Source organism: Glossina fuscipes, unplaced genomic scaffold (genome assembly GCF_014805625.2).
Source record: "Glossina fuscipes isolate IAEA_lab_2018 unplaced genomic scaffold, Yale_Gfus_2 1, whole genome shotgun sequence".
NCBI lineage: Eukaryota > Metazoa > Arthropoda > Insecta > Diptera > Glossinidae > Glossina > Glossina fuscipes.
Window position 1 is genome coordinate 107005 of NW_023998415.1, and position 70690 is coordinate 177694.

At 36.0% G+C, this 70690-nt stretch overlaps 8 protein-coding genes across 17 annotated transcripts in view; 3 read left to right on the forward strand and 5 right to left on the reverse strand.

Moving 5' to 3' along the window:
• Positions 1-30445: 30445 nt before the first annotated feature.
• Positions 30446-34553, reverse strand: LOC119631780 (E3 ubiquitin-protein ligase MARCHF6). Its single transcript, XM_038024275.1, has 4 exons — positions 32965-34553; positions 32724-32907; positions 32468-32662; positions 30446-32409 (listed from the first exon to the last, which is right to left on the reverse strand). Exons 1-4 carry the CDS (start codon positions 34365-34367, stop codon positions 31021-31023), a joined length of 3171 nt encoding a protein of 1056 aa, XP_037880203.1. The 5' UTR covers positions 34368-34553; the 3' UTR covers positions 30446-31020.
• A 626-nt stretch (positions 34554-35179) lies between these two features.
• LOC119631686 (thioredoxin, mitochondrial) lies at positions 35180-36349 on the forward strand. Of its 3 annotated transcripts, none has more exons than XM_038024115.1 (3): positions 35180-35405; positions 35581-35869; positions 35952-36349. In XM_038024115.1, the coding sequence occupies exons 2-3, from the start codon at positions 35688-35690 to the stop codon at positions 36196-36198; spliced, it is 429 nt and encodes a 142-aa protein (XP_037880043.1). In that variant the 5' UTR covers positions 35180-35405; positions 35581-35687; the 3' UTR covers positions 36199-36349. The 3 variants fall into 3 exon arrangements, with proteins under 3 accessions (XP_037880043.1, XP_037880044.1, XP_037880045.1); XM_038024116.1 differs by having other exon boundaries at positions 35180-35372; XM_038024117.1 differs by having other exon boundaries at positions 35180-35372; positions 35589-35869.
• A 32-nt stretch (positions 36350-36381) lies between these two features.
• On the reverse strand, positions 36382-36939 carry LOC119631685 (39S ribosomal protein L23, mitochondrial). The gene is made up of 2 exons (XM_038024114.1): positions 36621-36939; positions 36382-36566 (listed from the first exon to the last, which is right to left on the reverse strand). Exons 1-2 carry the CDS (start codon positions 36912-36914, stop codon positions 36408-36410), a joined length of 453 nt encoding a protein of 150 aa, XP_037880042.1. The 5' UTR covers positions 36915-36939; the 3' UTR covers positions 36382-36407.
• Positions 36940-37124: 185 nt separating this feature from the next.
• On the forward strand, positions 37125-39869 carry LOC119631683 (nucleolar MIF4G domain-containing protein 1 homolog). The gene is made up of 2 exons (XM_038024110.1): positions 37125-38001; positions 38144-39869. The coding sequence occupies exons 1-2, from the start codon at positions 37149-37151 to the stop codon at positions 39805-39807; spliced, it is 2517 nt and encodes an 838-aa protein (XP_037880038.1). The 5' UTR covers positions 37125-37148; the 3' UTR covers positions 39808-39869.
• Positions 39810-40722, reverse strand: LOC119631684 (uncharacterized protein C7orf50 homolog). 2 transcript variants are annotated; one of them, XM_038024113.1, is made up of 2 exons: positions 40502-40722; positions 39810-40435 (listed from the first exon to the last, which is right to left on the reverse strand). In XM_038024113.1, the coding sequence occupies exons 1-2, from the start codon at positions 40656-40658 to the stop codon at positions 39879-39881; spliced, it is 714 nt and encodes a 237-aa protein (XP_037880041.1). In that variant the 5' UTR covers positions 40659-40722; the 3' UTR covers positions 39810-39878. The 2 variants fall into 2 exon arrangements, with proteins under 2 accessions (XP_037880041.1, XP_037880039.1); XM_038024111.1 differs by having other exon boundaries at positions 39816-40444.
• Positions 40723-41291: 569 nt separating this feature from the next.
• Positions 41292-45937, forward strand: LOC119631584. The gene is made up of 7 exons (XM_038023935.1): positions 41292-42504; positions 42577-43163; positions 43485-44258; positions 44319-44494; positions 44548-44758; positions 44811-44954; positions 45705-45937. Exons 1-7 carry the CDS (start codon positions 41367-41369, stop codon positions 45855-45857), a joined length of 3183 nt encoding a protein of 1060 aa, XP_037879863.1. The 5' UTR covers positions 41292-41366; the 3' UTR covers positions 45858-45937.
• A 261-nt stretch (positions 45938-46198) lies between these two features.
• Positions 46199-48237, reverse strand: LOC119631585 (coiled-coil domain-containing protein 22 homolog). The gene has a single exon (XM_038023936.1). It carries the CDS (start codon positions 48118-48120, stop codon positions 46387-46389), a length of 1734 nt encoding a protein of 577 aa, XP_037879864.1. The 5' UTR covers positions 48121-48237; the 3' UTR covers positions 46199-46386.
• Positions 48238-56746: 8509 nt separating this feature from the next.
• LOC119645248 (protein trachealess) overlaps positions 56747-70690 on the reverse strand; it is a 101028-nt gene continuing 87084 nt past the window's right edge. For 6 of the 7 annotated variants that reach the window (XM_038045349.1, XM_038045350.1, XM_038045348.1 and 3 more), the window contains 6 exons: positions 70113-70180; positions 65294-65591; positions 65048-65169; positions 63721-63914; positions 63534-63640; positions 61845-63460 (listed from right to left, as the gene is read on the reverse strand). In XM_038045349.1, the coding sequence (XP_037901277.1) occupies positions 61845-63460; positions 63534-63640; positions 63721-63914; positions 65048-65169; positions 65294-65591; positions 70113-70180 (2405 nt within the window). Of the gene's footprint in view, positions 63461-63533; positions 63641-63720; positions 63915-65047; positions 65170-65293; positions 65592-70112; positions 70181-70690 lie in introns of all 7 variants that reach the window. The other variant, XM_038045343.1, reaches the window with a different exon arrangement.

The following is a 70690-nucleotide window of genomic DNA, read 5'->3' on the forward strand; positions in this document are numbered from 1 at the left end:
TTTAGTTGAGTTTCATGTATAAGTAGAATTAAAATAAATAAATAAATAAAAAGGCAACAGCGCGCAAATGCTACAATTGCGACTAAGTTGGGCACATGGCCTGTGAATGTAAATTTCGGAGGAAGGAGTCGAACTTGAGTTGGCACACCAATAGTAAAGCAGGCGTGCTGCGTAAATGCCACATTAAAGGCTATAATTCGAGGAAATTGCCGGATGACTGTGGCAGGCAGAAACATGTAGAGAACACCGTAATAACTCAAGACCTTAAAGACAATCGCGAAAGATGCATGCCTGAGGAACAAAATGACAGAAAATATCATTGCCGTCAGGTCAAGGTAGAGACAAGTGTACAGTTCTCGAAGGACGACGTCCGAAATGCGCAACTTGCCGATAACGGTCTTAAGTTAATAATCGCCGCTAAGAAAGGTGAACGTGTTGGTGATGAACAAATCGGCAAAGAAAGTGCAATAGCAAAAGCGTATTGAGCCCAGTGGGAGAGCCTAGTTTACGAAGACGTCTGTGGAGGATATGGTTCAGTAAGAACTGTTCACACAAAAGAAGGTTGTTGGTGATCCCAAGAGCCAAGTCCAAAGAAATAATAGAAAAGCATCATAAAGGTCCAGACGGAGAATACTTTGGCGTTATGAAAACTGTAAAGGAGATTAGACGGAAATTCTACAGGGTAGGATACCGTAAATCAGTAGCAGCGTGGATTCATAGCTGTGAGGAAAGTGGTAAATCAAAACAAGCAAGACATAAGCTGAAGAGCCAAGGGGGGCGAAAACGATTTACAGACAGCGATCAAAACGCAAGGGAGAAGTTTAAGGCCGGAAATGTTCGGAAAGCGAAGTTTATTGACGGAGACCTGGTACAACTGTATAAGCCATAGTGACAGATTCTCGGCAAATCTATCGAAAAGAGTATGTATTTACTAATCAGTTAGGAATTTTGGACTGATGTAGCTGTCTTGGCCTGTATCTTCTTCTTCTCCTTCTCTACGTGCTCATTTATTCTGTATATAAGCTGAAGACATCTCTATATACACACATATATATACATGTATATATATATATATATATATATATATATATATATATATATTTCTCTCCTTATTACAATTTAAATTTGGTCTACAAGCTAAATCTAAAGTCATCAAGTGATGTATTGCAGTTTTTGGAGGCCTGGGAATTAAATTTTCAAAAGAGACACATGAAAGCATCAAGGGATGTATTGCAGGTTTCTGCGCATAAAGTCATTTACACAAAATCTTTACAGATATTGTTTTGTTTTTCTACTCTTCCATTTAGCTCACTGATCTTTCGTGTATAGGTCGATGCGCTTATCGTTTCGTTTGTTTATCCTTGAAAGTTAAATTATTATAAGAATTATTTTAGATTCAATTTCATATCAAATATGGTTTAAAAGCCAATATTCGATATATCTTGATAAAATCTATACTAGACATCAATGTAAGCCGCAAATATTTTCATACTATGTGAATATTCACAATTGGGAAGCAGTGAAATAGCCATTTGCCTTATTGAAAATTTTCAAGCAATAAAATTTAAATAAAATTAAAAAGAATTTCTGTACAATTTACTTTATAAATGAAATGACTTCAATATTCCTTATAATTAATATTTATTGTTTTAGGGATTTTTTTAAATGTATTTTTTCAAAATTATTTATTCATCTACTTTATTTTGCAGTTGGAAGTATATTACGTTTCATATAATTTTGCAGTTGAGAAGCCTGTCTAAAATCAAAACGTTTTCGCGCCACTATTCGTGATTTTCAGCTGTTTAAGAAGACAATATAACAAAACAGTATAGACCGCTTTATACAGTGCAGGAATGTTATGCGTAATGTAAGCAGTGTCGAGGAATGCGTGTACACCTCATTTGTTAACATGGAATTTTTTTAGTCCTGTTTATTTGTAAAAATGTTCTCTATTCTCCCGAAATATAAATTATTAACCTACCACAAGTATACAAGTCAACAGTCAAGCATTCGAATAAGAACTAATCAAATTACAGACCCTAAAACTAAATTTTGTCCATATGTTAGTTCATAATTTCTCTCCACAAGACATATTAAAATAAATAGATAGACTTTGAAAGCAAAGTCGAATGAATCGTATCCTCATCATAATTGTGCGGACGTGTATGTGGTTGAAATCAAAGGATGTCTAAAAAAATCGCAACAATTATTTCCATTTTAAATATTATTCAAAATTTAACGAGTTTTCAAAACTTTGCAAAGACAAATATTAAAATGTCGCAAAACGAAATTTCTATATGTGGGACAATTAACAGTACCAAGCAGTTTTTGCAATCCTTGATCAGAGTTGGGATAAAGTATTATTTATTCATAGCTAGTTCAGTGAATAACTTATAATCAATAACGACCTGTGGACGGTGCGTGAACTATAGAGCAGCTGTTCATGATCATAAAAAAATACCAAAGGTATTACGAGTATATCCTAATGTGATCATAAATAATACGAATAAAATCTATTGAGTTAAATTAGCTCATAAGATATAATGGTGAAGGGCAAACGACAGATGTAAACTGAACGAAGTCTAGCGGCTAGCAAATGTGATCAAGTTACAAAGTACCGACTGCAAACGATTACCAGGTTAAAAGTATATTTTAAAAGAGAGAAAAGAGCAGGTAAAGTATAAATTCCATACTCGTTCATGAATATTAACAGCGAAGAGCTAATGAACAACATAAACGTATAGCTGCTGTAATTTATGGAAAGAGCCTCAAATAATATGTATGATTATTATACTGTGTATGTATTATAATGTAAATAAAACTTTTCGACAATTTTTTTTCCCAGAGGCTTATCATCTACATTTGTTTTCTAATTAAAGACTGACATATGCAATTAAGATCAGAAAAACAACACACTTATAATTCTATTGGTACGAAGTTGTCAGTAATCAATAATCGACGTTTTAACTCCTTCACAAGTTCACTTTGGGCCATAATAATAATTTTATATAACACTTACTGATTGGGCGAACCCGCACTAAGCTGCAGCGACCGTCTCCTTGCCTCTTTCTCTTTCCTTTTATCGACCTTCACCGTTTCGCACGTATAGGTGACATGCTTGAATTCAAAATGCTTATAGAAAACTGTACAATTTTTAGAAAACGAATTTTTTTTTTGGCGTAAATGTTTCCTAATGATGTAAGATGTGATTAATTGTACCGAGAACGCTGACGCTATTGCTAAGCGTTCATTTCACTCTTTCACTGCTAACTAACTGGTCACGTCCGTTTAATAATAAAGTTAATAGTTTTGTCCAAAATTAAAAAGCAGATTTCAACAGTAATTTCGAAGGAGATTTCTGGACCAGGATACCTGAACTGCGAGCGTTCCTTAAAATTCTCAAAAATTTGAAAGCGCCTAGCCTAGATAAAATCCATAATATTTTTCTAACAATCTTCCCCCAGAAATCATCAAACTAATTCCGGAAGCAGGAAGAGCACAATTCTGAGCGGTTATAGATGCACTGGAAACGAAATATGGTAACAGGAACGCGAATGGAGTAAATCACCTGGAGCTGTCTGCGCGGTGCCAGAGGCCTAAAGATAGAAGTCAAAACTATGTTACTGAAATCGAACGTCTGATTAACCTCGCATATGGCTTACACGAGGCCCTACTTGAGAGATTAAAAATTGACACTTTCGTAGAAGAACTTCGTGACGCGGGACTTTAATAAGTCTTATGGATGTCACCAAAAACAACGGTACCGAAATACTCGGTTTCGCGCGCCTAGTGTATTTTAGGCGTCAAGCGTGAAGGTGAGATGAATGGAAGTTGCTGGCGACGCGCACATCTGGAATATGGTCTGCGATGCGGTTCGAAAAGTTCTGCTCGAAAATAAGCAAAGGTCGGTTTCAAAAACGTGAAGTGTTACGTCTGCCAGAAACGAGGTCATCTGGCACGAGAATGCCGATCGAAGCGCGAAGGAAGACCCTTAATATCACCAAAGCAGAATATAAGAGAAGATGCTAGCGAAATGTCAAACCAACGGAGCGTCCAATTAAAAAGAGTCAGTACGCCGAAGCACGGGCTGACCCCAAATTCTATTGACCCGAGGGTTGATATTACCCAATCAGAGAGAAGTAACTACAAACTATGGAAAAATTGTGGTTGTAACTTTATCGTTATGGTGGATACAGGTGTTTTCCATCCAATTATTAATAGTACTATAGCCAATGGAAAATTTGAGCCATTAGTTGGAGTACGATTTCGGACGGCGACGGATGAAGAAACTGCTGTTAAAGGTAAAGCTATCAGAAACACTTCTTTCTCTTTCGACGAATCATGAATTTCCGGTAACAGATCTAATGGATGGGGTAATGTTGGGTATAGACTTTATGACAAAGCATGGTTACGTACTGGACATGGACATCATTATTAAGAAAACGTTTGTCTCGCCGGTCAACAATTTATTACCAGTACGGGTATTGAGCGCTATCAACGTTACAAAAAAAGTTCAGAAAGGAAATATTATAACGCGACTCCAAAAAGCCGAATATGTGGTAAATCATCAAGCCAAAGTACCAAGAAAAAGCTCGAAGATAATACCATAAGCTGAAGCGTAAAAAGATGGATTAATAATCTGGAAGAGTAACAGAAGAAATACGCCAAAGAATTTTCGCTGGAAAAACAGTCCATCTTTGCCGGCATTACGAATTAGGGTGGCTGTACTAATAATGCGAAGCCTACAATTAATGCAGGAGGAGCTAACCCAATTTGAAAACGACCTAGAAACATTCCACTAGCAAAAAGAGGAGAAGTAGCGGATTTGATCGGAGGAATACAAGAGCAGAAAGTTATTGAACCATCAAATGGATGGGGCTGCTAGATTTTATGTGGATTATAGGGAACTGAATGACGCAAAAATGATAGCTGCCCTTTACCTAGGATCGATGACACTTTGAACATATTATGAGGTTCGCATTGGTTTTCAACCTTAGATTTGAAGTGCGGGTACTGGTAGGTGGAGGTACGATAAGGAAAAGATTGCATTTTCCGCTGGCGGGGGGTTATTTCTGTTTATCGTAATGCCCTCTGGATTATGCGATGTTGCTACCACACTTAAGTGTATAATGGACTGCGTGTTAAAAGGACTGCACTGCAAGACATGCCTGGTGTATCTGCATGACATTATTACCATGAGCGGACACTTCAAGGAACATCTCAAAAATCTGAACGAGGTTCGAGGTCGATAACGGGTAGCAGATTTAAGGTTGGCTTTCGATAATTACATGTTCTTTGGAAAAGAAGTGAAATCTTGTATTCAAGAAAAGAGGTGCACATGGATGAAAATAAAGACAGGGCAGTAAAAGAATGGCCACGATCAAAGAAGTTGCACCAGGTTCGCAGCTTCCTAGGACTTTGCACCTACTACAGCGGGTTTGTGCCCAGGTTTGTTATGGTTGCCAGTGGGTGGTATGATTTTACGAAGGAAAATTGATGCTCCATATGGGGGCGGGGGGCGAAGGAGCATTTGTTTACGCATTTGAAAGGGTTCTTATGTACGGCGCCTATTTTAGCTTATCCAGCAGCAAGAGGAAAGTTTATACTGGATATTGACGCAAGTGCAGAAGGCTTAGGCAGTGTGCTGTCTCAGGAAATTGATGGTAGCGAAAAGGTGATAGCACACCACAGTAAACGCTTATCCATATCGTAGAGAAATTGTTGTGTCATGTGACGAAAACTATTGGCAATAATTCTTTCAAGCACTTCCACAACTATCTGAATGGACAATAATTCCACTTAAGGACAAATCCTGCTACTCTGCGATGTTTGCTTGACTTCAAAGAACCATAAGGATAATTAGCCTTAAGGTTGCTATGCCTGGACTTTCATACGTACCGCTCTGTAAACACCGCGTCCGTCTGCCGGACTATTTTGGAGCCCCATGGAAACTTTTCGCCAGAAGGTGTGCGCCATGCACGTGATATTAGCAGCTATAGAAAAGCAGGAGTGCCCTACCTGGAAACAGATTGCAACGGAAAGTTCAATTACAAAGACATATTCAGCTCAGTGGCAAGGCCTCCTTATCGAAAATGATGTTTACGTCGCATTTAGCAAAGCGAGGATGGTTCATAGATTAAGAAGTTACTGATGGGCCCAGAAGCAAGAACTCAGCAAATCATAAAGCAATACCACAATGGAAAACATCTTAACACCACGAAAATGGTAGAAATATTGAAAAAAATTTATATTGAATAGGTATCCGAGGTTTGCCAAATATGGAGCATTCATAAAACCAGAACAACTTCATTACAACCATAGTCTGGCAGAATGAACTAAAGTATTTTTATGGAGGCTCCAAGAATGTCTTGGAAAAGTGATTGACGACAATCAATATGACTGGGATGAGCACGAGACGGTCTTTTTAATGGCATACTGGTCAGCAGTGTACGACACCACTGCTGTCCCCCCGGCGAAGATTTTATTCGATTGCCACCTGAAGTTACCCGTAAACCTCAAATTCCTAACGTCCATAGGAATGAGACGGGATATGTTGCCAGAATGTGAGTTATTCTGGTTCAAAAATTGAACGTTAATTGCAAATGATAAGATGAAGGCGATTTGCGGGTAAAGCCTCAAGGATTTAAAAAGAGATATTTCACCAAAACTACGGACCACATGGGAAGAGTCGCTGAATACAAAAACATTCTGAGAGAATTAGATTTAAAGTGGTACACCTGGGTTGCGGCCGAAGGACGAATACTATGGAAAATGGTTCGGTTCACTTTTTCGACCACTCCCCATATAACGCTCTATCTCCAAACTCATTCTATGGAAAAAAACTGTAATTTTCAAAGTTTCTCGGCAAAGGTGGCAAAGTAGTACTAAATTCGTATGAAAACTTTGTACCGGCTAAGGCAATTTTTGGAATCCCTCACATATAGCGAAAACAGAAGTGCATACGGCAAAACGGTAATAAAAGTTATTTAATATAAAAAAATTAACTCAGAAAAGTTTGGACCATCTCCGCCTATTTTTTGGATTCTACCCTAATATCGATTTTCTCGAAAATTGATCCTTTGCAGAGCAGAAAAGTCGAAATTTTAGCAATTGGTGACGGAAATTGACGCATAATATTATAGTAATTTCATCTAAAAATGAACTCTACAAAATTTGGACCATTTATCAGGATCCTGCCTTATGTAAGGCGGGCCCGCTTTCCTAGAAATACGCATGTGAAAAATATGCCCTTATATAGAAGCGAGATATAATTTTTGTGTTCTATAAAGAAGTTTCTTGTTGGATAAAAGAATCTAGGTTTAATATTGTCTATCATTGGATAGACGCAGACGAATTTTTCCATTTTTGTACAAGCGCAGATGCCGCCAGACCACTTAGAGAATATAACTGAAAATTTTGATCATTATAAATGTTGTAGTTTATAAGCAACGAGCAAAAAAAAAATCTTAAAAACAGAGAAAGTCGCAGGTTATTTTGTACTGTTGTCGCGTCCTTTCATCGCTTTGGCTTAGTTTGAATACCAGTGTGCATTTTTGCGGCCGGGAGAATACTTACTATAGACATTACACAGACAGGCAGGCAGAGAGACATATTTGAATCGGTTTAGAACTTGATGCTAATTGATCAAGTGCGTATATACTTTCTGCGTTCTCGGTTTTAACAAAATCAATATATCCGTCATCCTTCGGCGATGGGTTTCTTTAGAAGGTATGCTTATTAATAAGTTCAACGGTACGTCGGTTGATAGTGTGTTATTGAAACTTTTTCATTCACAAAAATTGAGATAAAATTTTAAGCACATGTGCATTTAGACGATGCCTGTAGATCAGATTTTAAAATGGATGTCGGCTTCTCCTACGAAACTACATGTACATTAACCAAACAACTCCACAATCTTAAGCAGATATTAATTTAAAACCTTTGACAGTATCATAGTATCAGTTCAGAACAATTTCGATCTACTTTAAAAAAATTATTTTGTCTTTTTTCTTCAATTAAAAATACGGTTGCGGAATTTAATTACATAGAGAGCCGATAAAGAGCCAATGCAATCCACTGCTATTTTTTGGATTACGTTTTACATTTCTGTTGCTCTCATTGATGAATTTTTTTTTCCTCTCCACATAAGTAGACAGTAAATGTGATTTTCTGCCTCTCTCACTGTTTTCGGTTTTGTTTATTCTGTTATTGTCTTTTGTTTATGCTTTTTTCCTTTTCTGCAATTTTGATACCCTTCAGTTTGTTCGTTTTTTTTGTTTTTGCTGTATATATACATGTATTGCAGTTATCCCAAGTAGTTGCATCTGCACGTGCTGCTATTTAACAGGCTCAAGGCAATTCTACTGTTTACGGAGCGCATTCTTCTAATGATTTGATTTTTACGTCTACCAGTATAGAATACATTAAAATCTCAAGGATTTCGCGTGTAAAAAGTAGAGAGGAAAATATTTCTGAAAGTTTACCATAAAGCAATTAAAATGCATCGAACTATTTTTAAGTTCCTAAACTAAAGCTTTTTTTCGCGGTAGCGGGAAAGTGCTGATGACTTATTGAGATTTTGAAACTTAGCAAGTAAAAAACTTATATTCGGTTACGACCGAATCTTTTATACACATCGCCTATTAAAGAAAGGAAAAAGAACTCAATTTTCGTACTCTACAATATCGGATAGCCGCGACTGTTTTTTCTGTTTTCAGAATAAGAGTGAAAGTTTATATGGTGTACATGTTATTCTTTAGGATTAACAAATAAAACACACCGAAAGCAAATGTTTTCACTGTCTTTGTTCTACAGGTATGTGGGCGTTGTAGCCGTGTGTTTTGAAAAGTTTGGGTTATTTTCAAATTCTTTTGCAAGTTTATAGGTGAAATCTTCGTCGTTGCGAGTGGGGGAATGTTTACCACAGATGCTACACAGTTGCGTAGACTGACAGATGAACAGACGGACATGCTTAAGCAAATTGGCTAACAGAAAAACAGAAGTATTCTCACTTTACATGGTGCTGTAGGCATGTCCTTCGACTGATTTGACCCATTTTCATTACCAGCCTGCGTACAAAAACTTTCAAAGTTTCTTTCATATTTAAGATCGAGAGCTTGATTTTTGCGTTCGAGAAAATGTTTACAAAAGACATTACATAGACGGCAGATAGAGAACCAGTCAGACGGACATGCTTAATTCGATTCACCTCTTTTAGAAATTATATGTAGCTGAGTATCATGTGTAAGTAAATAAATAAACAAATAAATATATAGTTTAGTCAGTACAGCTTATTCACAAAATAGTGAAAGGTTTTAGTTTTAACAGTAATATTTTACTTAGCAAGTGGTACCATAAAACGTATTCGCACACAATGGTCTGAAAAGTACACAAATAAAAAAATTATATTTAGCTTTCACATTCACTAATTTTTCTTTTAAGAACAAGCTCAAAAAAAGGAATAAAAAGAAATTGTGGTATTTCATATTATTGGACGGGCGTGGCCAATTCTTTCCATTTTATGTAATTGATGTACAGGCGGTCATCCGCCGAATACATGTGAATATTTTTATCGTTATATCTACGTGTCGAGTCTGATGAGCAAAACACACACTTTTGAGTTCTTATTCAATCTGGTGAATTTTCTGCAGTTGGCAGTGCAAGAACTTCCAACGATTTTCTTAACTTTGAAAGTAATATTAATTTTCGCGATTACATTCAGGCATAAAGATGGATAGCCGCAACTGCTTAAATCAATTCAGGATTTGATATTGGCCAAGAATATAACATATAGACCTTATAGGCTCTCTGAAGCGTCTTTCCGCGTATTGCAAAGGCTTTGACAAGATGGACATCCTCCCGTCCTTTGCTGGTGGGCGTAGAAATGTATTTTTAGTTAAGTTGTTCTTCGGTTCTTCTTTCTTGGAAGTATTCAAAATTTATATATATATATATGTTTGCAATAGCAAATAACCTTGTACTGATGACTGGTGTAGGGTATAAAAATACTAAATTAAGATTTACTAGGCATCAGTTGATAAGTGGAGTTTCGGTGAAGGATGATTGCCTGTTTGATTATACAAATATTATGTAGCTTTAACTTCTTTATTATATATATATTTATATATGCAAGATTTTTAATGAATTTGATAGTCACCATTCACTTGACAAGAACGCTATTTATATTGTTATGAGTGTTATAGTTAATTGGGAAGTTTAGTTTATACATTAAGCTTTCTACGCCGTAAAGAAATGCTAATCGCCAAATCCATTGAAAGATGTCGATTTTCTCGAGCCCCGTTTAATACGGAATAAAGGTTGTTGGACTCCTCAGCTCAAATAGGTTTTGTAGATGATCTGAGAAAACAACTTTAAGACCAAGTTTAGATGGCCAAACAAATGCCAACGGCGAGTCTGAAGGAAGGCACAATAGCATTTTTCACTTGTTTGTAAGTTGTACGCCGATCTAATATTGTTGTACATTTATCACTTTACTTGACGAGAGATTTTCTTCTTCTAGCTTGATAAGAAAACGCCGTCACTAAGTAATTTTAAGAAACGTAAACCGTTCGGTCGGTCTCTCTATTCATGTTGATCTCACAAACATTTTACGATTATCTCTTGATTGTTATATAAAATGGAATGTTTCTTACATTGCCTCCTTGTGATACAAGGTATTTAAGATTCTCCCCTTTTCTCCTATTGATCACCATAGTTTTCTTAACAGTATATATTATTATTATTATTATTATTATTATAGTTTTAGACTAATGAAATAAATTCTTAGACTAAAAAAAAGACATTGAGCACTAGCAACACAGGCTATCGGCTCTATTAACAGTATCTAATATTTCTTATTTGCTCTAAATTGCTATCGCTTTAAAAAAATTTAGTAGAATTCTTAGTTTTTTTTTTAACAAGAGATCGTACTTCTCTGCAGCACATTACTTTTTGTATATGCTATCCGTACGTAGAACCAAAATAAATACAACTCGACTGCCAAAATTTTTCATAAGGATTTTTCTACATTTTTGAGGAATTGTAAAGCAGTAACAAGCAAAAAAGTAAAATAGAAAGTTTATGATGGATGGATTGCAGATATTTTTCGCTCAGAATATTTATTTTACTTAATTTGCATGATATTTGTACAACAGAAAAAGGACCATCAACCTGCTATGTAAGTTTTTGAAGGACTTTTCTTTATTTCCTTTCAAAATTACAAAACAGTAGTCATCAAAGGACAAACGATCCGACTGATGTTTACTTTGCGCGAACGTTCGTAAAATCCAGAGGGGCCATTTATTCAGAATCTTTTTCTAAGAATCACCGTCATATTTTGAATCGATCTAAGCTTGTTTCTTCGTCTGTCCGTCCGATGTCCGTCCTGCTTGTTAACGCTTTATGACGGAAATCCGTTTATGATAATAATTTAGTATAAAAATTAAGTGTACCATATTTGAACCACATGGGTTTATTTTTTGGATCATACTTCATATAAGCCCTTTAAAAAAATTAAATTTTTAATATTTTATAATGAAAATTGGTCGACATTAGCAATTTATTAAAAAAATTAGCAGCTGGGAGTTTGGTGTATTTTATAGACCATAACATATATAAGCGTTATCATTAAGGGCATACCTTTACATGAAGAGAAGGTCTATTTTATAGTTCTTTAAGACGGAAACTGAGAAATAATAAAGTTTTTGCTAAATCTGGATCACATCATATGACATTTTGAGTATACTGCAATATGTAGGATGTCATGAAAATTACGCTTTTGCGTGAAAATAATTATTACCAAAACGATTAAATAACAATTGTGCTGTGCGAAGCTGTCTAACGATTGGGCTTGCCCGACCTTGTTTGTTACTAAATTTCTGAGGGAAGCTTCAAAACATTGTTTGGCGTAAGAAGAAATATTTATTAATTTCTAACAAAATATTTTGCACACAAACTTGATTGTAAAGGATATTATAAAGCAAGAAGAATTAAAACTCTTTAAGAACCTTTACGTTTTCAGTGGACTTGTGGGTAAATCGTAAAGGAGGACGTTACGAACCAGTTCATATGAGAAAAAATACGTGGATGGAATACATCGGTAAACGTACAGATATCATCAAAACCATTCTGCTAATAACGCTAACCTGTATATTACGAAAATTGTGAAAATGGAAAATTTATCATTGTATCGCAATCCTGGCGAGCTATATTTAGAACTTTTATTCGATAGAAAGAATTCGTCAATACAACTATCATAACCCTTTGCTCGTGATTGTTTCATTCATTTGATATTGTTTCTTTAAATATTCTTCTTCCGTGTACCTATTATTATAATATTTTCCAGCCGCTAGGTTTTTTATAATGTATTTAAGAGAATTTCTTTGACATTCTGCTCTTATGAATGCTAGAGTTTAATCAATTAAGTTTTGGAGACCAGGGGCTTCCAATCTGTGGAGGGCAACTATTTCGATTTCTTTACTTAACCTCAATTTTTCAATCTCCAGTAATGAAGCCATGATTAAAATTTGCTCTAAAAAGTGTTCAGTTTTCCATGTTTTTTCTTTACCTATTGCTTAGCTTAACGTTCTATCTATCTATCTATTATTTTAGCTATTAAAAGAAATAAATACATACAGCAGCATACAGATTGTAAAACTCTGCTGCAACCAATAATGTAATACATATTTAATTGCATCGATTGCTGGCTTAAATTGTTCATTAATTAAAAGTAAATTGGTTTTTAATACAGATTTACCGTATGTTCAACCGCAGGATGTTTTCTCTTTTGCGTTGTCATGTAATTAATTTAGGAAAGAGCTCAAGACCTTAGTTGTAAAAAAACAAAAAAAATTTTTTTTTATATCACCAATAAAAATAGAGTCTAGTGTTAGTTATGTTAGTTATGTTATGTAGTTATGTACACCAATTGGAAAATTTGTGTAATGTTTTTGTTATGCCATCAACATAAATAAAATCTTTTTAAAATTTATTACAAGCGGCTATAAAAAGCACTAAAAGCTAAAGGTCTTATAAGATTAAATAGAAGTTCATTGTTAATTTCAATAATAGGTCATACTGAAAATTTTTTTCGTGCGATGTTGTCGATGTACGTATATCGGGCAACACTCATCTGATTGTCTCCAATGAACATGTTCTTAAAAGACGACATTTCAGCTCACCTTTTTTGTGAGAATAGTTATCTAATGCTATGCTTGTGTCAAACGTTATATTGATTTGAAAATGAGTGAAATATTTGAAGAAATACGCTATGCGACGCGTTTTTACTATAAAGAAAGTAAAAACACTGCAAAAAGAAAAAAATGTATGGAGATGAGATTAGTGGAAGTGAGAAAGTTGCGAGTGAACCAAGATCCCAGGAGTGGCTTGCTCGATTCCGTTCCGGAATTTTCGATGTCAAGAATGCACATCGCACTCACTGAAAATGCCGTTGAAATTTGTGTGTGTTTTTTCTTTTTTTCTTCTGAGGTGGAAAACCATCAACAGGCCCCATCAGCGCAGTGCGAGACTTTGATCCGCTAAAAAGCAACCCAACCTATTCCATACCCTGCGGCACGACCGTTTAGGTATACCTTCACAGGGAGGGTAGCCGTTTAGCCACTACTTAAAGGCCTACGTTGACGTTCTTCGTGTCTTTGTTTTCTCATAATGTTCGCGGCGAACACTTCTACCGCCTTCCATATTTTCAGGGCGCAACATAGATTTCGGGGAGAAGTAACACTCTAATTTCCGTCTGTAGTCTCTGCCGTTGGTTATGATATAAAGCAACCATGGCCGCTTATTACCTGCGTCAAATAGAAGTCTACCTCACCGTGTTATCTATTCACACAGGGCCGCGAATCTGGTGTGAGCCGGTGCGTCCACCCACCCTTACTTGTTCTGCTCCAGCGCCCCTACAAACTTCCACCAGTCCTTGTTTTGCTCGTTGCTTAGCCACTTCAGCTGACAATCTGTGAAATTCAGCCCTATACATACCTTCTTTAGCTCGCAAGTCGATTGGTATCATACCAGCGATAACCAAGACCGCATCTTCCGACACCGTCCGATATGCGGCGCACACCCTTAGAGCGCATAGCTTGTATGCGTATTGGATATCTCTCGTGTATGACGGTAAGCGAGGGCCTTTTTCCACACCGAAGAGCCCTATATTATTGTCGCCGTTATCACTTCTGCGATCAGCTTCCTAAGGTCTTGCGTAGAGCCATGCAAGTTTGACAATAAGCGCGACAGCGACTTTGCTACCTTCGCTGTCTTTTCGCCGGTGTATTGGAAATGCCGTTTAAACGAAAGTCTGCAGTCGATTATCACTCCTAGGTATTTTATGGCTCCTTGTGTTTGTATTCTCGTATCTCCCACTCCAAGTGTGAGTAGTCACTTTCTTAATTTTCTTCCTAGCAGAGATTAATACCGCCTCTGTCTTCTCTTCCGCCAGATCCAAATCCACTGACCGCAGTCTCCTCTTGATCATGTCGGTGGTTTTATTCGCTGTAGTGGTAATTCCCTCAAAAGTTTTTGCCATGATGGTTATCGCTATATCGTCAGCAAACTCCACTATGGATGCTCCCTCTGAGAGAGGTAGTCTCAGGATATCGTCGCACATTACGTTCCACAATGTAGGACCTAGGACTGATCCCTGAGGTACCCCTCCAGTGATCAGCTTTTCTCTGTACGCTTCATCTGTAACGTATCGAAGTTTTCTGCGAGCAAAATAACTAGCCTCTATATTTACAAGATACGGTGGGACTCTTCTTTCCTGTAGGGCAGCTATGACGCAATACCAGTTTGCTGAGTTGAATGCATTTTTAATGTCCAGTGCTATTACTAAGCAATACATTTTGTTGCCTTCCATCCAGCGTGTCCCTTTTATCGCTTCTGCTGCAATATTTGCGAACGCCTTTATTGCATCCATTGGGCTTCTCTTTTTCCTAAAGCTGAATCGGAGGTCCGGTAGACCTTTAGAGCTCTCCAGTGATTCTTCTAAACGATTTCGAATGATTTTTTCGTACACCTTGCCCAACGTATCCAATAGATAAATAGGGCGGTATGCATTTGCTACATGCGACGGCTTATTTGGCTTTGACAGCAACACCAGCGTTTGTTATTTCCACTTATCTGGGAAAATTTGTTCTTTCAACCAAGCGTTGAATGTGTTCGCAAACATAGCAGGCCTTGCCAACATAGCTTGCTTAATAGCGCAGTTTGGGATGCCATCAGGACCCGGCGCTTTCTGGCCTTTTATTTCTTTTGCAATGGCAACAATCTCTTCAGGCCCAGTGAGGTTAATATTATCTCTCCCCTCACTCAGTGGCACGTATACAAACATGGCTTTCTGGGGAAACAGAGTGCCAATTATTTCTTCCACAAATTCTGCACAGCTTGGTTGGTCTGATTATTTTAGCTTCTTCATTACCAACTTATACGCCATACCCCATGGGTCCTCATTTATCTCATTAATCAGGTTCTGCAAACAGTTTTTCTTACTGATCGTTATCGCTTTTTCAAAGAGCTTTCGCCTGAGTGTGAACTCTTCTTGGTGGCTGAGATAAGCACTAGTCCCCCTCGATCTTTGGTAGACACGCCTCGCTTTCTTACATTGAGCCCTTAGTTTAGCTATCTCGTCGCTCCACCAGTATACCGGCTTCTTGGACTTATAGAAGCAACGTCTCGTCGTTGAACCCTTTCAGGCTTTTATAATCCGTGCTATAACCTCCGCAACGGAAGCCTGAGCTGAGTTTCTGAGTTCTGCTTCTTCCAAGATATGGTCGAAGAGTTCTTTGCCAAGGGATTCTGGTTTCCATTTGAGATCTCTGACAGGGACTTCAACCCTGTTCGCTCGCTGGTTCTGTAGTTCGTAGATTATTGCTACGTGGTCACTGTGGGTATAGGTGTTGCTAATACCCCAATCTATACGCAAGGCCAATGTTCTGCTGGCCATGGTAATATCGATCGCGGAGCCACGACCGTCTCTGTTGAATGTGTTTTCATCACCTTCGTTTAAATTGTTATATCCACTGAGGCAAGGGATTCAAGCATTATTCTGCCCTTAGCGTTCGTCCACTTGCTACCCCAATCAGTCGCCCAGGCATTAATATCACCGGCGAAAATTACCGGTATTTTCCTCCTTGCGTCGGGGACATGGCTCATCTATTCGCTTTTCGAAATCCGCGTGGTTCATACTTGGCGGGAAATAGCAGCAGTAAAAGTAAACCTCTCTATATTTAACACAACCGTAGCCCTCCCCTGCTGAGATAAACCTCATGGTTAGCGGATGCGAGCTGCATTGCCAAAAGGCTGCAGTGCTAGTCTTGTCCTTTGCCCACCTGATTCCGGAGCTCACCTTGTATGGCTTACTCAAGACAACTATGTCAATAGAGAGTTTATTTATTGATTTATTTATTTATTTATTTATTTATTTTAATTCTACTTACACATGAAACTCAACTAAACAAATAACAGTCAAGTTCAATTGGCACTTAAAGCAAAACTTATATTAAATTAATAATACAACTTAGTATAAGTACAATTAAACAAATAAGACGGAAAAAAAAAGAAAAAAGCACAAAAGTACACAACCAGCATAGAGCCACGCTTACAACCGGTACAGGACCAAATTGCAATTGAACCCCTAAGCCATCGCAAACATGCATAAGCCTGGCAACCGATAATACTTAACAACAATTCATTTTCAAATCGTAACGACCTTTAAGGATAAAAGCTAGTTCAAGTAAGACATAGGTAAATCGCGCGTATTAAGCAATGTTGCTTTAACGGACTTTAAAGAGTCCGATAACGAGAGTAAATGATAGACGTCATTTAGGTTCTTGCAAACTACTCTGAGCGGATTAAACAGCTCATAATTATATTTACGCTGACTAAGCTTAACCAAGATAAAGTGCCTAGAGAAGCGGTTAGGGACATTAAAACTTATTTCACCAAGTAATGAAGGCGAGTCAATACCACCATTCATTACTTTAATTAGAAAGGAAACGTCAAGAACAAATCTACGTTTTTAGAGGGACGGTAAGGACAACAGAAGCAACCTATTTTCATACGGAGGAAGAGAGGCAATTGGATTCCAACCCAAATTTCTAAGGGCAAACAGCAAGAATTGCTTTTGAACAGATTCAATTGAATCTACATAGCACCTATATGAAGTGGACCATACAACAGAGGCATACTCGAGTATGGGTCTAACCAAACACATATGCAGCCTTTTCGTATTGTAGGAAGCATCAAGCTCTTTAGACCACCTCTTTATAAAACCAAGTGCGGACCTAGCTTTGCTTATCGAGAGCTCAATGTGCAAGTTGAAACTTAACCAATGGTCGTATAGAACGCCTAAATCTGTGCTCGAATCGACGTCCTCCAACTTATGCGAATCTATGAAATACTGAGTAATGAATGACTTTCTTCTTGAGAAAGAAAGCTTCTTACATTTGCTCAGATTTAGTTTCAGAAGATTCACAGAGCACCATGCAACAAAATTAACCAAGTCACCTTGAAGCTGATGTGATTGCGATTCAACAGCGAAGGAGGAAAACAGTTTCACATCATCCGCATACATTAAGATCTGGCTGGAATTAACCACCAATGGAAGATCGTTAACGTATAAATTAAATAAAATGCGACCTAAATGACTTTCTTGAGGTACGCCAGATATAACGGGGAATTCATCCGACGTGATAAAGTTGAAAAAACACTGAAGGATCTGTTGTGCAGATAAGAGCTTATCCATTTCACTAAATAGAAAGGGAAGCCAGAGGCTTGGAGTTTAAAGATAAGTAAGTTATGGTTAACAATATCAAACGCTTTGCTTAAATCAGTGTATATCACATCTGTGCGAGAGCCACTAGAAAAAGCCTTGAAAACATGACATGTAAACTCTAACAAGTTAGTGACTGTAGATCGCCCTTTCCGAAAGCCGTGCTGGTGCGGAGAAATATACGAATTAATGGCAAAGGCCAAATTCTGAGTCACAATTCGCTCGAACAACTTGGCTATGCCTGTGTAGTTTTCAACAAATTGTCTGCTTCCACTCTTGTGGATAGGAATAAGGAAACTACTCTTCCAACATGAAGGGAAAACACCTAAATTCAAGGACAGGTTAAAAATCTTTGAGATCACACCACTTAACTCGCCAGCGCAAGATTTAAGTATACATGAAGGAATTCCATCAATCAAACTCAACTCTTTAAAAACGTCATCTTCCGAAATTACTAAGTTAGGAGTTGAGACAGAATTAGTTATAGAATTTGGGTAGTTTGCTGATAAATCGAAATTAGCAATCGAAAAGTTTCGTCGGAAATACTCAGCAAACAGATTTGAGATTACAAAATCATCCGAGGAATCAGAGCCATTAAAAGAAACATGAGAGGGATGTGTGGAAATTTTTTTTTTAGAGTTAACAAATTTAAAGAAGAATTTAGGATTAGCAAACAGACAGGATTTAAGGAACTGAAGGTATCTGCAGTAAAAATGATGGTTGAGGGAGTCAAATATATACCTCGCCACCGAGTAAGCGACATAGTCGAGCGCAGAGCCACTTTTCGAATATTTTTTGAATAGCCTGTTTTTTCTATTCTTGTAATATTTAATTGTCTTATTAAACCAGGGTGGACACCTGCTTCGAGGTCGGCACTGCTTGATCGGAGCAGATACAGCAATAGCTAGATATTGTAGAACGATGACAATAAGCTTTCAATACTTTCGGTTGAGAAATCAAGCCTCTTATGTGAAAGACGATGTTTTAGCAATACAATATTGGTTTTATGAAATTCCTAACATATATTTAAAAAAGTTTGATTTGGGTCTCTTGTTCTTATTCTGCCTGTTCGGATATTCTGCACATAGCACGTTGGAGGCGTCATCAATGATGGGGGTTTGAAATTTACGAGCATTGTATTCAATACCAACTTGTTGTATAGCCGCTCTTTCTTTTAAGGCGCCGACTTCACTTCGTAAGGTTGCAAACTGGTTAAACTTTCCACCCATTTTTTCTTCTAAGGCTTCCACGTTCGCATGAAATTGACTTATTACTTTAGCAACTTTTTCTTCCAGAGCATTCGGTCTGGCATCAAACTGACTCAGCGCATTGTCAACCTTTTTTTCCAGCACATTAACTTTGACTTCGAATTGCTGGTACGTTCCTTTCCCTCAGCTCCTGTTTGACCTGTTCCACTGTTAGATCATGTAATTTTACCATTTCTCTTAGTTTTAACGACCCAAATTCTGACACCAGTTGTTATAAAATTTTTGTAAGATACAGTCCGTATCACTGGATCGTGGATATTTTATTCAAGAGAAATACACTTCAAAGTTCTTTTATTTAGACTTATATTCCTTAACAGTAGGATCATTTATTTACAGTTACGTTCCTTAAATGTAGGATTATTCACAATTTAATTTGGCCGTACTCTCTCCTTCTATGTTCTTGCCCGACTAACTCTCCCTTCCACAAATATTCTATTTATATACATTTTTACAAGTATGTTACTATGGGGAGATGAACCATGCTTTGATGAGAAGCATAGATGTGCCGAAACTCTCACCTCCCAGCGGTGATCCCCGGGCAACGGCTTCGGCCGGCTAAGAAGAGTTTAAGGTTTTGGGCTGCTAACTCGGCGACGAGTTTCTGAGAGATGGTGGAGGGGTTGGCTGGAAGAAGCGCTCTTACTCAATAAGCTAGTTACTACCGAGGAAATATATTGAATGGTATTTAAGTACAATGAAGGTAGTAATCTAGCGAGTGCATGGTAGAGTGCATTAGACTAGTCTACCATGTTCAGTGCAATACCCGAGACCTATATATCTTGAAGAAAAGTAGTTCACTTGGGGCTGGCAACCAGGAAAGTATGGAGAATCCGAAGCAAGTACGGTTGTTTTTAACAAAGTATGCCATAAGGCTTTGCAAAACAAACTGGGAGCCACGGGGGTCAGGAAGCTCGCCTCACAAAGCCACGTATGCCTGCGGGTATATGATGGACTTTGTCCTTAAGTCGTAATAAATAAATAAATTAATTATACTATTAATGCATAAAGGAATTGACGGACGGCCTTCCCTTTGGCCGATTGATAGAAAATGTCTAGTAAATTAATTAATACATGCAAAAATGGAAAAGGGATATGACGAATAAGTTTTCCCCTTTTACCTATTTTTACTTTTGAACACATGTCACGGATGCCTGCGGGTAATGGTGGTAATTGATCAACAGCACAGTGGAAGCCTTATGGCGGAAGCAGTCAGTTGATCAATTTGTGAGTCCTGACTGCTTGGGTGCGGCCCTTCGGGGAGTACTCGTGGTGGTTGTGGTTGGCGAGTTCCTAGCTAAAATGGAACAATTGAGTGCAGCTAGGCCTCGCCATTCACCAGAGTGGGGTTTATTGTTCCATACACAATAAACTGTTCTGGACTCTGGTGCTGTTTAGGCCCCTACTCTGTGGGGATTGTCTAACTCGCCAGGGGGCGTAGTACGCTTAAAAGTGGCTTGGGCCACCGTGGGGTTAAGCCTTTCAGGCAGGAACCCACGTTAAACCCTTGCCACAAAAATTCTATACCTAAATTTATGGTTTGATTTCTAATCCCAGCCTGCTTTTCCTCTAATCGTTTTCATTGGCCTACACCTGCATGACGCGCTTGCGAATGTGCACTTGGCGTTTACCTGTCTGCTCTCGTGGTTTTTCCTTCTTTAGGGAATTTATTATTAGGGAAAATAACTTAGCTGAAATTAACTGGCTTTAGGATTTTCGTAACAATATATTTGTTTAAATAGCTCGCTATAAGTGGAATAGTCATCAAAATGGTGCAATCCCATCTATTATTAACAGCGCTTGTCCTTGAGTTATGCAAAGACGTTCCACTGTAAGTGTGGAAGAATAGTTGCCAAAACAATATTGAAGAATAAATTTTAAATATGCTAAATTATGTTGGTTAAGCACTTTATTATTCGATTATAACTTGTTCAGCGTGGATGCGCTAAGGCGTTCTACAGCAATACAAGTTGATCGCAATAGTTGTTGCTTAGTTGTTCGTTGAGAAGATGACTGACTTTATTTAATTTTCTTCCTCTTTTATACTAAATTTTGTTTTCTTATTTTCCATTATTTACGTCTACAGTTTTGCTTAACTTAACGAAAATTATAATTGCTTACACTAAATGAAATTATTGGTAAGGTGACACTATTTCAATTGTACGATTTATTTTCTATGTCGGATTATTGACACTTTTAATTTGCAATTAAATTTTGCATATTTTTCGGACGGAACTTGCATAAATCGAATTAGTATAACAGAAGGTGCACTTTCGTCGGACAAAACGCAATTGAAAAGAAAGAAAGACAGTCATTATTATGAACATTACGATCATAACGACGGACAGACAAAAGTTAAAACTAAACGGGCAGATAGATGCGTATTCTTCCCTAACTATGGTCTCTATTCGACTACATTTTATAACTTTTTTTTAATCAAACTTAACAAGTAAGAAAATTATATACGGCCGGACCGAATCTTTTATACTCACCAAGCCTGGCCGGTTTTTGTCTTTTCTGTACATTGTTCGCAAATTCATCCGTAGGATGTACATGATAGTTTGTATCAATTTATTTGCTGCAGTTGACGAATAATGAGTTTTTACTTTCGAAAACATCGATGTTCTCGGCTTATTTTGTATTATAGGCGCGTTGTCCCTTGAATGGTTTGTCCCATATTCAGTACTTAAACTGTTTGCAAGAACTTTTAATTTTTTGTCAAACTTGACGTTCTAGTTTTTACCACGTATCCCACAGACACATACGGGGACAAAAAGGCAGGCAGACATGCTTTCATTGATTTCGAATTTGACAGTCATTAAGCACATAACGACTTTATGGGATCTTTGATTCTTGCTTCTAGATGTTGTAAACTTGGTAACAAAATGAATATGTGCCAAATCCGTCGGTAGTGCGTTTGAAAATCAATTATTAATTACTCTTAATACAACTCGTGGATCACTCAATTTGATAATAATTACGGATTTGCGTGTGTGTTTTTTTTTCGACGGGGGCAGTACGAGATTTTAACTCGTCTAAAACAACCTGTACTCCTATCTCCCACCCCGTGGAACGACCGTTTAGGTATACCTCACAGGGAAGATAACCGTTTAGGCACTACTTAAGAGCCTACGTTGACACTCCTCGCTTCTTTGTTTTCTTATTATGTTTGCGCCGAACATCCCTAATGCCTTTCATATTTTTAGATCGTGTAACATTTTTGTTATGAAATTTCCGGGGAAAGGGAACTCTCCACTTTCTCTGCCGTTGCTTATGGTATTTCAGATGGATGAAGAACACGTGTTCAGCGTCTTCGATGCACTTGCAAAAACTACGAAATGGGTCCTCCTGTATTTTAAACCTTTGTTAGTATGCTCTAAAGCAACCATGGTCGCTTGTTAATAATGTTAAATAAAGGTCAAACTTATCATACTGCCTATTAAAATGCCTATGTCGTAGTTAAACTAGCTCTTCACCTTAAAATGTCACAATGAGTCCAAAATGAATTGTTGTTAACTATTATCCGTTGCCAACCTTATGCATGTTTACGATGGCTTAGAGGTTCAATCACAATTTGCTCCTGTACCAGTTGTGGATGTGGCTCTATGCTAGTTGTCTACATGCTCTCTTTCTTTTTTCTTTTTTTCCTTCTTATTTGTTTTATTGTACTTATACTAAGTTTTAATGTTGATTAATTTAAGATTTACTTTAAGAGTCAATTGAACTCGACTGTCAATATTTTTAGTTGAGTTTCTTGTATGAGTGGAATAAATAAATAAATAAATAAATAAATCAGAGTCGCAGATCTGATATGAGCCGGTGCGCCCATCTACTTTTGCTCGCCCTGCTTCAGCGCTATTGCCAATTTTCCACCGGTCGGCATTTTGTTCGCCGCTTGTTCGCCTCAACCGGCAAACTGTAAAGTTCAGCTTTATACATGCTTTCTTTAGCCGGCAAGCCGATTGGTATCAAACCAGCGATAACTAATGCCGCATTTTCAAACACCAGCAGGTATGCTGCTTGGATGCCTATTGTCTACGGCGAGATATCGAGCTCCTTTTTCCACACGGAAGAGCCATACAATATCATGGCAGTTATCACTTCTGCCATCACTTTTCTACGACCTGGCCTAAGGCCCCGCAAGGTTGATAGTAAACGCGTCAGAGACTTTGTTGCTTTCGCTGGCTTCTCGCCTTTGCACTGCAGTTACCGTTTATATGATAGTCTGCGGTCTTCATTCCTAGGTATTTCAAGGCATCTTGTGACTGTATTCTTGTACCTCCCACTTTAATTGTAACTTTCTCTAACTTACTCGTTTAGGTTGTTAATACCGCTTCCGTCTTGCCTATTGCAAGATTTAAATCCACTGACTGCAGCCACCTTTTAACCATGTTGGTGGTTATGTTTGCTATAACGGTGACTTCGTCTAAAATCTTTACTACGATCTCTATTGCTATTTCATCAGGGAAACCCACAATGGAAGCATCGTACATCACGTTCCATATTGTGGGGGCTAGGACTGATCCCTGAGGTACCCTTCCAGTGATAAGCCGTTCTCTGCACCGTTTTTCTGTTTCGTATTGAAACTTCCCGCCAATAAAGTAGCTGGCCACTATATTGATAAGACAAGGTGGGACTCTGTAAGGCAGGTATGACACAGTACCAGTTTTCTACAAGCAATACTTTTTGTTGATTTCCATTCAACCTTTCTCTTCTACAGCTTCTGCTTCAATATTCGTGACCATCTTTATTGCATCTACAGAGCCCCTCTTTCTTCTGAAGCCTAATTGGAAATTCGACAGGCCGTTGGAGCTCTCCAGCGATTCTTCTATGGTGTTTCAAATTAACTTCTCATACGCATTGCCTACCATATTCAGCAGACAAATAAGTCGGTAGGCAGTTGGTTCATGCGGCGGCTTATTCGGCTTTGGCAATAGCACATGTTTCTTGCTTTCACTTGTCTAGGAAAATTTGTTGTCCCAAACACGCGTCGAATGCGTTCGGGGATTTTGTGCAAACTGCCTGCGTTTTAAAGAAGTTCGGAATACCTTCAGGAACAGATATTTGCTTGCCTTTTATTTACTTCGCGACCGCAACAATTTCCTCAGCCGAGGTTCTAATGTTGTCCCTCACCTCTCGCAATGGCATATATGCAAACATTATTTTCTGCTGTAGCTCACAAAATATTTGCTAGGCGGTTACTGCAGGTATAGACATTGCTAATACTCCACACCATACGCGAAGCCATCACGCTACTAGCTTTGGTTCTCGGAACCTACACTTACGATTGTGATATCGAGCTAGGCTAAGGATTCCTGCCCTTAGCATTTGTCCATTTGCTACCCTAATCAATCGCCCACGCATTAATGTCAACTGCGCTAATTCCCGGATTTTTTCTGCGCACGTCGGTGTAAAGCATTTTTATTCACCTTTCGAATTTAACTTGATTTGTGCTCGGAGGCAAATAGCAACTGTCAAGGTAAACCTTCCCTAAACTTAACACACACGCATCCTCCCCTGCTAAGATAAATCTTATACTTGACAGGTGCGAGCTGCATAGCCAAATTGCTGTCGTTTTATTCTTTACCCACTTGTTTCCGGAGCCAACCTTGTGTGGATCACTCAGCATCACTACGTCAATCGACAGTTGCCTGACATTTTGTTGGAGCATCTCTTGTGCAGCCCGACAATAGTTTATATTTAGTTGCATACGCTTCATACCTGGTGTTTGTTAGTACTGCCGCGTGTATTTATCGGATAATTTCTGCCGGCCAGTGCATGGTTACGAGGCTTACGTTGTTGTTTACATATACAACAACAGGGGGTCTTAGTGCAATCTCTCACTCGGTGGCTCCTTTCGCTGCACTTAAGATAGCACTTGCTTTTATCTTTCTCGCCCTTGCAATTTCTAGTAATATGGCCCTCCTCCAAGCATCAGTCGCATTTCTGGACTGCAAATTTTTCTCTGGTCACGCTTACTACCCAGCCAACTTCAACTTTCCCAGCTTCAAGTAACACTTAAGCACTTTTTGTTGGGACTGACAGAGTAAGGGTGTGCGTGCCAGCGAGTGTGTGTGAAATTTATTCCAAGATAAGGAAATTTTTACCTCACCCACATATGTTTCCCGTGTGTCAACATAATATACTTACTCATTGTAAAACTTCTTGTTATGAATAATGACGCAAATCAAATTCTAACTTAAATTAATTTGTTCATTTGATAAACACTCCATGAATAAAAGAAAAAAAAATGGTAAATAAGTGTACATATACGAATATATAAAATCAAAGTCGAAATTCGATTTATTGAATTCTTTTAATTACCTTTTTAAAAATTTGAAAAGAATAAGAAAATAAATAAATACCCACCTAAATGCTCTCATTGCATCTGAACTTTCAAAACAAAGGATTGTCGTTTTTGCAAATTAATAAATATATTGTAGAATTTTTTATATATTTTTTAATTTTTTTTTATCTGTATTATTGTACTGTAGTTAAACGGTAGAAGCGATATTCGACTTAATCCAAGCCTCTGTTAATGACCACCACTGTCAAAATACGGCTGTCATCCATTCACTGGATTTATCGTATCTGATGATGATGTATCGTATATGATATATATATTCAAAGTTAAATTTTTGCACAATTTCACCAAACTTGGCAGGTAATTCTGGAAAATAAAAATCGTATTTATGTATAACAACAGCGACCATAACAGTCTAAATCGATTCATGCTGGTCAGAAATGCATACAATTTATAAGATTTCTGAGATATATTTCCTTCTCTTGTTTGCGCGAGCAAAAGGTATTTAAAATATTTAGTATACCGCTTTTCAGTTGGTCTATTTGCTCGTCTGAATTCTGTTCCCGCGCATTTACTTGGAATCGATTACACTTCGAGGTTTTTGAAATAATTTGACGAAATTCTGGCCATGTTTTGGTCCAAGATGCTTCCAATAAGGGTATTGAAAAATGAATTTGAGCGGGCAATTTTTACAATCACTTGCCTTACAAAGCCGCATCTAAAAATAGTGACACATTGCGATTTTTGATATGTTCCAATAGGAATAAAGGAAATGTGGTATTAGACGAAGCTAGTTCATGATTATTAGGTTTCTCTTCGTTTCATAATAAAACTAAAAATCGCTAAGCATTTATATATAGTACATTCTCAATATATTTCTCCATCAAACATCAATTATCATCACTTAAACTAACTTTTTATTACTATTTGTATATGTCTGCTATAGTTTCAGTTTTTTCTCATATAATTATAGTTAAGGATTCAAATGCTATGCCATTTATATGTTGGCTGTAAGATACAATATTTCTACATGTTTTTATGTACTAAAAGCATTACGCTTATATACTTCTTTCGGGGCCTAAGAGCTTGCGAAGCTATTATTTCCATATTGCTAAAGTTGTCCCTATGAACACATAAGCAAATATATTTCATAAATATATATATATTCGAGTATTATGGTCTAAATAATTGTGTGTTTGTTATACCCATCTCCGAAGGATGTGGAGTGTATTCATTTTGTCAAAACGTTTGCAACCGAAGCTTCAAAGATCCCATAAAGTTTATACATTCTTGATTAGCACCAAATTCTAAATCGATTTAAGCATGTACATTTGTGCATCCGTCTGTCTTCCATCTGTCCGTCTGCCCGTCTTTGTAATGTGTGTTGCAAACACTTTCCTGAGCGCAAAAATTAAGCTATCGGCTTCAAACTTGGCAAAAACATTGAAAGTTCTTGTACGCAGTCTGGTATTGAAAATGTGTCAAATCGGTCGAAGGACATGCCCACAGCACTACGTAAACTGAGAATACTTCTGTTTTTCAAAAAGAATGAAAAATTGTTTTTAGTTCATTACTCATACACTGTAGTGAATAAATTTATAAAAATTTGAACGCATATTCTATGGACGATGCTATAGCATCTGTGCACAATAACGGAAAAATTAACCATGTCCACCCATTATTACAGTGTATCAAAATTTTATCATTTATTCAATACTTTTATAACACACGGAAACAAGCTTCAAAAACCCCATACAGTATATAAGTTCTTGGCCAGTTTCAAATTTGGAATGCACCTAAATATGTCCGTCTGTGCGTCTGTCCAACTGTCTGTAGTAATTTTGTAACTTTGTAGTATTTGTGGTAAACATTCTCCCGTTCGTGAATATTGCCTAAAAATTTGCAAAAGAATTCGACCTAAATCAACTGCGCCCGCTCCATATTATAGAGCATGAGAATTTTGTTCTTTTACTTCTTTTGTCTTTTCTTGGGGTAGACGGTGAAGGGTATAAAAGGTTCGGTCCCGACCGAATTTAACTTTCTTACTTGTTCAAGCTTTAAGGCAATTAATGTAGTTTTGTGCAAATCATAAACATCTAACTTAAGCAACACTAGAGAAAATCCACAAGGTAATCACACTATTACAAATAACAAAAGTTTTTAATGTAGTCATTCCCGCATTAATTACTTAAACACACTACTACGCACATTTGTTATTCGCTATCCACATTTGAGCTTCTCCGTACGTAAATATTATCAAAAAGCTGAAGTCTATTTTTACTGCACTCGGGTAACCGGTCGAGACAAAAATTCTGTATAAAAATTGAATTCATTGTAAGGTCGATGTCATGAAAACTGACTCGGAATTTGCAAAAATTAGCATATGCAAGTTAAAATGTCACGTAAAGCCGATCATTGAATATCTTATTTGGCTTCAGCTACTATAATAAAAAGTTACAAATGCAATAATAGTGAGCTTTTGAAAACGTCTTAAATGTGTGTGAGAAAGAAATTAGCTGCAGTGGATGAAATTTAGTTATCTTTTTTATGAAAGAAGTCATTATTCTTACGCCATGCATGATTACATTTGGGCGGGAAATTGACCATGACACCAACGGTTTACATATACATGGGTATGCTATATAAAATTTCATTTCATTTATGACCAACTTGTATATACAATCTTTATATGGTTAACGGTTACGTTGGCTATGCATCGTTATCTGGCGACAACACAGCCTCAAATGTCACGAATTTGATGTAATATGCATAACACTTATTATTATGATGATTATGTTTTTGGCCTAAGTTTAAGCCTGCCGTTAATAACACCTTGCGTGCATTTAACCATTATTTATATCGAATTTCGCAAACTAATCAGTGAACGTAACCAAGTAATATATTCATTGCTAATCAGCCCATACATATCCAATTATCGGAAAAAGCATAATTATGGCATAAAGTATGACAATAAAACTCATGGATGGTGAATCTCTCTTCTAAAAATTACAATGTGTTTTCTTATAAGGGCTTATCAAAAAATGAGAAGTGGTCGAGAAAGTGGTGCGATCCAAACTATTTTCAATAGCGTTCATCCTTGGGCCAAAATACGTCAGCGCAACAAATTTCATCAAAGTCTCTTCTATTAGATGAACACACAAACAAAAAAGCACGCAAGGACACATAGGCAGACAAGGCAATATCCATATATTATTCTAAAAGACGGGTCTATCGTAAGTCCTTCTTGGGAAGAAGGTCACACTATAGTTTTGATGTATTTTAACGCACTTTCTAACTCATCCCGATTGGTTATGAGTAATTATGTCGATTATGAGAAAACGATCCTTGTGTATAAAGCGCTAAATTTATTATAAAAATTTTCAAATGACTAAGCCCATCCCAGATGCGTGAGGTATTTCAAAGGACAAATGATAAAATCTTGACATAGCAAAACAATTAACTTTTTATACCCTGCACCACCATTTTTAATAACACTTAATGTCATTTAAAACATATCAAAAATGTAAACTCGCTTTCTTTCCGTGAAATTTTTCATAATGTTCTTTTTTTAATGTAGTTTTTTGCGAGTACCATGCGCACTTTACGTAGAGAATGAAAAAAAAAGACAAATATGGAAATTAAATTGGGATCTGACCGAATTTTTTATATCCTCCACTTATCAATATGGAATATGCAGACTTATTGTTGCAGTTTATGAGTAACGATCAAAATATGCGTTAGTTACATTCCACATTACATTAAGTTTGTGCGGATGCATGTAACTCCCAACGGAACATAGGATAAATCCGTCTCTTATTACGCCGATCGATTCAGAACCATTTTTTAAATTGATTTACGCTTGTCTGTCCATCTGAGGTAGGCAAACATGTTTTAAGAAAATAAATATATTCCCATCCTTGTGTGATGGGTATTAAAACAAACTTAAATTTGGTTTTGGGCGGACTCTTTAACGCCAACCGAAATTTGTTTCCTTAGAAAATCGACTAATTTTCATGAGAACACAAATTATCAAATGCGATTTTCGTAACAATATAAGCCGGTGTCAGCCACATTATAAATTCACCCGCATTAGATAACTTGTGCACGATAATACTTCGCAAAATATTATATACAAATTAAAAGTCACGTCATCCGCCTAAGTGGCCGAAGTCGAGGAATCTCGACTAGCAACTCAATGGTCGTTGGTTCGAATCTCAAGTGCAGTAGAGTTTTTAATAAAAGCCGATAGCCTTAGATGTTAGTGCTTTAAGAGTTTAGTCTTACAATTTATTTCTCTGGCGCAATTAATAATAATAATAATAAAAGTCACGTCATTTGTTACATCGCCTTGTATCCATAAGTTTGCTTGGCAAGAAATTCCTGCCGTATTTTAAATCAATCCAATTGATTTTGAAAACGTTTGATGCAAAAGTGTTCATGCTTTCAGTGTTCAGTTCAGGCTTCACTATTTTGAAGATTTTGAAGATTCTGATGATGTCTCTGATAATGCATAATTAAAATGAAATTAGACGCACGTTTCGTGAACTGATTTGAACGACAGATGAAAATGACTGAAGCAATATACCAGTTATTGCTAAAATTGCTGCTTTATATATGAAAATTTACTTGTAACATATTATTTTAAAAACATTTTATATGATTTTCTGTTATTTTTATTTCTTTATTTACTAGAAATTTTCATTCTCATGACACCAAAACCGAAAAAAAGATATATAGACAGGTGCAAAGGATGAAAGGAAAAATAAATTTACATTCCAAGGTTTTTTTTTTTATGTTTTAATCATCCTGTGTGTGCGCGCGCGTGTGAATATGTGTTTTTTGTATGTACGGTGTGGGCTTGCTTATGTGTGTCAAATTATTCTACAATAACATTTTATTACGTTAACATTCATTATTTATTTGCTTTAATTTCAAAAAAACAAAAATTTTCACAGACGATATATATATACATATCAATGTATATATATATATACAGTTATACATATATATATATACTTATGTATTTATACACACACACACAATATATATATAAATTTATATTACATATCAATATGTATATATATAATTATATATATATATATATATGTATATTTAAAATATACATATTTAAATAAAAAATAAGTCGATATCTTTTTTTTTTATTTTTGTTACACTATACCGAACATACATATTCATACGTGATGTCAGTGCAACACCATAAGAATATAAATATCTATACCATAACGTAAATAGAGGAGTCGCATAACTTACAAATATTTTTATTTTAAAAAATCATTTTAAAAGATGAATATATTACTCAACAATTTAAAAAAATGTAAACAAAACAGAAAATAAAGGTGTTTTTTAAGTGTCGAAGTTGCCCTCTTCAAATATATGACTACACATAAGAACTCCTAATATTTGGGAGTTAATAGTAGAGCGCAGACGTATGTGAATTTATATTTGTTACTATTTTTGTCTTTTTTGTTTTTTATTTTCTCTTCGTGTAAGCGTTTCATTTAATTTTCAGTTATTTGTGGTAAGAATCGTTGATTTGTTAATAGAAAAAAGAAGTATCGAAGTATTTTAAAATTTTATATCGTAACTCTGGCTCTGTACTCTCCCTGCCGATATGACCTATCCTCACCCAAATATAAAATTAATTATATGATTTATAATAAATCATCCTCAACTAGATCTTGTACGAGTTGTTGCCTTTCAACTTCTTGCCGTCGTCGTCGTTCTAATTCTGCTTGCTCTACGATGTTTGCTATAGGTACTTGCTCCTGTTCTTCTTGGGTTTCCTGCAAGTCACTAGTATCTGTTCCTTGATTTTTTTTTCGATGCTCATAATTAACTAAACGTTGACCGACCAAATATTTGTCCACTTTGATAGCGACATAGAGCTTTTTAAACTGTCGAACTTGGAAATCAACAATGGCTACAACCCCAATTGTTGAGAAAAATACAGGATATATAAAGTGTTGAACAATTAGCTGATTCCAAGGATCTTTGCAGAAGAGAGGTAAAATTGAATGAGCCAATATGTATGGTATAGCTAAAGCTAAACCGAAACAGGTGATCACCGGCATTGCCAATTCTTCAATTAGAAATTTCAAGTCAATATCACGCAGACCGTCGCGGTAAGCTCGTTCTAAAGCACGTTTTAAATGCCAGTCGGGTCCCATGAATGTCAAAGCGACAGCAATCTTTGTATATAAAACGCCAAGAGCCCAATCCTGCCAGATAAAATAAATCGGAGTCTGGCGCATACCTACTCTTAGCGGTATTACCACTACCAATTCTAAAAGTAAGCCGAAAAGCAATGGTATAACACCCAACATTAGAACTATAATCAAGACGGGTAAAGCGTATGAGGCTCCAACGCGTAACCAATGTTTAAATTTGTCTATAACAGCCGCGCGACCCTGAGGCAGTAAGGTTGCTGCTATAGCTATTCCACGTGTTATAAGCCAGCACAGATACGTACCCAAAGCTGAAGTGTACAATTCATGTGGTCTAGCGGTAATCTCAGTTGTCTGTACTACAACTTGCGTGCTAATGCTGCCGACCGCCCATAAAGACATTACCTGACGACCTATCCAAATGGGTACGGTAAGCGTAATTAATGAAGCCACCACTAATGATATACACATGAAAAACATTAAGCCACATAAACGCAGAACGAAAAAGGTTGGTTTAAAGTAGGGTTGGAAAGCTACCGGTACATCCCTCTGTATCATAGCCTGATGAGCAGCCGCCAAATTACGTTCCGCCTGCGGATGTAATGCGGGTAATGGACGTATAACGGCAACTCGGGCTGGGCGTTCTGCAGCTCCATTAGCTTCATTCTCAATTCCAACATTTTCTGCTGCAATGTCTCCAACGTTCGCTACATTTTCGGGTTCAATGTTATTACGATCCGATGGAGTTTCTGGATCAACACCCAATAAATAGCTTCGTATACCCAAAACCCAAGACACACATATGCACCAAACTCTTAATAATTTCTTTAACCAAACACGTGTATGCGACTGTTCAAAAAAGCCAGGTAAGATAACCTACAAAAACTGTTCTTGTAGAAGCTTACAAGTTAAATATAAAAAAAACTTAAGGTACCTGCAGCAATAGCAATTGCAAACTCAGTTCATTAACCTCAGAGTCGCCAGATAAAGTATAGGGTAAAAATGAAGGCCATAAGGTTTTCAAAATACGTATAGGCACCCAAAGCATTAGTAAAACGACCGACCCAAAAATCATTGCAGACGAAATTAAACGTCGTACATGTTTCAATATCGGTAAGTGAATCATTTCCTAGCAAACCAAGATTAAATATATAAATTAAGTAATAAGAAAACTTGCATTGGCAATTCACCTGTATGGGACTGAAATCCGGATCGTTGAGATTACGTAAAAACCACAGAACGCCTGGACGTAAAACTTCTCTTAGCAATGAGATGAAAGCAGCAAAATAATACACATAAACCATTCCGAACATCCAGTGTACAAATAAGGATGTGGCAGGAGCTGCCGAAAAGCTTACCTTACGGTCTTTAAGTCTAAATAGAGTAAAGAATTCTTATTGTTATACAAATGCATGCTGTTTAAAAACTTACGTTGCATCGAACAATGGCAGAGAACAAATGTCCAACCACCAACCACATATTAAAGGCAATACACCAATTTCCACGACCGACAACAACGACACTTTTACTACAATATAACATAAACCAATCAAGTTGCGGACTCTTCTCATGTGAAATGCCTTAGCTAAGAAGTGTAACACCACCAGTATGTGGCCGATGAAACAATAACCGAACAGTGTAGTAATAAGACCATGAAAATGTAATAAGGGCTTGTCTGGATGCAGAAGATCTAACGAACTTAAAATGAAGTGTCCGATGCAGTAAGGACAAAACGCAAAAGCAAATATCAGCATTATATTCAATGAAATAATCCAAAAGACATGCTCCAGAAATACTAAAGAGCCATCTAAGCCTAATAAACGTTCCCACGTAAGATCTTCAGCAGCACGGTCCCATTCCATGGGATTCCAGTTGGGTTCATCGTTGTCATTGTCATTTTCCGCTGCATTGACAACATTATTATTATTGTTGTTATTAATGCCAGCTAAAGCGGGGGGCAATTGTACCCCGAAGTCTAAGGGAACATCGCCCTCATTTTCATTTGGATCAGCTGCTACAGGCGGAGCAGCGTTATTAATTGGCTCTACTAGGAGAGCACCATCGTTGTTGTTATTATCGTTTTGTGGATGTAGGGGTGGAACATCACCTATATTATCTCTGGCCGGATAATAAACGTCGTCTGCTTCAGCTGCTTCTTCCAATACTTGATTGCGAACGCCATCACCTCCAGCTCCTTCCTCTACATGTGCCACTGCAATGTCTCTGGCTATGGGTGGTATGCCCACAACATCATCTTCGACTTCATTGTTGGGCCCTGCTGCCGGACCATCGTCTCTTTCCAGCCAGTCCGGCCCTCCACCCATTAAAATCTGCTCTCGCAACCAAACTAAACCGATAAATGATAATAAAGTACAGGTTACGACAAAACACCCTCTAAACACATCCGGAGCAAAGTTTTCCGTTGAAAAAACATCAAATGGTAGTGAAAGAATCATATCGAAAGAAGACGCCCGAAAAAGATAACGATAAGTGCGATAGGCTGACAATGGCACCACTACAAACCAAGCCGTACCCACTAACGAATAATGAGCCCAGGACTTCGCCGCTTTTGCTATAGCTGTTAACAAACCACCAATCACGTCGCGTAACGGTAACACTCGTGGCATATCGGGCGAATAAATAGGCTGGAAGCTGAACCGATGACCGCATAGTTCACAGTATTCTTTGTGCGAATAGCGCATCCATTGCATTAAACAATCTTGATGTATGTATTTAATGCTACCCGTACACACGCAAGGATAGAAAAGCGGACGATCCGATTGTGCTTCACAACGACATACTCGACAAATGTCACCTTGCGATATATCATCCATTGTAAATAAAGCAATGAATCGTATACAAGAATCTTCAAAATTTTAACATTAGATATCTCAAAAAATGACCTAACAAATCCTAATTGCAGTTCTCAAAGCGTTTTAATAAATTTTCTGGATCTTCTTAGAAACAAAAAAAAATTGTTATTACAACACGTCAATTAGAATAGCTCAGCTGTTCGTATCCGTACTTCATCTTTATTTGTTCTGGGCAGGACTGCCAATTTACAATTTCAACATATTATTATTGTTACAATAATGTTGCCAGAAGTGAACGCTTTCCCGTAGGGAGATGACTGCACGGTGAAATGTTTTTGCAATTCCAACTTCAAATTCAATTTTTATTCCAAATGGACAATCTAAAGCAGTCTATTTCCTGAAAACGTCGGGTGCACGTAGTGATTTGCGTTACTTTCTTTTCAATTTTCAAAACATTAACCAAACGTAGTTTACATGGTAGGCGATCTCAAATTCCTCTCAAATTCGAAAAATTTATACATTCCCATTAATATTTCCAACATCCAACCAAAATGAATTAATTATCTTCTGTCTGCATTATTTTATTAATTAGGAGTTTTATTGTTTTCTCATAAATAATGTGTATATAAATTCTTTGCAGTATTTCAATTTACTCCCGTTTCGTTAACTTAAGTTTTAATTCTGATAAGTTACTTTGCGTAAACGTCCTAACTTCTCATGTTTTCTTTGTACGAATCTACTACCTAACCCATAGTCTTTTCTGTCATTTTCTATACTTACTTTTATGGCTACTACATAAACGTACACTAATGCTTCAAGAATATGTAAATTATTGTCAACTGCGAAAAAATAAGCATTGAAAAAAGTTTTGATAATAATAGGTATTTTTATTTTTCCTAACACCAAACATATTTTTCTTCGTTATTCTTACGAATGGTTAGGTATATGCAGCAGTAAATAGATCGAGTACTCAATTTATTATTGTTTCCTCACGAAATTTGGAAACGTTTTACGCTAAAACTAGAGGTGAAGTAAAACTTCGAAAATCAACAAATTTAAGTAAATTAAAATAAGAAGTGAATTAAAAATAAACAAAGCCACTCTTAGCAAAACAGGATAAAATTTAAAAATTGCTTATTTGAACATACTGCAAATAAGTTCGTTTTGTATAAGTGTGGCATTGATTAAACAAACAAACGTAATACCGATATTAAAGTCATATTTTTTAATTAAGTCTCTTAGAATTGAAAAGTGAACTTATTTCAAGAGGGATTTGGAAAAATAATTTGCAGTAGCCTTTAAATAAAATAAAAATTTTTTTGGAAGAATTTGTACTCCAATATGTTGAGCACACATATATGTCGTACTAACGCTCGCCGTGCATTTGGTCAACTTGTATGCATGCGACGTCACTTTGGAACCACATTAACCAAAAAAGAAATTTTCCAAGTGCAGAGTACCGAAGACTTTGAACAAAAAGTTAAAAAAAGTGATAAAGTAGTCATTGTGGATTTTTTCGCTACGTAAGTCCTAGGTTTATGATGAAATTCTATGTTATATAATGTGAACGCAATTTTTTACCTTTTGGTAATTTCATGTATTAAGATGGTGTAATCCTTGTAAAATGTTAACGCCTCGTCTAGAATCGATTGTTGGCGAGAAGGCTGGTAGTGTTAAACTGGCAAAAGTTGATATCGATGAGCATAGTGATTTGGCTTTAGATTACGAAGTGGGTGCTGTACCCGTTCTTATGGCTATGAAAAATGGCAAAGTAGTGAACCGCATGATTGGCCTACAAGATACTGATAAACTGCGAGCTTGGATTGAGAAAACGGTAGCTGAAAATAAGTAATAACATGCATCACTAATGAAAGTGAGTTTAACATTTGTCTAGAACAGAGGAGAAAATTGCAAAAAAGCTTTAATTGTTAAAATTGATTTTGGTGGCCAATTCTTATATTCTTTCGTATTATAAAAAATGAACAATATTTGTGTATATAAAATTTGTTTTATTTTTAAGTATTTTAATTTCATTGCTTAGGTGCATTAGAATCTATAAAACTAAATCGAAAACCATCCCGGCGTGCCTGGTCGCTTCTTATTACGTTCCAAAAACTTCTTGAAACCTTGTTTTGTGTCCTCTAAAGATTTCTCTTCCGACTTTTGGGCTTCATCCTTCTTTACAAACATGTCGGGAAAAGTGAATTCTACATTTTTAGGCTAAGTACGAAATAACATTACTTTTAATATTGGACAACGGTATATCTTACTTACCATTGTTACATAAGCTATCTTCACGTCATCATTTTTGGTCACATACCCATAGACTTGATCACGTTTTGTAGAACCCATTTCTATGCGTGTCCGCACGTCGACTACGGGTAACTTGTAAATTTTTTCCAAATAGTTTTTAACATCATACTTAGTCATTTCCATAGATACCGAAAACGTTACTATATTCTTTGGTTGTTCGTCGCGGGAACGAATTAACTTCATCCAGAAATTCGGTAAAAATACACGCAATTGTGGATTACCACGTTGGTAGATAGGATACCATCGAGTGGACATTATTAAAGTTTTTAATTAATTTACAATGGCCAAAAGTGACTAAATAAATAACAACTCCAAACTTCCTGAATAAATTTGGACAACTTTTATTGTAATCAGAGTTGTTCAAAAAATTGGTTTGCAAATATTTATTCAAACAAGCCTGTCTTTAGCAAATTTTGCGTAACACATGGTATATTTGGAAGTTAATTTTGTGTATAATTAGATTTAATTAAAATTGAATTTTGTTTTAAAATGGTGAAAGTTCATAAGAAAAAACTAAAAATTAAGTCTTTTCCAATAAAGCTAACACGCAAAGAAATTCGTAAACAGAAAAAGATAGAGAAAAAAGAAAACAAACGTTTATTTTTTTCCAACAATGAACCTGAAATAGCGAGGAAAATATTGTTGGTAAATGGTAAACAGCAGCGAGATAACAAAAAGCAAGCGAAAACGAAGGCTGCAGAAAGTCTAGCTATGAAAGCTAATTTCGAGAGAGTAGACTTGCCCACCGATGAAATTTTGAATTCAGATTTTTCCAACGGAGAAGCTCATTCTCGTTGGTCCCATGTTGCGAAACAGAGCCAAGACGAAAAGGACTTACACCGGAAAAAACCGAAGGCTTCTACAGTAGGTCGCCTCGACATCGAAGAGCAACATCGTAGGGAATTGAAAAGGAAAAGCAATTTAGAATCCGAGGCTCGCAAAAGACGTATCAAGCAATTGAAATTGGAAAATGAGGAAGAAGATAAACTGATAACTAAGCTTGAAAAGAAGTTGAAATTAAATAAAACTAAATGCAAGAAACGGTTAGTGCGTAAAATATTTAGCGACGGCTTAGATTTCGCTTTAGAATTGTGTTTCGACGATGAGGATGAACAAAGCAAGAAGCCCCGAGCATCTCAAGATACAAACAAAAGTAAACTATTCACAGAGCGTAGCTGGAGTGATGAGGAGCAAGATGAAGAACGTTTTAACACCACATTCGGTAATGCCGATGACGTTGGAAGTGAACGCTATAATAACTGCGTGGGTAACGAAGCTGAAGAAAGTGATAGCTGCTGCGATATATACACTTGCAAAGATGAAGAAGAATTAGAAGAGAAACGTATGTTTTATTTACCCACTTTATAAATTGATATTGTCATTTTTTTTTAATTCGAATCCCGCTTTCGTTTGTTTTTTATTTGTTAACATTCCCATTCTTTCAATTATTTGGCTGGCTTGATTTACATTTCCTGTTTTTCCAGATCAAGAAGATATCTATGGCCGCAAACGTGACAAGGATGGGAATATAATAAAAGATTTACAGCAAAATGCGCGAAAGTATATACCACCGCATCAGAGAGGTACTACGTCAGCCAAGATAGATAAAAAAGAATCAGAATTATTGGATGGTTTGCATCGTCAATGCAAAGGTTTATTAAATCGTTTATCGGAAACTAATCTTTATAAAATATCTGTGGCTTTCGAAAAGTTGTACATGAACAACTCTCGTTCCCACATGAATGAAACGTTAAACAAATTATTGCAAAGCGTCCTAATCGGTCGAGTGCTATCTAATGAGAGATTGGTTCAAGAACACATGGTTCTCTTAGCATATTTGCATGCACACATTGGCAGTGAAGTTGGTGCATACTTTCTGCAAATATTTATCGAAAAATTTGACCAGCTACTTAAGGAATCGGATGACTTCAGCATCGAAGATAAGCGCCTTAATAATATATTGTTGATTTTAAGTTATATGTACGTCTTAAAGATTTTTGAGTATAACTTGTTCTTGCAAATTATAGAGAGATTATCAGGTCAATTAAGCGAAAAAACAATTGAATGTTTGCTGTTAATCTTTCAGTCAGTTGGATTTAAATTACGCAAAGACGATCCATCGGCCTTCAAACAGATGATGTTAGATGTGCGATCAAAAATTTCCGCAGCTCCTTTGGAATTAAAGGAAAATCTACGCCTTAAGTTTATGGTTGATATTCTTAATGCAGTAAAAAATAATAACGTGAGAAAAATACCTAAATTTGATCCAGAAATGCATGAAAATCTTCGCAAGAAACTAAAGGCTATGTTAAGAAATGACAAATACGTAACCACTTTAAATATTGCCTTAGATGATTTATTAAAAGCCAACAGCGTTGGAAAATGGTGGATTGTCGGCTCGGCTTGGTCAAACGATATCAATGAAATATCAAACGTCGAAAAAAGCAAGGCTAATGATATGAGGAAGGATAGTAACGGCAAGGAAAGATTTTCAGAGAAACTTTTAGCTTTAGCCAAGCAGCAGAAAATGAATACAGAAGAAAGACGTAACATATTTTGCATAATAATGAGCGCTGACGACTGTATGGATGCTTTCGAGATTTTACGTTTGTCCATTAAGGATCAAAGATCAATCGCTTATGTTATCATACATTGCTGCCTAAATGAAAAATCATCTAATCCTTATTATGCTCACTTAGCTTTGAAATTCTGCCTCTACGATCGTAAATATCAGTTAGCTTTCCAATTCGCATCTTGGGATCGTATAAGTGATATTGATGCTTTGAATACAGCCCAATTACGCAATTTGGCCCAATTTTTGCAGCATCTTATACTACACGGTGGGCTGCAGTTATCAACATTGAAAGTGATAGACTTTTTACAATTGAATAAACGAAACTTTGTATTAATGAGAGACATATGCAAACATTTGTTGTTGACCAAGGACGAGCAGAAGCTTTATCAATCGTTCGAAGTTTTAGCTAAAAATGATAAATTACGACACTTCAAGCAAAATATGAGTCTCTTTTTGCATCACTTCCTACTCAAGGAGCAAGGCAATACTCTAAAATTAAGCGACGAGCAATTCGATTTAATGAAACAAAGAATTGAGTATATTGACAAATTATTAGTGTATGTTGATTTATAATAAGTAATATTAGACAAGAGAAGAAATGAAAAATTGTAATGTGTTTCATTCATATTAATGGTAAAAAAAAATTAAGCAAGCATTTGTAATAGATCTCTGGCTCTTTGATATTTGATAGAATGAAGCAGGATTTGTTTTTCCGATTCTTCTAATTTTTCAGATTGCTTATCTAGTTGCTCTATAGTGTCATTGGCTATTTTAACTAATCTTTCTTTGGACGCCCCCTTAGTACCCGCCAAATACTGTAAGGCCAAAGGCCATATATCATTACTCAGTTTTTCCAACATTGTTTGTTCTATAGAAATTTGTCTCAATTTTTCAAATTTCCAAATATTGCGAGAATGATACCACATCCGCAAATAATCCTCATCACGTCGCATTTCACGTTCTGCGCCCTTTCCCTCTTGTTTTTCCAACAATCGCTGATGCTTTTCCCTTCTTTTTTGTCTTATCGTCATTAAAGCTAAAGTATTTTCCGGTTTTTCGCTTTCTTTTAATTCGTCTTCAGTAGGCGCATGCAAATCTGTTACATCTTCGCATTCATCATCTTCCCTTACGAATTTACTCCGCTTTTCTTTGACTTCACCTTTTTCTAAAATTTTGCGTTTTTTACCAATTCTCCCCAGGTCTGGAATTTCTATGCAAAATATAAAAATTATTGCAGGCCATTTTTAAAGTCTGATGAAAATTTTACCCTTTTGCTGAGCAGTTGGCACAAATTCAAATTGTTGTTCCGCTATGTCTTCTACAATTAGGCTTTTGTTCGCTACTTCATCGTCGTGTTCTTCAGTTGTAAGTTTGCGCTTTTTAGCTTTACGTTTTTTAGCTAATTTAGCCTCAATTTTAGCCATTTTTTTTTTTTTTTAATTTTCTAAATTCGACAAAAAAAGCTATAAATTCTTAAAATATATGATTAGAAAGAAAAAAACTTAGAGTTGCCAAGATATATGCAGTAAAAGTAGCAATTGTAAATGAAATATATTCCTACCACATTTATATGTCAGAATTCTATTATTGGAGTTGCAATCAACACTTTATGAGTGGCATCACTATTGTCTGAAAATATTTTTCTCAGTCAAGTACAATTAATAAAATAAATGCTAAAATGCATTATTTTCCAAAGCATTAAGCAAGAGTAGTAATAAAATTTGTTGCAAAATTTGTAAAAAGTTTATATTAATAACAACATAATATTCTAATTATAAAATTTAAGCAAGTAAAAAAGTTGAAATTTTAGTCAATCTCCATAAACTGATAAGAAAAGTAAAGCAAAAACTACCGCTGCGGAACTTGGTGTATGTGTGCCGAGTGGAAAACAAAAATTTATGGAAGGAAAATGGCGCCTACTGCCTACTAAATAAAAAAAAAAATTAAGCATTTTGTAAAACTGTCAAAAAAAAAAACGTGTCAACTAAACAAAATTATTTAAAAGTAATAAAATAAAAACCCTTCTTTTTTTTTTTTTTTTTGGTATGTTGAACAGAGATGAACTAAGCCAATAGATTTGTGGCTTATATGTCCTAAAATACCTTCTTAAATATTAAAAAAAAAAACTAAACATGGCTGACATAGTAAACGAGAAAGTGAGAGATTCTTTAAATAATAATGGCGAATCAGCTAGCTCCATGGACCCCATAGACGTGGAGAAAGCAATTGATGATGCCGCTGCAAATGTTGCTAACGCGACAAATGCAAATGAATTGAAAAAGTCGCCTGAACCCAGTGTCTCTTGTGAAGAGTTGGATGAGCTATCATCGCTGGAACGAGAAATAGCTAAAATGCATCATGCTGAGGAGTTTGAAGTTGTACCTTGTCTATCCACAACTAAGAAAGAAAGTAAGGATGAAATTAAAGAAGAAGCATCTAATGGTGACAATGTCGTGTCACAGGAAAGGCAAATCGAAACAGCTAAAGATGATACTAAAACAGTGGAGTCTTTGAAAAAACCTAAATCGGAGCATTTGGAAAATTCAATAAATGTTTTAACATCGAATGTGACAACTTTGGAGCATGACGATTTAATTGCAGTTTTGAAAGGTTTAGATTCGACTGCAGACGGCCCAGATAGTAAACTAGTTGATAATATTAAAACTGAACAAACAGATGCTGAGGGAGACGCTATGGGTGGCGTCACCATAGAGGGGGAAGGCGAATATCAAATCATCGAAGTGATAGACGAAGATTCAAATGCTGTAGAAGAAGACGTGGGAATTGTCGGGCAGCCAGAAACATCTCCCGCTCCGAGACCCCCGAATATTACAAAAAAATTACCCCAGACCGCCGTGCTTACTTCTGAAACTGAAAGGGCGTTGGCTTTGGAACAAATTGCCCTTTTAAAGGCTGACCGATCGCGCCGTCGTAAACAAGATATAAAACCAATTCAGCAACAACCAGAAATAAATGTAGATTTAGTCTCCGCTTTGGGAGCTGAATGGAGTGATGAAGACTTAAACGATAGTCATGCTGTTACGTCTGGAACTAATCAAATGAAAATAATGGAAGAAAAGAAGTCTATGCCGCAAATTACCAGTGTAGTGGTAATATCACCTCCCATACAAACAAATGCGTTACCAACCAGTACCACCGTTCCCAATACATCAAATTCGCTTGATTCCGAAGTTAAAACGTCAACTGAGGAAGCAGCGAAAGGGGAAAAGGCAACAGAACAAGGTGTAACATCGGGAACGGCGCAAACAGGTATGTTTTTGCTTTCCTTTACCTTAATAAAGAGACTTTTTTTTCTCTATGTCTCTTCCCACAAAATTTCAGGTTTTCGTCGTACTCGTATAATAAAACGTAAAATAATATGGGATCCAGATGCACCAGAAACCACATTCTCATACGCTAAGCTAGTAAAATCTAATCCTACAAAGTCAAAAGTGGAACCAAACACAAAAAACTCGACCATTATGACAAAAGGTTCTACAACAATAACAGCTATTAAAAAAGAACCAACAACAGCACGTAAAATAAGACCTGCTACACCAAAGGATAAGAAAGTAGCTGCAGAACAAAATCAAGAGAAGAAGTCAGCAACTGCAACAACGCGAACAAGCAGCAAAACAGTCACCGAAAATTCCACGGCGAGTGCAGCCAAAACATCAAAAACTACTGACAACCCTAACGCGGTTAAATCACCAACAATAACTGCAATCAAGCGGCGATCCCAAACTCCAATTGCTAATGGTTCAAGTGGCGCGCCTATCAGAAAGAAAAAAGTTACGGAAATAGATCGTCTGATGGGCGACGAAGGAGCTGTCAATATGTTAAATTCCTTGGAGACTGCCATGGGTAATACAGAAGAAAAATCCACTCGGCCTGTGATGCGCAGTCGTGCAACCATGATCAATGAGAAGGTGATTATCTATTGTCCACAACAACCCTTTTGTACGCGATAGGTTATTTAATTGAACGCGCGTACAAAATGTAACTTGATTTATATGGTCCTTTTAGATATAAATAACGAATAGTGAAGATTAAACACTTTTCACAATTTTTCTTAATTTTTAAGTTACTACTTAGATTAGTTGCGTAAAGGAGAATACAACTCGCGTAAAAAGAAATAATTTTTGATATGTCAATCCGTATAATTTCAAATTCATGCCAAATGATGTCCAGATGCATTCAGTCTTACAGCATTAGATATCTGATCTGTTTATTTTTTTTTATTTTGACAGACGCCACGCGTATTTAAAACGAATGATAATACGACCACAGCTGTCTCTCCCTCGACATCAGCAGCAAACTCAAGTCAAATTACAGTTAAGACTAGACGCACTCCTAGACCAAGAGCTTCGGCCACTTGGGACTATGTATATCAAAAACAGAAGGTTATGGATGATTCGATGATTATACGTAGACGTTCGAATAGTTCATATTCTAGTAATACTTCAATCCATCGTTTAAGCATAGATGGTCCACAGTCAGGGACACCAACATCTTCTTCTTTAACAAATATAACTGCAATATCATCTAAAGCTAAGGCTAATGTTACCACGAATACCACAAAGAAATTAACAACAAAACCAACGCTAGCAGGAGAGACGTCTGGCGATTCGTCCATGAACAAAAGTGGCGTTAGCTCAAAAAGCAGCGTGAGCACAATTAGTGGTAAAACATTCGAATTTGCAAAACCTGAGAATAAAGTACAATCGAAGATTGGTAGACGCATTAAAAGCCCTGGAACCACTCTCACTAATGATCTAAAGAAAACAACGATTGTCCCAAGCAAACGCAATGTTCGCAGTCCAGCTACGACGACGGATGATAAGGATAAATCAACAAAATCTAATTTAATGAGTGGCAACAAAGACGGTAAAGATAATACTCTTAGTGCGTCAGTGGCAACGTCAGGTTCAACCTCAGATGTAGTGGTTAAGAAAGCAGCAAAAGTGGCTCAGATCATATTTAACACGAGTAAAGCAAAATTGAAATATACCTTCACGGCACAAGTAAGAGTTGTGTGTGAAATTAATGAATTTATTGATTCTAACTTTTATTGTCTTTTAAAGATGATGAACAAACTAGTAGATATTTTAGACAAACTAAGATCAGATACGGAATGCCATGCTGTGGTTATGTCTACTACTAGCCCACATTTTTGTCAAGGTATTGATATAACTGATCTAACTGTTGGCTCCGTGGAGAAACGCAAATCTGCAGCTTTTTTCATGGCCGCGGCAGTCAAGTACGTATTAAAATTTCTTATTTGAAACTTTGATTTATAGGAATTGTTTTTAGAAATTATTTGAAGGCTTTGGCGACATACCCAAAACCGTTAATAGCCGCTGTTAACGGCAATAATATTAACTTGGGTGTAATGCAATTGGCGCTATTTGATATAGTTGTCGCTGGCGAAAAATGCACATTCGAAACGCCTTACGTTAAAATTGGTCAAGTACCCGAGGGATATTGTATTTGGAATAATATTACAAAAATACGTGGTTCTTGCGTAAGTGACAATTAAATAATTTCATACATTATTAAACTTGTTTCGTATTTAGAAAACTAAATTGTTTTGGCTGGGAGAAAAATTGCAAACAGCTGATGCTGCCTTATCGGGTCTATTAAATAAGTTAACTGCCCCGACAAAAGTGAATGAAGAAGCTGTAAATACCGCTCGTAAAATTGCCTCCATGTCGGCTCAGGTATTTCACTAATTAGAAATTTTATACCTATTTACACCTAAATCTCTTTCTACGTGCTATATGATAATTTCTAAAAATAGAAATATGTATTCCGTAAAGACGAGATTTTCTGGGTCGGCTTTTTTTTTTTTTCTTGGTGGGTGATTAGTTGTCGTATACTGGGCATCTGACATCTCGCGTAATTTAACTTTTTAATGAGTAAATATTTTTGTATCCCCTGACCTATGGACTACATTTAGATAAACTACCCATTAGAAATTCCACAGAGTTCATATAATGTTCAATAGCGTGATCAGCGCAATTGTTTCCACTATCCTTTTGTGCATGCGGTAATGTTACGACTGCAACCCCAAAACTCTTTCCAACAAAAACATCTTTGGGCACAAATTATTTCTTATCCCTCTCATTAACCTAAGTCTGAAAATGATCTAAATCAACGAAGGACTCGTCGAAAATTATTAAAGAATGCATATAGTTAATGTATGGCATATGAATGCAATTTTTAGCTTTTATAATTATCGATGGGGGTGCTCTCTGCGGTTACATAAAAATGCGACTTAAATATTTTTGATCTACAGATACCTAGGTGCCAGGCCAAGCATACTTCCTTTCTTCTTGTTACACTAGATTTTATATTAATCGTGCTCGTATTCTAATTAAGGCAAATTCAATTCACGAAAAAAGAGGCCGAGGTTTATTGTGAATCCATAGTAAAAAAAACTAATAAAACTCAAAAATTTTTGTTTTCAGACATATCGCGTTATGAAAAAAACTATTGTTCATAGTCATTTAGATACAATTGCCACAGCATTGGATGACGAATTCGAGACTATCATTTCTCAATGGATTTCAAACAGTTACATGGAGCATATGAGAAAATATTTAGAGACAGGAGAATTTTGAATTGAAATTATTTTTAATATTTCTTTAACTTTTCTGGATTATTTCGCCTTACACGTCAGGGGTATGGCCCATTACGTTCTATTTTTTATTACATTTTATTTTTGTCATTATTTTTACAGAAATTAAAAAAAAAAAAAGAGATCAAAAAAATAATAATGCATGTTCTTGTTCTTTTTTTTTTCTCAAAAATTAAATACCTGTTAAGCCTATAGACAAATTATCCTTATTTTTTTAAAATCATAAACAATTCATTTTCAGTTCAGTCCCGTTTTTTATTCAGTTTAGTTTTGCAATAATAAATAATAAACATTTTAAATGTATGAACTTAAGCTTTAGAACATATCTTTGAAAGAAAACAGGTAAGTTATTGCCCTTTACCTGTATTTGCTCATATATAAGAACTCGTAAAACGAGGGCAGCAAACAAATGTTTGCAATAGGTTTCTCCTCTTAACAGATATTTTGAAACATTATGATTCCATTCATGGCCCCTTAAGCAATTGAAAGAATGATTTAGACTTTCTTCGCATCTACCCAGTGGTTATTTCATTTTCCATTTGTTTTATTTCCACTTGCATTGTCTTAATAACTGTTTCGAAATTACGTATATCTGAACTTATTTGTTCTAAGCTTGTGGCAATGTTTCGCATGCGTTCCCGATCAATTTGTATCTCCAAGTCGCGGATTTCTTTTGTTGTCTGTCCAGTTTGTGAAACCAATTCAGAGATTTCATTACAAGCTGCATGTAAAGACGCTAAAAATTTATAAGCCTGTTTAGCATGCAAATCATGCTTGGCGCTCTGGAAAAGTAGATCATCTGTATAGTTAAACTGTCGTTCCAATTGGGCCGATATTGAATTTAACTGTTTCTGAAGATCACGGGTATCGTCTAAGATTTTATATATGTCGTTGCGTTGCTTGCGAATATTGCCTATAAATTCGTGTATACGACGGGTGTATTCTTTTCGCGGAGCAGATGTTGAGGATGCTTTTTTTAATTCCTCCCCAAGCTGAACGTGTTGACTAATTTTTCCCTTCAAAGTAGTTTCCAATTGCTTTATTATAGTTCTTAATTCCTGTATATTTTGCAAATTTTTTGCTTGCCTTAACGTTTGCAATTCATTGATCTTCTCTAAAGCGGGTTGCCTATGCGATTTCCATTGGTTTTCCAATGTTTGTCTACGTTCTTTCGTTTTTTCAATCAAATCTTTTAGTTTGCTGAGATTCTCATCGGGATTTTCTAACACCATACAACAGCGTTCATGAATTTTCATATCTTTACGCAATTGTTCTGTGATTGCTAATGTATTGGCCTGTTGTTGACGTAAATTATTTAATTTAGAACTGGCTACTTGACGTTTATTCAGAATTTCATCGTTTCGCAGCTTCAACGAGTCTACTTCCTGAGTTAGCTGTTCTAATGTGGTAAAAGCTGTGATAGTTTTATTTGAAATAACTGGCTGTTGGCTGGCATTAACGGTCGGCTCCGTTTGCGTTATCGTTGAGTTGTTGGAACTATTTGTAGAGTCTTTTAAACATAAACACATACCTTTTAAAGATAATTCTTGATAATCATATACATCTATGGAATTTTTATGCAAAACCGAACTTAAAAGATCATGGCCAGTTTCTGCGATTTGTTGAAATACATTTGGTATTTGATAACTGATTGAATTTATATTCCTTTGGGACTGAGGGTTGCTTCCCTCATAGCTACCGGGAATATTTAAACTTACTTGTGGGTCAAAGGGTATTGACTGACTGCTGCAGCCCCAAGCCTTTCTATTTGCTACTCCTCTACAGTACTGCGGAACCCATGGCGCTTTCATCTGTACGGCTATTTGCCGTTTGATATCTCTCATTAACAAAATAAAGTCATTTTTCTCCTCACCCGTTTGCGCATCCGTACTAGATTCCAATTCTTTAGGTAAATGTTCAATTAAAAACATAAATAAACGCCTTACATCCACTACGTTCGGGTAGAGAAAAGTTTGATAACCTATGTCGCCGCGATAACCGCAAGAGCCGCACATTTCACCCAAGAGAGTAGCTATTGTAAATCTTTGGGCCATATTTTCGGGTAGCGACTTAGGTACAGCAATAGTGGGATTAATTTCTTGCAGGCACTTAGACACCGCCCTCACTAATAAATTCGGTGTAAAATGTTGCAAACCAAAAGCTACGTCATCTCCTTCCTCATCGGGTTCTAATTTACAACCAATCTGCTTTAAGGAATGTATTATAATTTTGTCAACTTCATCCATATCGTGTACAAAGTAAAATTATTTATATACACTTTTCGAGAAATCAGGAAGTATCTAACTACAGTGTTACAATTATTTATTTGCTAATTATTAAAATATTTTACACTCTTTCCCACACAGAGTTGCCAAGCAATTTAACAAAGAAAAGGAAGATACATTTAGCGATTATGTGTGAATCAAAGCAATGAACTGTGACCGTGCATATAACAACCAGTGAAACATATAAGATTTTATTAAAAAGTTTTGGTTTTTTATATTCATTCCATTTTTCTCATTTATCGGATTGTTTGTAATGCATACAAATATATGTTACGTACTTCTGATAGTTATATAACGATTTTGCATCGATTTGAATCTTTCTATTCCATTCATATTTAGCTTTTTATTGGAACGTTCACGATTCTAAATGCGTTTACGAAAATCATCTAAAATTCGAGAAGCCTTCTACAGACACGTGCACAACAGCCAATACGAAATATTGATCTATATTTTGATAGAAATATTTCCTTGGTCTTTATCAAACAACTTTCACGTCCGCGTGAAAAAAATATATCGCAATTCTAATGTTTTGCTTTAAGATAGCAGATATCAACGGTTACAGCAATGCCTGTAACTTTCTTGCTTCTCTTTGCTTGAACTTACATCTCAGCGCCTTTTTTGTTGTTGATTTGCTGAATAGTATAAGAATAACAACTTACACCATTCCTACTAAGTTTCTTTTTTTAAGTTTCGCCTTGGTTTACTCATAAGCCAGACGATGCGATATATTAATTGTCGAATTCCCTTAGCAACTACTCAAAATACGATCGAAAATATCTGGCGCAAAGATATTGCATGATCTGAAAAAAAAAAAACTGCGGCTAGGAGCACCTAGCAATCTGTTCCTAAAAACGGTACTCTCGGTTGTTGAAAAATTGAAGTAGTGTACGAAATTAATGAAAATATTTTTTATAATATTGAATAAAAAACCCAAGTTTAGTAATTTGGTGGAAAATATGTTTCCTATGCAATAAGTTGCTCTAAAATAGTAGAGAAAAGCAAAACATTTATATAGATTTTTTCTTCTTCTTGTGTGAGTCAAGAAATCAACAGATGATTTCTTCTTCTTTTTTATATGAATTACCTTTGATGTTGTTAAATTTGCATTCATTTTTGAGCAAGGCACAATTTGTTATTTTCGCAGGAGTGCATTTTGATGTGCTATTATTTTCAATTACCGATACAATAAAGTCTTGCTAAAGAGTGTTCTGAGGAATGGACATATCGTTATAAAATATGGGTTGAATTCTAAAAACATTAAAGTTGAATCATTGTTTCGGATGGATATTCTCGAATGTTTTTTTGGTTTGTTGAAAACGTTTAAAGTGAGGGCTTTCTAGCGTGATTGTATATCCAATAGCAGTGTTAAAATTTCTCTTTCACTAAATTCCTAATTTAAGAATTTTTTCAAGTAAAAAGAAATTACTGGACCCATATAATACGGTATTTTTGACTGACCATATACCCTACGAGTGAAAACTGGCAGTAGTTGTTCCAATTCTAAAGTCAAAAAATGTCTCCATCGCATCGGATTATCGCCCAATCTCTCTTTTATCTTGTCTCTCAAAAGTATTAGAAAAGATTAATGCATCTAGAATATCTTGGTATCTTGAGTCCAAGAACCTGATTACAAAGCGTTAAGTTGGTTTCAAGCGGGGTTCATCGACGCTCTTTTACACATTGATTATTTGACAAGGAAAGCAATTTCCGAACGGAATCATGTAACAATTCTCTCAATTGATTTCGAAAAAGCATTTGACAGAGTTAGTCTTCATGTTATTTTAAGACTCTTGAAATCATGGAATGTTGGACCCAAATTCTTCAACTACATCAAATCATTCATGTCGCATCGGCGGTTCAAAGTTAGAATCAACAATTACCTCTCTGATTCCTTTCCGCTAATGAATGGCATTCCGCAAGGATCTCCTCTCTCTGTCACGCGTTTCCAGATCGCCTTCAACGAAATTAGCAAAATTCCGTGTACCGAGGATCGAACATTGTCTCTATGCGGGTGTTGTATAGTTTTACAAAAGAAAAAGATAGCTCGAAGGCAATCAACATCCTCGAATCTGTTGGACGAAAGATCTCCACATGGGCAAATTCGTCAGGGGGTAAAATTTCTATGCAAAAATCAAAAAGATGCACATTTATCGAAAGCAGATATACCGTGCAGAAAATCTACTGATGCATATTAATGACTTACCAGTACTAAACGTGCAGACGCTCCATATTCTCGGGCTTACGTTTTCCAGCAAACAACGCTGGAAAACACACTGTCTTCGGTTAAAAAATTCTATTTTAACAAGGCTGAATTTCATATAGCATGTTGCTTGGAAAAGCCATGCGCACATTAACACTATTGCTTATCTTACCAAAATGCTTTTTTTAAGCAATAGCTGCAAATCTAGCATCAACATCCTCAAACCGGTCTATCACCATGCCCTCAGAGCAAGTTGTTACGCTTTAGAAAATATACTTTATGAGTTAAAAGCTAAAAAAGTTCGCAAGCTTCTTAATTCAAACAAATCTGTTCTCGGTGAAGACGTGAGAAAGATTATTATTGCCAAGAAAATTCGAAAGTCACCGTCTGCAATTGACTATTGTTGGACGTTGCAAATGAATCAAACATTCCCTGAAAAGTTTTCCGCTATTTTTGTGTTAAATCTCTATGGATTTTGAAAGACTGCTCTTTTGACATTTCGCTGTCTGTGCAAAAGAAAGAAGATACTCCAAATTACGTCTTCAGGAGTCTAATAACTGAAAAAACTCAAGTACTGTAGAGTAATGGTTGGAATCTTTTCTACACAGACGATTCAAAATCTTCTGGTCTGCCTCCTGCTTGTGCCGTGGTTGATGCTACAGGACAGGCTCTTCTCAATCACATATTTCACGAAAGTACTTCAATTTTCACAACCGAAGCCAGAGCTACCCTTCACGCTGCGAACCTTTCCCATAAAAACAAACTCAAAATCGTCAATGTTACAGACAGTTTGTCTATATTAAAAGCTATACGGAATCTGCCGACTTCGAGACGGAGCACCATCAACAAATTAAGGGATATCATTACAATACCCGGCGAAAAAATTAAAATGTTATGGGTACCTAGTCATATCGGTTTATTGGGAAATGAGCAGGCTGATCGAGCGGCGCAGTATGCTGCTTCTGCACCTCTAATTATGGATGATGTCATGGAAAAGTCGGATCTTCAAAAATACATTTGACGAAAAGTTAAAGGAAAATTACAGAAGGAAATCTGCAATACCATCATTAGCACTACTCTTTTATTAACCCTCAATTAACTCCACCTTTATATCCAACAAATGTTGAGAAAATCAAGATCCAAACATTTTCGAGAATTCGCCTTGGTCATACAATTGCAACTCACCAATGGATCTTGGAGAAGTCTTCCTCCCCAATCTGCGGTTGTGGACAAACTCTCACCATAAAGCACATTCTCTGCCACTGCCTTAACTTTACCTTGGCTAGAAGTATTGCAATTGGAACGATTAATCCTATGGACATTTTACAATCAGCTACAGAACAGAATATCATTACCAATATATTACTTTATCAGAACTACTAAGCTTAACATCTAATGTACTTTTATAAATTAGAGCCGATAGCCAGTGTAGCTAGTGCTCAATGTTTTTTTTTTAGTCTAAGGATTATTTCATTAGTCTAAAATTATAATAATAATAATAATAATAATAATAATAATTTTTTAGTTTGAATTATTTGGTTTATTTTTCTTACATTTTTGATTTCATTGACTTATTGGTTATTTTAATATTTGTTGGTGATGAAATTAATATTTTTTTTCAGTTGACGTATATACTGAAGTTGGTTATGTTTTCGCTAACGACAATATATAAACTGCATATTCTGGGATCAGTTTACATTTTATCTTGTTAAGGTCATTTGAAATGGTCACTTTTTCATGATACAACAAACGAAACGAGATAAAAATATTTTACATTTTCTACCAAGTTTCTATCAATGCCGTCGTCAAATTGAATATGGCCACATACGTAAATACCCATGTGGGCATCGGTGTATATTATATCTTAATCGTATAAATTTTACTTACCCCCTGTTGTGATAATAATCGATGGTTGACTTAAGGACACCATATGTCTAGATAAAAAAAATAATGAATTGATCGCAACAAACAGCTAATGTAACAAATTGTATCTTTATGATTATTTTATGATAATCAAAGCTCAGCAACGAATGCCACATCTTTTGCAAGACTTATACAATGTTATAGAGTTTATGTTGACTTTTCAAATATGCCTTATTCTCTTTCCCTCTCATATCCTATAAATACGAAAGATGTCAAGTGGTGATATCAGGTGATGTAAATGAAATAAATGTACATATTTATGTTGGAATTATTATTGGTATTAGCACAAAGAATCGATTAAAGTATATTGATTCTTTTCAATTATTAGATAATTAGATAATTTGTAGTATTATTGTATTTTGTTTCGTCTTGTGTTCCAAGTTCACCTAGTAAAATGGGGTTCCCGGACTGTAAATCTTAACACAAGACCAAAATGTACTTTTACGGGCATGATTTAATGAATCAGGGTTTGCCTTACATATACAAATTGATTTCCTAATTTGATGATTCTGTATAACTATGCCTTTTGCCACGTGTTTTTTTAAATCAATTTTCGTTCACAGGTTTTTTCGTTTGACCCATAATGCTTTTCGTATTATGAATTGCAGTTCACAGTGTTCACGGTGTATGAATTAAAACGAATCCCTTATGCAAAAGATAGTACGACGCTTCCATATTATTCAAAAATAAATTTAAATTTTTGTTTGGCTTTGTTCGTTCTAGTTGTGAATGGTGCAAGCATTACGCCACTCGTTTGGTTCTTTTATGCGTCATTCATTGGTTTGGTCATTCATTCGCGAGCCACATTTAAACACTTGATATACGCAGATACTCAAGCACCTACCGATTGGGACCACCGTTGTCAGAATATGCTTAGTAGATATCCCTGGTTCATCTATTGCTTATTTTTGATGCTGGCTATGCAGTCACTTTTTGTTCACCATAATGTCATGACTGCAGGATGGTGTCAAAATTGTAATACTATGTTTTAATATTTTGAATTACACATACACTTGGATTGCTTTGGCGAGATTAGGAGCTTGTACTATCAAAATTTTTTCCCTACGAGGACTTTATCCGCTGATGAGCATAGACAATGGGGATGGACATGAGGATTTTTACATTTTTCAGAAGAGCTGATGTTATCTCTATTTTACTGATTTTCACCGATTTAATTTTAATTATGATTTGGTTGTGATCGTAGTTATTATAGTGAAATGCTCGATAGGTAAAGACATAACACTTCGTCTCTAATTAATCATCGTGCTTATACGCTTTTAAAACAAATCGCCTGAGTAAAGGGTAATTTGAAAAAAAAACACCCGTTTTTCACTCAATGTTAGGCACATTTCTTCATATTTTGGAATATACAAGAGAAGGACAATTGTAAAGTCATGCAATCTGTTTTAGTTGTTGACCAAAATTATTTGGTTATTGGATACTGGAATTGGTAACAACTTGAAAATGCGAGGATGGAAGTGTTCATCGAAAGTGTGGGTCATAGCATAAAATGTGGCTGTGGATTTCGCTTCAGCCGGTTCTTTGCTATGTTTAGGTAAGAGGACTAAACAGTTCGATGATATGATGGCCCTATTATTGTATTGCAACGTTAAGGTAGCTGGCGCCTCCTTTCAAAGGATTTCGGCTCTTAAGCGCGTCTTAGCCCAGACGACGGATAACCGGCCGCTATTTTCTACCAGTCATATTCATTTTAAAGGATTCGTTCAAAATCTTTTTAAGTTAAAAAAAAAAACGGGAAGCTATTGCTGCTTGGAAGATCGATTTACAGATGACTCTATAGGATTTTTTCGAGAAATAAGAAAATATTGTTGCTTTGGCATCATGGCGCGTTAAAGAAAGGAAGGTCTCAAAATCAACACCTAAGCCAGTAACTAACGCAAAAGAAAATGGTGTGCATATATTGGGTGATAAAAACCTCTACGTGTACTAATAGCTACCACTGGGCGAGTAAAGGTGGCCGAATCAAACGAACTAATCATCAAGATCAAGTGTTTTCATCTTGTGTAGTGAAAATCGGTAAAGACGTTTTGTAACAAATTCACTGGAAGATTTTTGAACAGTATACCTTGCTCTAACAAATTTTTAGCTTTTCCATTTATTGGGTGAACGGCAGAATTCAATCGATTTAAACTCTCAGTGATTTCACGAGTCGTGGTTCGCCGATTTGTTTCAATTGCAGCCCTTATAATAACTTCTACTGCCCTTCCAGAGCGAGCGGTGTCAATATTTGATGCAAAGGAAAGAAAAAGAGGCTTCGAAAAATATGAAAACCAGATTGAACCATTTCGGGGATCAACAAGTTGATCGAGTTAAGGGACAGGATTAAGAATTCTACTCGGCGTTCATTTATTTTTACGATTCTTGTATTATTGGATAAACGTTTCTAATAATGCAAAAAAAAAAAAAAATCTACAAACTCTATATAACTCATTAATATTTAAACAAACGCTTGTGTAGGCCTCGTGTATTTTTTTATATATTTTTTTATTATAATACCTTATAATATTCAACTTGTGTTGGTTTTTTATTTTTTGATTTTTTAATTTATGTCTGTTAATAGTAACCGCAGTGTTTTAATGTTTAAATAGATTTTCTGGTAATTGTTTTTTTCTCTTCTTTTTTTCTTTCATAGCGAACACTGAATAATTTGCAAATGATGCTTAAAGATATAGAATTTTCTGTGTTTATATACTTTTTCCTTATATATATCTTTTATTTGATGTAAACCTTTTAATGAGATAAAGTTCTTTTTCTCTTTTACATTAATTCAATTTATTTAAAACTAGAATAAAATTAACTAAATCATTAAGAGAAAAGGACGAAATAATAATAATGAAATAGAAAACAGATTTTTTTTTTAATAAAAAGGCGGATTGGTTTATATATATATTGCCTCAAATAACAGAAAACACATTTGATATGTTTTTTTCTTATATATTTTTTTATTATTATTTTTTTTTTTTCATAAAAATCACTCTAAACAAAAGATAAGGAAGAACGAGAGTTAAATCAAATTTACTTTTATACAAAATTTCTTTATAATGAATATTGGCACACTATCTAAGTCTTCGAAGTTTTTTTTTTTAATTTTTTCTTTTAAATATTCACCACTAGAGAGCGAGTAATTTGCAATGAAATTTCAATGTACATCCATAGTACAATCGATTATAACACATGGAATAATATCTGTCAGGGGTATCTTGAAAAAGAGTTCAAAAAAATTTTGGCTCTCATATAAATTGGTTTTGCTACAGACTCTCTTTGTTTTTGAAGCTATGTAGATCTCTGTAGATGTAGATTTCCGAAAATATGTATAAATATTCACGTGAATTTTAAAAGCAAAATTTGTAAGATATTTTACTATTATGATAGGAAAACTTAGGCTTTATTGAAAACTCTATCTCACTTGAGGTTTCAATCCACGACGCTGTTAATTGAGGTAATTTGCCTACTAGACCACTCAGGCGGATCTGATGGAAAGTTTTTCGAAATTTAGTCTTGCAATAGAAAATTGAAAAAATCTACTATTTTCACGGATGGGATACGCTTTATAATTACAAATGGTAACCGAAACTGTGCTCGGCTGTGGCAGAATTAAAAAAAAAACAAACTGAAAAAAGCTTACAATGAAATGAAATTCGGCACGATTTTTTCGTTTTGTTTAGGGGCACTCACTCTAGCGTCATTTATAGGGCGTGGATATGGAAAGCCATATTGTTGTGTGTGTTACAGAAAAATAGCTGGATTTTTTTTTTTTTTTACAAAATTAGCCTATGTATAAGGCTTTGTGAAGTTCAAAGGACCCATTTTCAATTGTGGGTCTACAGGCAGACGAGCAGATGAACGGACGAATTGATAGGCGTCACTAAATCAATCAAAGATCTGATTCTAGTCAAGCATATTATATTTTCTATAGGGGGGCCTCTTAAGCTTACTTAAGTAATTGAGCATTTTTTACTCAGCACAGTAAACCATCTATTGTTAATTTTCCGACGCACAGAAGAAGAAGAAGAAGAAGAAGAAGAAACAATTCAGCCATTTTCTTGATATCTTTTAAGAGAGAGAAAGAGAGAGAGAGAGATCTACTGCTTTCTTATTAGTTTTCTGGATGCTCTATACTTGGCTTTAATGGTGAATAGCTCTTATTCGAAATGTAAACGAATATTCAATGTATAAAATTGAAGCTTCCTTTCCATTTACATATGTACGGGTTCTGGGATATAAAGTTAGATTCATGACGAAATAATCATTTTTCTCTCTTACATGATTATGATGCAAGGGAACTTATTTATGTAATATTTGAAATTTATTTTAGCTTTTTTTTATATCATAATATACATAAGTAGGAGTATTGAATTTTTCATTTGTCTTTGTGTTTTTTTTTAATGAATTTACAAGCTTAAAAATTATTTAACAACATTTAATGTATTATCGTGGGCTTGTTTTAAATAATTTTTCTTTTTTTCTTCTTTTTTTAATATAAATCTCATTTAAGATTAATTTTACAAAATATGAGTACTGGAGAAACTGAAATGCCTTTAGAGAGTATAAACTTTTTTTTTATAAATATAAATGTTCATAATAAATTACAGATTATTTACACTTTCCTATTATTCGAAATATATTTCTTCTCTTTATATAACATAAATCCGTATGAAAAATGTCAATCGTTTATTAATTGACATTTAAACCTAAGTGCATTGCGTATACGGTTCACATCTGAACTGTGGATCATTCGTTATTCAATTATTCTTTTTTTTTCTAATATTTGTTCTCTCTGCTCGTGTTGTAAGTAGTTATTCAGTTACTTACTTAGATTACGCTATGTATGCTTAAGCTTTGGATCAAATTTCATGTCATTTTCTCCGTCTATATTAAGGATATATACATATGTAACGAAGCGATATCTATGCCTTAAGGTATAAGATGAGGAAAATAAGTATGAAGAGATTTTCTGTAAGGTTTTATTGAGATTTTTTCAATGTAGAGTCGACTAAAGCGACTTACGTTTTTGATATCGACACTTTTGCAGAGCGGAAACCAGCAAACTAGTAAATTCTTTCAGAGATTTCTCACTTTTTGACACAAATGTAACTTTTGAGACTGTGGACGAAATGTATTTTTATAAAGATTTTATAGTGAATTCTCAGCATTTAAATGTGCGTCATTGTGACGTAATATGATTGTTGTTACATAATATACAATAGCAACGAGTTTCAAGCGATAAAACTCTTTAATACTTTTTCTCTATATGTTATTAGAAGGTACCTTGGTATACGAAAACTTTCAGTTCTAGGATAAATATTGTGTCTATTCATCAGCATTGCTTTGGTGTGCGAACACATTTGTCATGCCTGTCAATAGGGAAGTAGGAGGGGTATAATAGATTTGTCTTTCCATTCTTAGTACCTAAAAGTACGCGGTGGTGACTCCAAAAACAACATACAGTAAACTTAAGATTCTAAGTTTTGTTCGCCCTTCCGTCCCTTACTCTATGCGTACTACTGTCATCGGATGCTGGAAGGTTAATAGTCGCAAAAACAAACATCTAAGACGAAATCATGAAGTAAAACTTGAAAATCTTTGCAGCTCTGCCCTAGTTGGTAGACTCACAATTCCTAATAAAGTTTGATCTAGAATTTGAAAGCTATGCTTATTAAGGTTATCTAAAGGTTTAGAGCGAAAGTAATCCGTCTAAAATCTACCCCACAATAAGTAACGTGGAATTTTTAACAAACGCTTTTTAAGGCCACGTAAATATTAAATCTTTGTTCTCCTTGTTCTTGTCTAGAAATATGTGCAACCGATTAGTTCGCGGCGAAAAAGTTTTTCACTAGTAGCGGTTGTGTACCCAATTTGTTTCCGCCCCGAGCTTATGTTATTAGAAAGCAATCTGCCGAATCGATTCCGACTCTTCGCCACAACTATCAAGTGATATCCGACCCGGTTGATAGAGCTAACGTGCTGGAAATGTTTGCTTCAAACTCAAATTTACCACATAGCAATCAACCGCTGTGACCGCTCCAAAGAGTCACATCTTCGATACCTACTATTATTTTGAACGAGGGTCGCGAAAAAGCGTCTTGTCAATCTCAATACTTGTTAAGTTCCCGGGTAAGGCGTTTCAGCCACCGTACTAAAAAAATTTGTTGACACATTCGCTAGACCATTGCGCAATCTGTTCAGCAAATGCTACAACACTAGCGTTTTTCCAACTTGCTGGAAGTTTGTCCTTTTCCAACCCATATCCAAGAAGACTGCACTAATGCTGCAAATTATCGCCCAATTGCAGTGTGTTACGCTGTATCCAAGGCCATGGACGTCATGATCAACTACCACCTAACGAGATATCTAGATTCTAACGATCTAATGGGCGATAGACAACATGGCTTTCTCAAAAATCGGTCCACTGGTGACTTAATGTCCTACCTTACCGAAGAGTGGAACCGAGCTGTTCGCCACTTTAGCGAAAGTGAGGTTGTTGCGTTAGATATATCCAATGCGTTCGGCGAAGTATGGCGCGATGCTTTTGCCTCCAAGCCGATTGCATTTCGTGTCAATATCATGTTCATGCTTGATTCATATCGAATTTCTTAGACAACCGCTCAATAGGAGTTGCGATCGACGGGTACCTCCCAAACGAATTCTATTTAAACGCATGTCTATCACAAGGCTCTGTCCTTTCTCCTTTTCTTTCGGTATTCCTTAACCTCCTTCTGCGCACAACAGAGAACCCACTTTATTCCCAGACGACAGCATAGGTCATTTTCCTTTAGTAAGGGACCATGCAGCAACGATGTACAGAGCAAACCCTGCATTATCAGTCAGTGAATAATCAGGGATCAGACTAAAAGGTTAGGCGTCAACGTTTCCAAAACTCAAGGCTGTCTTCTAACGCACTGGAAAAGTTATGAACAATACCTATCTTTTGGTGTCAATATAGATGTGCTAGACATGAGAATAAAAAACGCTCTTTGGACAGAACATGTGTTTGAAGTGTCGAAGCACGCAGCTGAGGGCTTAAGGTTATTAAGGCGGTGCAAAATATCTTTCACTCCAGCCGAAAGTCCATTTGCGCCGAGTATATCTGGCAAAAATTAGTCTTAAATTCGTATCTCTGGGCGGGAGCATTCAAAATTTGCTTGAAGGCCCACATTCGCACACAGCGATAGGCTCAGATGCTCACGGAGAACGAAAGTGCGTCCAAAAGTCTCCATATCCTTCAGCATCGGCATAATGTGCGCTATGTTTAGAGCATGTGTACAGTCACATCCAGGGTAAGTGTTTTATAGAGATAGAAAAATTTTGGCCACCAATTATGTCCTTTAATAGGATTACATAGCTTCCTCGACGTACCCATCAACTTGTCCTGGAATTATCTGCGTACTGCACAATACATTTCCGCGACTAGTCGTTTTTTAACCGTACTTAACGTAACAGCGATGTTTCCCACCGAACCTCATGTTTCTAGTTTCAAAATGAAAGCTCACAAACACTACTCCGTTTCTCCACCCCTCCCTTCCCATAATTCTTCCTGATCACCACCTTGTCCGCGGATATAGGGGACGTTCCTTCAGTGGCTGGTCGGAAAAATAACAACGAAAAAATGATATGAACTATTAAAATTCATATATCGTGAATTAATGGATAAACAATATACGAATATTTCTCGCGGAAAGTTTTTATATAATGATTTTTTTAGTCGCTATGTTAAAGTAAAACCTGGCGTATAAAATTTGAGCAGATGTTTTTAATGCGAGGAATGTTTTGTAATAGATCCAATAAACCCGTCTTTCAGTGTACGAACCGATCCAACAGAATTATCCTCTGAATTCCACGTTGGTTTGTTTTGGCTCAAACGCCAGTTAATTCAGAATGGATTGGATCGCATCATTTCCAAAACCAGTTTTCGTCTGAATATTTACTTTGGAAAAAGCGTTGTAAAGTATTGTAAGATATTGAACTGTCGACTTTGCCCGTTAATCACACTTTTAATTTGTTTTTTTTCGTTTCTTTTTAGGTTTATATGAATCCTTTATAAGAATACTCTGTTTAGACCAAATAATGAGATTTCAATATTTTAACATTTTTCCCGGTACTTTTTTGGAGAGAATGTGCATTTTTCAGATGTACTGTGTAGTTAACATTATCTTCGACATATATACGTAAAGGTAAATGGTAAAAAAAATTAATTATTCGTATTTCTAATAAAAAAAATTGTGTTCATTCGTAAGCGGATTCGGATAAGAATGTAGTCGCTTGATTCAAATCAATAACGTCATGTTACTTCTCTGTGCTAATACCTGGAAGTAATGGGGTTCCCTCTATCGAGATTATGTCATTCTCTAACTTTCATTGGCGGAAGGATACACGGTTCTATATAAATTTCAAATTCGAAGTATGCTGCGACGATCAAAAATATTTGTTGGGAAGAGATGTGCATGGAAATTTGTATCGTTTACTTAAATGTACATTTTTGAGAGTGACTGCAGAAAGAACGACGCCAAGTCTGATATTTCCATTTTAGTTCTGAGTTCGTTGTATGTTTCGTCAAAGACGATAAGGGGAAAGTACAAAATAGAAAACAAAAAAAAAAAAAGAAGTGGCGAAGAGAAAGCCGAAGAGAGAAGGCGAGAGAAGAAAATGCAAAGCACCCTATGAGGGTACATTTCACTGATGATTTTTTTTGAGACGATAAAGCAAAGGTCACAGCTTTTTATGTTTTTGAACAATACAACTAACGAGCGCAATGAGAGACAATAATAGAGAATTATTTGGACTTGAAATCTTTACTTTATCAGTTTGAGTCCTTCGTCTAGCAGGGTGTTTTTAAGTATTTCAGAAATATTACGAAAAAAAAAAAAATAAAATTTGTATAATCTCATGCGCTCTGTGGTAGTTATAAAGCCTTTGCAAAATTTTCTTTTCCTGGTCTTCCTTTCTTTGGTCTTTGACTTTGTGTGTCGCAAAAGTTTATTTGTTAAATTGTAATCCTTCGTTCTGTTATTAACGGTTGAAGTAGATTTTCATTGCAAAATGTATATTAACCTCATTATAGGATGGCAGTTGTAATGTCTTTATTTTATGGGCATTTTATTGTAATTTTTATATGCCTTAAAGAGGTTGAGTAACTGAAAACACAATTAAGGAGAGAGAATGGAAAATTAAATCTACTTGGTTTGCAGTTTGCTTTAGGAGAAAGAAACTTTTCGAAGCAGGGCTTAGTAAAAGTCATTAAGTGATTGACTTTTTCCTTAAAATATATGGAAAAGTTTTTATTTAATTTTCCCTAATAATTGTAATATTGTTGGTGTTCCCATTCGACTTAATTACTTTTTCTCGTCACATTATTGAAAAACATCCGAGCTACTTTACCTAAAGCTCCTACAATATCCCAACTATCTTTGGTTGCGATGCCATGTGTATGAGTTACGTCCAATTGTCTTGCGTAATTTGGCGACATAAGAGGAGAGATGCCTGGTTGTTGTTGTTGTTGCTGTTGCTGTTGTTGAAAATGTTGACAGTCTTGTATTAGGTCTACCTATGAAGGGGTTGAATACCAACCGCTGGTCGGAGCACCTTTGTGATATAAGTGAAAACTAGAGGAATGTGGTGTAAAATATTGAGGTTGATCCAAGTTGCTATAAGTTAAGCCGCTGGCAGCATCTGTGGTATTGCTGTGATGCATGGCAGCTGAAGCGGAGTATGGCTGCGGTTTAAGTGGTAAAGCTGAAGTGGTACTAACATCACCACTAGCACTACCGCCACTGGCGGGTGTTGCGTATTGCGCACGTAAGGGATCCGCATAATCATATTGTCCATTACTGTTAGTCAGAGCTGTAGTAGTTGTCTTGCTGGCTGTATTAAGGGAGTTACTTGAATCTCTAGGTGATACCGAACTGGGTGGAGTCATGGCATTGTGATAATCTATGGTACTGTGATGATATGTACCGTAAGTTGATACCAGATTGGTGAAAGCGTCCGCTGATGTCTTTTGTGGGTGTGAGTGCAATTGCAAGTATTGGTTGTCGTACGACGACTCACTTCCGGGCGGTGTTGGTAGAGGACCGGTTTGCTGATCTCCATAAAATACTCCAGTAGGTGTTTGACGAGCTGTCGCTCGTATCACACTTTCACGATTAGCATATAGACGTAATAGAGCGGTGGCGGGATTAGGGGGTGCTGGTTGTTGATAATGTGGTGTTCCTATCCATTGTATGGTACTGCTCTTGTCATTTTGTTGCTGCTGCTGCTGTTGCTGTTGTTGTTGTTTCAGTAAGGCGTCGGCACTAAAGTCGGTTGTATTGGGACCACCTACGCTATTTGCACCGGTACTATTAGGTGAGGGTAAATGCTTGGACATTGCTTGTTCTAAATCTTTAACAGAAGTTTCCGTTTGTTGGACTTGCGGGGTAGGTTGAGGTGCCTGCTGAGTTTGTTGCTGTTGTGCAGGTTGATGTGACTGTTGCTGCTGTTGCTGCTGCTGCTGTTGTTCGTCTATGATTGGGGGTAAACGTGTACGTGACGTTTCACGTTCTAAAGCAGGAACTTTGGTATTCGGTTCATTTATAACGGCAGTGACTTCTGTATTTTCAGCTTCTATTTGTTGTGTTGCTTTGCTTTTTCTCTTACGTTTGGCGGTGATAGGCGGTGCGGGCGTTGTAACAGGTGTTACTGCCAGAGTTGTAGGCAATGGATCCGATTCAATACCAATTACTGGAGTATTTCTATCTTTAATTAAAACCATATTACCGTTATTCACATTTGCATTGTTACTGTTGGGCGCTCGGCCACGCGAGCGTTGTTGCTGAGTATCAGCTGGTTCGGTCTTCGGAGAAGTTAGTTTGGTATCGTTGCCTGCATGGCCGCTATGACTATCACCTGTAGCCGCATCGCCACCAGGCGAACCGGAATTTTTATCATTACTTGATAGATCTTCATGTTTAATGCTATCTACACTGGGTTCAAGTTGACAGCAGTCTAAAATCAAATTCTCATTCTCACGATTACTAATCACATAGTTGATACAGATGATATTTTGTTCATCAGCATTTTTGGAACTACAAACCACTGTGGCACATGTCATCATCCAAGTATAACCGCCACTTTTATTCATTAAACGATAATAGCCAGTTAGTACTTGACCTTTTTCGATAACTGCAAAATACGAACGCGAGATTCATTAGGAACGATATCTTCCCAAATAAATTTGTGAAAACTTTTTACTTACGATCCGTGTGAGATTTTCTCAAGCGATTGGCATCTTCAGCATGACACAGGGAATATAAACTTCTACCTACCAGATCTTCCGGACTGTAATCTAATAAATCTGAAATTCTAAAGCGAAGAATCCAATTTTTTCGTTTGTAATATCCTTTATCACTAAATGATTTAGTTATCTGTCCAGTTTGACATACCTTGGTTCACAGTGTGCTATGCGAAAATCGAAATTGATACGCATTACGAACATATCACACTCTAAACGTATTTCGTGCACAGATGGCGGTGGCAATGCTATACCTAGCGCTACCATACCCAATAATGGTGGTTGAGATTTCCGCGAATGCGAAAATGTATACTGAGGTCGCAGTTTGCATAGTAAGAGAATAACCTGAAATTTAAGAGATCTCTTTAGTACGCGAATAGCAAGTAGAGAATATAATAAGTAGCATTTAGTTAAAGTTTAAAAACTTTATAAAGTATACGAGGGATGCCTTTGTCAAGTAAAGACGGCAAGAGCTTAAATAAATGAGCTGAACTTTCTTTAAAGTTGTAGTAGATTTTATATCAAGATTACACAGCATATATATAATGCAGTATGTATTTTGGCCGCATAGTGGCTAACATCGCAACTAGAATGCTAGAATTCGATTGTTACGGACTGATTACCTGGCAATTCTTACATTAAAATCTTCGTTCTTATCTTAAGTTCTATGAAGCGGGTCCATAACGGTATATATATATATTAGGTTACAATATAAGTATTAAATATTTTTAAATAATATTAAGAACATTATATAAAATGTTTGGATATTCGATACTGATCAATAAAATCAGCTAAAGGAATTATTCGATTATTTTCATTTCCTTTTCAAATCAATTTCAAAGTAATTCAGATAAATTTTGTGGTTTAGTAAAATTACAAAAATTGTTTTTAAAGAATTTTGTAAAGCATATACAAAAAATGTATTTTTGGTTAGTTAGTATTTAATTTTTCTTTAATTTTTCATAATCGTTTTAGAAAAGAAAGAAAGAAAAAAAGTGATACGAAAGCAATAAATTCAAAAAAAAATGCTCCTTTTTATTCAAAATTGATTGTGTACTGATTTTAATTGATACGTACCGAATAATTGGTGCCCGATGTTTTAGCATTTTTACCACCACTGACCGATTGATCATTATTAGCCTGCAGATACGAAGATGGGAAGTGGATGAGGGGATAAAATATACAAATAAATATAGACATAATGGTAAAGGGAGAAAGAAAGCGTCTTTACTCAAACATGTGCATAAAATAAAAACAAAAAAATTTTTTGAGAAAGTCATTACTATACAGAGTTTATAGGGACCAGAAATGAAAATAAACAAGAACAACAACAACAACAACAGCAACAATAATAATAACAATAATCAACAATAGCAATAATTGAATATTAAACAAAATAATTTATAGAATTTCATACACATACACAATATTTATCGATAACCATGAACGGTTTAAGGAACTAGGAATGCTTAACTTACCCTATACCCGGATGATTTGAAATGGCAGCCACGCTTTGTTAGAGTTGATTTCATGCGTACGCAAAAGGAACGCTCGAATCCTTTATAGCCGCTGTTGGAAGACACAGACATTTGTGCGGAGACTGCAAATATAGACTGATTTTTAATATGTGTATTTTCGATCATTTTTAGAAAGACACTTTTTTTATATTTTGAATCGTTTATTTTTATTTATTTATTTTTGTTTGTATTTTTAATGAAAATTACCATCGGGATTGTTGGTACCATGATTAGCACCAATACCGTCGTCCGAAGTTCCCGAATGAGGTGAGGCTAGACCAGGGGGTCCACTATTATTACTACCAGCACTCGTTACTCCGCTGTTACTCGTTAAGCTTAAACCCAATTGTTCGGCTATTTCGGCATGATCACTCGGGTGTATGTAATCGAAGATGCTGGAGCCTGTCATTTCCACTTGACTCTGACCCAAATAAATCGATACTGTTTCAGATACATATAGGAAACGTCCATCAGCAGCCACGGCCAAAATGAAACCATCTAAAGACTACGCAGTAGAAAATAAAGAACAAAACACGAGCGATAAATACCAACAAAGGCAACACAGGAGCGCACTAATCGTTCTTAACATAGGGATATGCAACCGTATTTCTTTATACATTTTTTTATCATAAAATTCTTATAAATATGTTTCCTGCCACGCTCAGGCTTAATGCATGTAAACGCAAGCTTGCTCCGAATGACAAACAGGTAGATGGTACGAACATTGGACGGAGGAACAGTGAGGCAAGGCCGAATAAGTGAGCAAATGGGTAGATGGAGGCACGAATTGGCGGATAGATGAGAATACAAACAAAGACATACCATTAAATCGAGTCTGTCCGTCTATGCTTACACTTTATTTAATATTTTTTTTTTTTTTTTACGCGGAGAGAATGCTAACAATTGTGCTAAGAAATATTCTTCTATAGTTATATCAGCTTTCTTAAAGAAATTTCTAATTAAGAGAAGAGCTCCCAGTCTCTGTTACTAGTTTCAACGCCCTTCAGTAAGGAGTTACTTAAAATGAAAAATCCTTTAAAAAAGCGATTAATATTTTCTAAAGACATCTTTAGCTTAATGAGGGTTCGGGTTTCTAATTGTAATGTGATATTTTCAATGTTGCGGCCATTTATGCAGGAAAAACTTTTTTCTATATTGAAGTTTATTCGATTCGATATGAAGTTCTAAATATAAATTCATTAAATCAGCTACCAAAGTCCTTCCTAGACTTTGTTCACTAATTTTGAGCTCGCTTTTATTATTAGTTTGGGGAAAAAGAAATCCATTATTTTTATATGAACTTCAGGACTTTATTTAACATGCTTCGGATTGTCCGATTTGGGTCAAATATGCACCGTTTTGTTGTACGATTTGTTGCCATTTTAAAGGTAACTTCAAAATGCCTCTCTCATAGAAGTCCTGGTCTCCATTTGCAAAAAACTCTAGTAGTCGATTTTCACAATCCTCCCTAGATTCCAATTTTTTATCATTAAAGAAATTTTGCAATGCAAGAAAAAGATGATAATTGCTTGGTGCCAAGTCCGGACTGTATGGCGGATGCATTAAAACTTCCCAGCCAAGCTCCCGAAGTTTCTGGCGAGTCATTGTAGATGTATGTGGCCTAGCGTTGTCCTGGTGGAACACGACACCTCTCCTGTTGGCCAATTCTGGCCGTTTCTGGTCAATCGATATCTTCAAACGGTCCAGTTGTTGACAGTAGAGATCAGAATTTAGCGTTTGGCCATATGGAAGCAACTCATAATAAATAATCCCCTTCCAGTCCCTCCAAATGCATAGCAAAACCTTCCTGGCTGTTTGAGGTGCTTCACCGCTCTTTGACCACGATCGTTTTCGCACAGGGTTATCGTATGTGATCCATTTCTCATCTCCAGTCACCATCCGTTTAAGAAATGGGTCTATCTCATTCTGTTTGGCCAAGGCTTTGCAGATGGAAATTCGATCCATCATGTTTTTTCCTGTTAATTGGTGTGGCACCCAAACATCGAGCTTCTTTTTGAATCCAGCTTTGTGTAAATGGTTTAAAACTGTTTTATGGTCGATTTTTAGCTCCTGGGCGATGTTACGACTGCTAACATGCCGGTCAACTTCGATCATTTCTCCGATTTCATCGACATTTTCGACGACCGGCCTACCTGTGCGAGGTGGTGCATCTTTAACATCAAAAATTCCTGAACGGAATCTACGAAACCAAAATTGCACATAATTGGCTGTTACAGTATCGGAACCATAAACACCATTCACAATTTTAGCCGCCTGGCTTGCATTTTCGCCTTTGTCAAAGAAAAACTGTAAAATGTACCAAATTTGCTCTTTGTTCACTTCCATTTTTAACACGCTGTAACTCACAACCGAATGCACCAAACAAAAAACAGCAAAAGAATTTTTTTTACTGCGAAATGTCACCTTTCCAACGAGCATACATCTGAAATTGTTTGATCGATACTTTACGAGAAATCTATCAGTGCAGCCATCTACCGAAAAAATAATGGATTTCTTTTTCCCCAAACTAATATATGAATGAAATCTAGTTTACAGTGTATGCTGTAGGCTAATAACTTCAAATAATTCCATAAGGAGTAGATCAAAATTTTTCAATTACAGCTCATTAGAGGCCATTCAGTATCGGACTTTCTTAAAAGTATGGCATCAGGCAACTAAACAAATTGATTAGGTGATGTGCTTAATGGCAAGTATCGCTGTGTTTGTGAAGCCAAGTATTATCTAGATCAACATCGCATACATGCGGCTATAGCAAACTCGTTAGCGACGTCCTTTAGCCGCTAATTTCAAGCAACCTACAAGCTTGTTTTCAAGCGATAGTTTTTTAATTTTACGTGGGAGATGACCCGCTCAACAAGCTGTTTAAATAAAAAGGTCAGCAATTTTTATATAGTTGTTTTCGATTATAGGCCCTCTCGGATCGTTTTAGGGATTTTTATACGTTTTCATTTTCGTTATGTAGAGATTCTTAAAGTATGCATATGTATATAATTGAGCAGCACAAGATTTCTACTTGATTTAACACTTTTGTTAGTTTGTCTGTTTTTCCGCAAGGCCGTCTGGCTGCTCGTCTAATCACTGGTCTGGCTATCGATTGCTGTTGAGTTGTTCAAACTTGCAAAATTTGAGGTAGAAAACAGCAACTTGGCACTCTTACCCGATCAGAGCACATTTTGATAATGGAGATAACATGCCATTTACATAAATACATTATAACTTGTCATCTAAAATAGCTACTGAGCCTGCAAACATTTATACAACAAAAGAAAAACTGCAATTGGTTGAGTAAAATTGCTTGTCTATCTACCCAATTATGCGTTGTTGTGCTTGCAGGTGTCCTTCCAGTTGTAACCATTACGATAGAGAGCTAAGACTTGCTTTTCACATTTTTGGGTATTACATATACCAAATGTTTAAAAATGATTCCAATCATCTGTTAAGCAAAAGATGATTAAAAATTGTAGCTTATCATCTCAGTAATAAATGCTTTCTGGAAGCGATCGAATCGGTGCAAAAACAATTCCTGGATTTTGCATTAAGGAACCTGCCACCTTGTAACCTTACCACCATATCAAGATAAATTATTACTCACAGTATTGCCCTCCCTGGATAAATTTCGGTTTATGCCTGGGATTTAATTCTTGGTAAAATTGATCGAATGCCCTGTTGAGTGAAATTTACATAAATGCTCCTGGTCGATCCTCTAGAAGCTATCAATTTATAAAGCTTTACCAATGTAGAAGCAATTAACAGTTATTTACCTCACTTAGGGTATTTAGGAAGAATTTAAATAAGGTCCACAATATAATTCATTTATCTGACTCAATGCTTAGTCTAAAATTAACCCTTCAAAAGGCTTGTTGATCGCCAATGTCATATGTAGACGATAATTATCATTAAAAATTGGTTCAACGTGACTATTATTATAGTAAGAGCTAACTCAGCGAAGCCTTAAAATCCTTAAGCCTTAAAAGAGCTGGGGTGATGCACAAGTACGGTTTAATTTTTTTTTATTGAAATATGAATTTATAGATATAGATACAATTACTTTTGGCTAACCCCTTTGGTGTTATAATGTTGACTTATTGTCGATTGTATAATTGTTTGCATATAGTTTAACTCAGCTGGTATTTACGTAGTTGAGTTGAAAATATATATATATGTATATATATATATGTATATATTCTTAATTAGCTATAGCTTGATTTATGGATCAATATGCAAAATCGCCATTTTAAGACACTAAAAATTTTCTTAAATCTTATGTTTTTTACTAGTGTTAAGTTAAATTTTGAAATCAACATTAACTTAATCAGTTTATCCATAATTAATGGGAACTTGGAATTTAAATGACGACTTGGAATGTCGTATGTATTACAAGTGCATATTTGTTTGTGCGGATGTATGCAACACATGGAAGATCTTTAGATAGACCCACTTTTCATCGTACAGATAAATTCGTTGGGTTATTCTGAGCTTGCCTGCCCATTTGTCCATTCGTCTTATTTTCTTGCGTTCAACCCGTAAGCCGCAATTTTAGAGGTATTTTGAAAAAATTTGCTATACTAACATGTTCTTGGCCAAGGACGAACGCTATTGAAAGTGTTTCGGATCGGACCACTTTTTCGATCACTTCCCATATAACGATTTATTTTGAAACGTCGTTGTGCGGATAGCTGTAGGTTGATATATGGTATTTAATGCCACACTACAGTATTTTTACTTATCGTTTTTTTTTCGTTACCATACGGGCTACACTGTGGGTGTCCGTTCATTCCCATAGGAGATATAATATATATGTTTTGACAATAATCACAATTTATTAAAGAATTTTCTCACTTCGAAAAAGATTGTTATAAATTTTTTTCCTTTCCTTAAATATTAAGGAGAAGAGTGCACGCTTTGTTATGTTTACCGCGTTCAGTCTGCTCCTGAATGAATATGATTTGCATAATACATGCATTGGTTAAGTAAAAATGGTGGATTGATATTTTTAAAGGCTTACCTGCAATATGTGGGTACCGTGATGTTGCTCATATGAGTCGACAGCAGGATTACGTCTTATGGCTGCACCTGCAAAATTTGTAGAAAATACAAAAACACTTTTATTTTAATGTATGCGCTTAAGCATAGAAACGGAAATGAATCTTAACGTAGCTTATAAATGATGAGTATATTAACCAATACTCTGAGGCGTAATATTGATATGCGATGATATAGATGTTTCTCTGATATAATATATAATATCGATTTAAAAGAAAAACTTTCTCCACCACAAAATAAAAAAATTAATGCCAGCATATGTATATAAATATATAATATCAAGTCTATATTCATAGTTATCTATACGTTTTAAATAGTGAATCCCTCTAATATTAACATTAGACAATAACGCAATAAACCTGAAAATCTATTTACGGTTTACTTGGTGTGAAATAATAAAAATTGCGCGTGAAAATATTTCTTATTGATAGTGAGATATTTTTTAGGTGCTTTCCTTTTTTTGAATTTTATTTCATATTTATTGGTTAATTTTATTTCTTTTATTTCTTCATCATCTTAGATATACAATCTATCATATAT

Excerpts from the sequence above, each read along its gene's own strand:
- LOC119631780 (XM_038024275.1), bottom strand. The coding sequence starts at position 34,367 with ATGGATGATATATCGCAAGGTGACATTTGTCGAGTATGTCGTTGTGAA. Across the intron at positions 32,908-32,964 it reads CTGCCATTGTTCGATGCAAC|ACTTAAAGACCGTAAGGTAA; the intron begins GTAAGTTTTTAA and ends TACTCTATTTAG. Across the intron at positions 32,663-32,723 it reads CGGATTTCAGTCCCATACAG|GAAATGATTCACTTACCGAT; the intron begins GTGAATTGCCAA and ends TTGGTTTGCTAG.
- LOC119631686 (XM_038024115.1), top strand. The coding sequence starts at position 35,688 with ATGTTGAGCACACATATATGTCGTACTAACGCTCGCCGTGCATTTGGT. Across the intron at positions 35,870-35,951 it reads ATTGTGGATTTTTTCGCTAC|ATGGTGTAATCCTTGTAAAA; the intron begins GTAAGTCCTAGG and ends TCATGTATTAAG.
- LOC119631685 (XM_038024114.1), bottom strand. The coding sequence starts at position 36,914 with ATGTCCACTCGATGGTATCCTATCTACCAACGTGGTAATCCACAATTG. Across the intron at positions 36,567-36,620 it reads AGATAGCTTATGTAACAATG|CCTAAAAATGTAGAATTCAC; the intron begins GTAAGTAAGATA and ends TTTCGTACTTAG.
- LOC119631683 (XM_038024110.1), top strand. The coding sequence starts at position 37,149 with ATGGTGAAAGTTCATAAGAAAAAACTAAAAATTAAGTCTTTTCCAATA. Across the intron at positions 38,002-38,143 it reads AGAAGAATTAGAAGAGAAAC|ATCAAGAAGATATCTATGGC; the intron begins GTATGTTTTATT and ends CTGTTTTTCCAG.
- LOC119631684 (XM_038024111.1), bottom strand. The coding sequence starts at position 40,658 with ATGGCTAAAATTGAGGCTAAATTAGCTAAAAAACGTAAAGCTAAAAAG. Across the intron at positions 40,445-40,501 it reads GCCAACTGCTCAGCAAAAGG|AAATTCCAGACCTGGGGAGA; the intron begins GTAAAATTTTCA and ends TATTTTGCATAG.
- LOC119631584 (XM_038023935.1), top strand. The coding sequence starts at position 41,367 with ATGGCTGACATAGTAAACGAGAAAGTGAGAGATTCTTTAAATAATAAT. Across the intron at positions 42,505-42,576 it reads ATCGGGAACGGCGCAAACAG|GTTTTCGTCGTACTCGTATA; the intron begins GTATGTTTTTGC and ends ACAAAATTTCAG. Across the intron at positions 44,495-44,547 it reads TTCATGGCCGCGGCAGTCAA|AAATTATTTGAAGGCTTTGG; the intron begins GTACGTATTAAA and ends AATTGTTTTTAG.
- LOC119631585 (XM_038023936.1), bottom strand. The coding sequence starts at position 48,120 with ATGGATGAAGTTGACAAAATTATAATACATTCCTTAAAGCAGATTGGT.